At 46.3% G+C, this 71,353-nt stretch overlaps 1 protein-coding gene across 3 annotated transcripts; it reads left to right on the forward strand.

Moving 5' to 3' along the window:
• The first annotated feature begins 344 nt into the window (after positions 1 to 344).
• Bcl2l1 (BCL2 like 1) lies at positions 345 to 54,065 on the forward strand. 3 transcript variants are annotated; one of them, XM_041670328.1, is made up of 3 exons: positions 345 to 454; positions 1,914 to 2,589; positions 52,436 to 54,065. In XM_041670328.1, the coding sequence occupies exons 2-3, from the start codon at positions 2,026 to 2,028 to the stop codon at positions 52,571 to 52,573; spliced, it is 702 nt and encodes a 233-aa protein (XP_041526262.1). In that variant the 5' UTR covers positions 345 to 454; positions 1,914 to 2,025; the 3' UTR covers positions 52,574 to 54,065. The 3 variants fall into 3 exon arrangements, with proteins under 3 accessions (XP_041526262.1, XP_041526261.1, XP_041526260.1); XM_041670327.1 differs by having other exon boundaries at positions 430 to 568; XM_041670326.1 differs by lacking the exon at positions 345 to 454 and adding an exon at positions 773 to 1,624.
• Positions 54,066 to 71,353: the final 17,288 nt, after the last annotated feature.

The raw sequence follows: 71,353 nt of genomic DNA on the forward strand, positions 1-71,353 counted from the left end.
CTTGCCTTGTTCATAATTATCTCTTCAACAATTCAAATAAACTGTTTTCTATTCTCCAGGCTTTTCACGTGGTAACTGATACACACTCAATGAGAGGCCAATATCGTTACCTATTTTATAGTTGAAGATATACAAAAGTTGAGAAACCTACCCATTGTTGGACACCCAGAAAAAAATGCTTTTTCTGAGTACAAACGGACGGATAAAGGAACAAGATTAAATAAATAAGAACCGATAAACGGTCTATACATCTGCGACTCCTCCAATATCTCGCCAGAGGGCGCTCTTCCCCACGTCTCGACGCCAGTCCCTCCTGGCGCGCACTCTTCTTGCGTCTCGGGCTCGCGCGCGCTGCCGCGGCACCGGAAGTGACTGCGCTTGCAAGTTCCCCCGGTCTCTTCAGGGGAAACTGAGGCCGGCTTCTTCGGGAGACAGGGTGCGAGCAGTCAGCCAGGTAGGCCGACCCACGTCCGCGGCGTACAACTCGGCCGCGAAGCGCCCTCGCGTCGGGAAGCCACCGGGCCGAAGAAGGGGGGATGTGGCCCCCCACGGCTCTTTGGGCTCGCAGGTGAGAGCGCCGCCTCCTGTGCTTGACAGGCGCTGCGCCCAATGGGAGCCTTGGCCGTCCCGCTTCCGTGCCGATCCGGCCCGCGGATTGGCTACGCTGGGGCGGGCCGCGGGGGCGAGACCCCTCCTTCCAGAGAGGTCTAGGGGGCGCCCCTGAGGGAGGGCAGTTGCCTAGCAACGGGGCGGTGGCTCGGCGTGTACCCGGCCTAGGGGAGCGCGAGCTGTAAGCGAGGCCTCAGCCCACCCACCCGGGGCTCCTACGCGTTAGCAGCCTCCCTCCCTCGCGCCCTGCAGGGGGCTCCAAGAGGCCGCCTTGGGCCCGGCCCCAGGAAAACGAGGTCTCCGCTTTGGGGGCCACGACTCTTCTTCCTGGCCGGTGGCGGAGAGCAGCGCCACCCTCTCACCCCGTCTTTGTGCGGGGTGCCGGCGGCCATTGTGTCCGGGCGCGGAATGGAGGACCTGGCAGTCCCCCAACGCCATGTCCAGGGCCTTTGGGGAATTCAAAGACAACCAGCGGTGTTTGTGGGGGGTCTCCAGAATACAGTCGCTCGGAAAGGCCCGGGGGTGGGCTTTCCGAAATCAGAACGCAGATCAGACGCCGTTTCCCCCTTCCGTGCTTAAGTACCTTAAAAGGGCACTTAAATAGAAAGAGAGAAAGAAAGAAGGGGGTGGGGGGATTACACTAAACCCACACCTCCGGGAGAGTTCTCCTGGCTCCCAGTAGGAGGCGGAGAGCCAAGGGGCGTGCTAGAGCGAGGGGGTTGGGCTCTCGGGTGGCTGGAGGCTGCGGAGCAGAGAGGGAGAGAGAGGCCGCCCTCGGTCTGGGCGATGGAGGAAGCGAGCAAGGGGGCAGGTTCTTAAGCTTCACAATTCCTGTGTCGCCTTCTGGGCTGCCTACCAGGTCGCATGATCCCTCCGGCCGGGGCTGGTTTTTTTGCCAGCCGCCGCGAGGCAGGCAGAGTTACCGGCAACCCAGCCACCACCTCCTCCCGACCTATGATACAAAAGATCTTCCGGGGGCTGCACCTGCTTGCTGTCGCCGGAGATAGATTTGAATGTAGGTGGGGGGGGGGGGGGGAGGCTGCCAATGGGGGTGACTTTTTGAGGAAGGCATTTCGGAGAAAAAGGGGTGGGTGGTTGTAGTAAAAAGAGGCTGATGAGACAATTCAAAGCTTGCTGGTCCTTTCAATTTGACTTCATTGAAGTCCCTTAGAACCTGGACTCAGACCTTCCTTCATAAGAGCCACAAAGAAACCAATTCTGGTACCTGGAGGAGGAATGGGATATTGTAAGGTAAATGACATGCATATTAAATTTTTCTCCTGAAGCTCTTTCTCTCTCTTCAGAACCTCATCCTGGCTTTGGATCCTGGAAGAGAGTCGCTAAACACAGAGCAGACCCAGTGAGTGAGCAGGTGTTTTGGACAATGGACTGGTTGAGCCCATCTCTATTATAAAAATGTCTCAGAGCAACCGGGAGCTGGTGGTTGACTTTCTCTCCTACAAGCTTTCCCAGAAGGGATACAGCTGGAGTCAGTTTAGTGATGTCGAAGAGAACAGGACTGAGGCCCCAGAAGGACCTGAATCAGAGAGGGAGACCCCCAGTGCCATCAATGGCAACCCATCCTGGCACCTGGCGGATAGCCCCGCGGTAAATGGAGCCACTGGCCACAGCAGCAGTTTGGATGCCCGGGAGGTGATCCCCATGGCAGCAGTGAAGCAAGCGCTGAGAGAGGCTGGCGATGAGTTTGAACTGCGGTACCGGCGGGCGTTCAGTGATCTAACATCGCAGCTTCACATAACCCCAGGGACAGCATATCAAAGCTTTGAGCAGGTAGTGAATGAACTCTTCCGGGATGGGGTAAACTGGGGTCGCATCGTGGCCTTTTTCTCCTTCGGTGGAGCCCTGTGTGTGGAAAGCGTAGACAAGGAGATGCAGGTATTGGTGAGTCGGATTGCAAGTTGGATGGCCACCTATCTGAATGACCACCTAGAGCCTTGGATCCAGGACAACGGCGGCTGGGTAAGAACCACGCCCCTTGTCTGTCTCTTCTTTGGAGAGCCCCAAATGTCCTTGTTGGTCCCTTTTCTGTTGCATGGCATGGTTGTTGAGGATGTTGATTGTTCAGGAAAGCTACCTGGCTCTGTTTCAACACAAGAGGTTAACTTCGAGAGATCTGCATCTTTCCTTCTGGCTATGCTTGTGGCCCCAGAGTTTCATAGTTTGTTCCAGTTTCTCAGCAAAGAAAAACATAGCCTGTGTTTACTTAGCTGAAAACCTGTGAGAGTGGCAAGTTCTCCCTGCCTTCTGCTGGCTCTCGCAGAATGGGTCACCTTGGCTGGGAGTGAGGAACACAATACCTGGAGAACCGGAAGAGCTGGTACCCTCAGGCCCCTGTATACCTGCGTGCATGGTACTTAGACCATCTGCCCAGGCAGGCCCCCACTGACTTGGGTGACTGAGGATTATTTGATTTTGGAGAAGGGTGGTCTGTGCCAGCTGTGTGTGTGCTGTGCCCCTAAGTTCATTTTCCCCAGAGTACGCAGCTTTCTGCATGGTTGGCTTGTTTGGGTGCTCTTGCTGTGTCATATAGTGAGCCCCAGGACTTTGCACCTCACTGCCCAGGGTCGGTTGGGGATCTCCAGCTGCTCTTTCTATTGCTTTTCTGGTCAGGGCCATCGGGCCTCTTTACTGGAACGCTGTTTGCTGGCAGAGCACGAACCGGGTCTGTGAGGCTCCATAGGAAATTAAGATTTGGTGACAGACTGGATGTGGGTGTGCGTCCTGGCCCTGTCGTCACTTAACTAGCCATGTGACCTTGGACTGGCTGGTTTACCTTCTGGAGCCTTAGTTTCTAACACACAAAAAAATGTGGCAAGCTCTCCTTGCTTAACAGAGTTTTGTGACTCTTAGAGATAATGTGAGCAGAAGCTCACTCCAGTGAGTGCCTTCTCCAGAGAACCCTTCTGCTCCCACCTAATGGGGTGGTGTGGAGGTGAGAGCTTCCTTAGCAGTAGCCACTGGAGTAGGCAGTCTTCACCTTCCTTGTGACTCCATTCCCGAAGAGGGGAGCTCGGGGCTTATGAGAAGTATTCTGATCCCTCAGAATATGTCAAAAATGGACAAGCTGTGGAAAATAAGCCATCCATTGAAGGAAGTGAGGTGGAAGGGGCCAGGCACCATGGACTCGGGAATGTCAAGAATTCAGTTGTCCATAGGCTGGGCCTAGGGCGGGGCAAGCACTTCGCTTTTACCACTGAGCAAGAGACCTTCTGGGTTTGCCCTGAAACCTCATCCTGTCTCTAGTTTCCCATTTCTTCGAAACTTCACCCCCATTCTTCCCCTCCACTAGCTCTTGTAAAGGCAGAGAGGTCACTTGTCAGTAGAGGTCAGATGAGCAGGGTAGAGTTGACTGAGGTAAAGGTGGGCTCCCTTGAGCTAAGGATTGCCAGACTCGAAAGCCAGTCTGTAAATGAACTCCTGGGGGAGATAAATGATTAAATAGTTCCTGTTGGTTTGTGCAGTGACCTCTTCTATTCATTCTCTCTTGCTTTGATTCTCTTTTGGGGCAAATATTTGTTTAGCTGATTACAGGAGGGGCAGGATTCCAGCCCTTCAGACACACCCTCCGAAGCACCTCCAAGTAAACCTGGGCCCTTGACTCTATCACTTGCTTACTGTCTTTAGTGGTCCTAATACCAGGTAGGCTCTTGCCAGCTGTAAACAGTAGGCAGATGGAAGAGGTACCAGCTAGGGCAGCCAACCTCTGCAGAGGCTACTGGGACCTGAGAATTGCCAGCTGCCCCATATTGCGTGTAATGTTCCAGTCACCTGGAAAAATGCTAAACCCATCTCAGGCAGCAGCTTGGGGCAGGTTCATTAGCTCTCATTGATTAAAATCCCACCCACCGCCGTCTCTTCACTCAAGAGTCTCCAGAGCCTGTTGGGCAGCATACCTGGTAACTTGCCACTTCTGCTTGATGAGCAGAGAGAGAATGTGTGTAGAAGAGCCGGTTACGGCAGAGCCATTTCTGGGCATGCATTCTTCTCCTGAGACCAGGGGGTAAAGAACATTCCGCTCAGCGTCACTTGAGCCTTGGTGGAAGATACCTGACCATTTCCTCTTGGGTATGCCCTCTGAGCTGCACAGATGCTGCTGCAGTGGTACCCCCAGATTTTCCTGGGGCTGCAGCTTGGAGGTCATAAAGTTCAAGCAGTGCACCAAGGGTATGCTCTGAATTTAGCAGAAAACTCAGCCTTTCCTGAGTACCTGGAGTACCTCTCGTGTTTCCAGCATTGTTTTATCCTTTATTTAATGTAGCCAATTTCCTGAGCAGCTACTATAGGTCAAGCAGTGTGATACTATCTCTCTATCTTGGAAATACATGGTCGTTCATATGTTCCACACAGTAACTTTCCAAGTGTCTGAGTGAAAAATTGAAATTGGCCTCTTTTCAGAGTTTAAACCCTTTCCATCCATACCTTTTTCAGGAAGTAATAATCCAGACAGGTTAGCATAGAGAACCAGGGCTGAGGAAAATACGCCTGTAGAAGGTGCTCTTTCCATGCTGTAGTTGTGGCGTTGTTCGGGCACCTGAGAACAGTGCCTTTATCATCAGTAGCAGGTTCCCTAATATGTGGGAACCTCAGATTGTATGTGCAGGGAGATGGCCTGCCCCAGAGTCTCTGTTAATTGTGGGGTGATGCCCTAAGGATTGGAACTCAAGCCTCTGGCCATACTGCTGCTTGACTCACTTAGCAAAATGCTGAACCTGTTGTCTGTGTCTTCTGTCTTTCCCACCTGTAAAATGGAGTAATGATACCCAGCTGCCTGAATAAAAGCCCTTCCCTAACCTTAATTGTAGGGTGGACAAAGGGTGGACGCACTTCTCCAGAGTGAGCTTCCTCCCTCAAGGTTCTGAACTTTGCCCCCTAGAGTTACTTCTTAAGAAACTAAGCCAGTTCACTGGGACCTAGCCCCCAGTAGATTAAACTGTTTGGGGGTGGGGTTTCACTTTGAGTGTGGGGTAAGGCCCCAGATGGGCCATGTCACTTTGGTATAGCCAGTTCTGGAGATTTCCTTTTGCTCAATGAAAACACCATTGTTAGGAGAACTGAATGAGCCATAGCCAGGAGAAAACCTAGTTTGACCATTCCCAAGCTGCAGATCTCTTCTTACCTATTCTGACTTCTTCAGCGCAACACAGATACCGATATTTGCTTAGTTGAAGCACCTCAGCTCCATTTGCAAATTTGGCAGTTCTGTGGTTTTCTTGGGGGAAGTCCCATCAGAAATCCCAACACAGAAATTTTCAGTAATCTCATTCAGGTCTTCAAATGAAGTAGAAGTGTCTCAGGGGCTCCCCCTTGGAACACCCACTTCTTGTTGGTGTCCTTTTTTAGGTGGTTGTTAAAACTCTTTTGCCATCACAGGATTTTCCAGACTCCCTAAAGCAATATCCCCAGCAACCACATGGAACTCTTCATTTTCTGCCTGAAAATTACCCAGGTAGTTTTCAGGGGCCCCAGTGGAACCTGGAGGAGTTTCTTGACTTTCTTGTGGGTAACCACCAATTTTGTTTGGGCTGTGTGAAGCCGTGTTGTTAGCCGACCCCTTCTCCCAACAGACTTTTGGCCTTGGGTATCTTTCTCCTGTGCCCAACCTCTTAGTTTTTACCCAGCCATTAGCCTGCCATCACCAGGCTTGCTTTGTACTTGTTGCTGTGTCTAGATTTAGTGTGCTTAGATTTAAAGGTAATCTCCAGCGAAATGCTCTTCAACAGAAAGACCATCTTCAACAACCTTAATCTATCAAGATCTCTGCCCCCCTTCCCAGCCTCCAGCCTAAATCTACAGGATCCTCTTTCCTTGAAGGAAGCTCTGGAACCTCTATTATCCCTGCAGTCCACAGTCTGTCTTCCCCACTCCCACTGGGCATCTAGTGATGGACAGTCCCCTGAGCCTTTGTTTCACCTAGGGAAGAAAAGGCCCAGATGAATTGCCACCAGCTTGATACTCACCATTTATATATGATCCCCAGCCCTTTGCATAAGGGAAAAGAAGGAACTGGTAGTTTAAATTGGTGCAGGGATTTATAACAGCTGTACTCTCAGAGTCCAAATCTTGTTTACATTGGTCATCTCAGCCCAGAGCACTAATCTTGAGCGCAGTAGTCACCTCTGAAAGAGATACTGAGTATCTGAGGAAAGGACCTAATCAAGTCAGAGTAATAATGGGGGGAACCTCTTCTACCATTATTGAGGGTCCCCCCCCACTCTGCTAGGTACTGAGAAAAAACAAAACTAAGTTTTTGCCTCAAATAGCTCATTCTGTTAGACAAATCTACATTTGTAGATTTTAAGACTGGGGTTTAGTCTTAAAATGCTTTGCTATGCTAGCATAAGAATCTGAATTTGGCGCATACCTTTAATCCCAGGGCTTGGGAGGCAGAGGCAGGGGGATCTTTGTGAGTTCAAGGCCAGCCTGGCCAGAGCTGTTATACGGAAAAACTCTGTCTTGGAAAACAACAACAACAAAAAGAATCAGAGTTTGATCACCAAAATCCATTTAAAAAAAAAAAACAAAGAAAGAAAGAAAAGAAAAAGAAAATGCCAAGCACTGTGGTGTGCACTCAATCCCAAAGCTGTAAGGCAGAGACAAGGGGATTTCTGGAGCCTGCTGGCCTCCCACCCTTGTCTGATGAATGAGTTCCAGGCCAATGAGGTAGATAGCTCCTGAGGAACAATATCCAGGGTTAGCCTCTGACCTCCATATGCATGTGCATATGTATGCAAGCTAAAGTGAATACACACATACATACACATAATTGTATAGCGACATTTTTGTCAATGATGGACAGTGTCTACCACAGCAGTTCCATGATATTATATGGTCTGGGGACTGGAGAGATGGCTCAGTGTTTTAAGAGCTCTTAAAACAGAAGACCCAAGTTTAGTTTCCAGTATTTGTGTGTGTGTTATGCATCAGCTGATAATAGGTACTTTGAAGAAAATGGTTTATAGAGAATGCCTAGCAAGGCAGGATGGGATGGCACTTTAAAAAGGTTGATCAAAGGGCCTGACAAGGTGGTTTAGCTTATAAAGGTACATGCTGTCAAGCCTGATGTCCTGAGTTAGATCCCTGATTCCCACTTGGTGGAAGGGAAGAACTATCTTCTGCAGGTTGTATTCTGACCTTTGTATATGTCTATGGTGTACTTCTCCCCCAGTAAATAAATTAAATTTAAAGAGTGATCAAAAAAAAATGAACAGCCAAGATGTAGGAAAATGAAAAAAAGCTCAGCTCTCATCTGTCGTTTCTTTGGCTAGAATATGAATTATCTTGACATAAGACAAATTAAGAGGAGAAAAAAACAAACATTTTGATAACCCATGTGTGCACAGGAACCAATGTCAAGTAATGGTTAGATGCATGATTGAGGTTTAGCGTCCTGAACTACAGAAAGGAATAGGAGGCCGAGTGTGGTTGCACACACCTTTAATCCCAGCACCCAGGAGGCAGAGATGGGCAGATCTTCGAGTTTGAGGCCTACTAGGGTGACATGGTGAGACCCTGTCTCAAACCAATAAGTCAGTAAATAAATAAATGGAAGGGAGGAATAGGGCTTTGGGATTATTATGGTGACCATCCACATTTTAAGAGGCTTGGCTGCAAATTATCGTGAGTAAATATTTTGCTGTTCAGATAAAGTATCTCAGGTAATAGGATCTGTAGAGCAGACCAACAATTGATACAAATACTTTTTTTTTTTTTGAGACAGGGTTTCTCTGTAGCTTTAGAGCCTGTCCTGGAACTAGCTCTTGTAGACCAGGCTGGCCTTGAACTCACAGAGATCTGCCTGCCTCTGCCTCCCAAGTGCGGGGGATTAAAGGCGTGCACCACCGCCACCCGGCAACTTTTAAACTCTATCCTCTCGCCTCCCCCACCTCCCAAGCACAGGATTTTCAGGTGTGTATCATCATGCTAGCCTAGCCAGCTAGGCGCCACCACCGCCTGGCTGGCTCATATAGTGAGCTTTTCAAGCAGAAGAGTGTACTGAGGAGGAGAGATGCTCGGCATTTTCAGGAATGGCAGAGGTCAGATTGGCTTAAGCAGCAGGGAACAGAGAGATTTTTTTTGTTTTGTTTTTGCCCTCTATCAAGGAGATGAAAGCTGAGGGGAGGTGGGGGCTGGCTGCTGAGCACATAGAACATTACAAGGCAGTTTGAGGCTTTGGTCTGGAATGAGAGACGTCAAGAGTAGGTTTAGAGCAGGGAAGTGATGATCAGAGTTCTGTAAGGATAGAAGCAGGTCTTCACTTTGAGAAGAAGCTGGTGCCACTGGCGGGTGGAAAGACTTCTTAGCTTTAAATGGCTGTAGAGATCATGAGAGGAGACTCAAGAGGAGACCAGCTTTGCACACGGTGTATTGGCTGGTGCAGCTAGCCACATTGGAAGCCATGTTGTTTTTACTGTTTGGAGAATCTAGATAAAATGAGGACTGAAAAAATTGTTAGGCTGGACATTGTGGTGCATGGCATCTGAGCATTTGGGAGGTTGAGCAAAAAGATTGCTTTGGATCTGAGGATAGTCCAGACTACATCTTGAATTTAAGGCCAGCCTGGACTTTAGAGTAATTAAACCCATGCTTAAATAAATGACCAAACTCTCTCTTTTCAGAAATACTTCTCTTCAAATACACTTTACAGATGGCCCTCCTTTATTCTTCTCTGTTTCTGTCTGAAAAACTGCAGCTTGTCTGAGTTAAAATCCTAACTCACCCAATCTCTTTTGACCTTCCTGAATCTTGAGCACATTGGGGTATGCCAGGAATATGGAGGGCCTAACCCCATGTTGATGTAATATTTTTTATTATGTGTACCATGGAACTCTTGGCTCATTCTCAAAGTACCCATTCTCCCTTTTCTTTATAGCCACCCATTAGCGCATTCTCATGGCAGCCTTCTGTCACAGTATGAGCTCTAGTGTATATGTGCCCTGGTGATGCAACATCTCCATGGTTTTAGGGTACAGATCCAGACATAGTCTCTTAACTCTACATATTCAATGTGTCACCAAATCATTTTAGCCCCAGACTTTAGCCCCTCAGGATGGGATTTTGAAATTGACATTCTGATTCTCACAGGCCTGCAACCCTATCATAGATTTTACTAAGAATGCTATTCCAAAATGTTACTTTAGGCTGACTCTTTCCTGTCCAGCACACACTATCATCACAGAGTAACTTGTCGCTTCCCCACAAGATAGGTAGGACTCCATGCACACATTCCAACTTACAAAGTACTTGGCATATCTACCTTGTCTTTGTGATACCTTTAGCCATGCAGATTGGTGATCTGGATAGCCGTCTCCTAGTCATTGGAGCAGGCAGGCCCTGAGATGTAGTGGCTTCACTAGTCACCTGCTATGTGCCCTGGACTTGTTGGAAGGTTAAGAAAGGCAGTTGTTGGCCTAAAGTGCTCAGAATGGCCACAGTCATCCAGATGGTACTGCCATGATGCTTGGGCTCCTTCAGTCTCTGTTTTCATAGAGAGAAGCCACCTTTGGGACCTTGTGCTGCTTACGTTTATCCCCAGTGAGTCTCAGGCCAGGCCTACTCTGGCTTTAAGCTTCGGAGTTCTCTGGATAGAAAGCAGAGCTCCCCTCGGAACTGGAGCTTTTTCTCGTGCTCTTCAGGAAATGCCATTGCAATGACTTCCATAGACTGCTTCCTGTCCCGGCCCAGCAGCCGGATTCCTGTTGCAGAGTGTGGAAACTGGAAAGTAATGTCCCAAGAGGTGTGCCCCCCCTACTTTTTGTATGCCCCTCCCTTTCCTCTTTCAGTCACTTTCTCTGCTCTCATTCCCTCCCCCCTTCTCCAGGTCTCTCCCTCCAGCCTGCCCTCTTCCCTTAGGACTGGGGATGTGCCTTTCTGGTATTCTGTTACTGATGCTAGGCTGTGGGTCAGTCTGAAGGAACTCCTGGCTTGTCTCCTTAACTTCGTCACTTCTAACATTCCTTAGAGGGGCATTAAAGCTGTCACTTGGAATACCCTGTGTCATTCATGAACTGACTTCTCCCAGGGGGTTCTACCCACTCAGAATAGGACAGAGATTTCTAAGACAGGTATCACTTAAAAGGTTCTGCACTTAAAATCATGTCTCTTGGAGATTGATGTCAGTGTTGAGTGACAGGGCTTGCCACCCCTTCCCAAGTCACCTTTCAGGAGGAAGCTGGAAGGTTGCGAACCTTGTTGGACAGTCATCTGAGGAATGGGAACTGGCTTGGGAGGAGATTGGAATGCACTCAACTATGCCTCAGATCCTTTGTTCCAACTCTTGAAAGGGAAACATTCCCCTCCCTCCACCCTGGCCACACACATGTGCCTTTGTTCCCCTAGTCAGAGTCAGGCAGCGCCTGGAACACAACCACTGGGAACACAGTGTCCCTTCTGAGGAACTTGACGCGCCTCCCCAGAGGCTGGCCCCTGGTCAGTGGGACTGGGACTTAGGAGCCCAGCCACATGCCCTTTTCACAGAAGACTCTCCCACAGGCTGACAGCTTGTCTACAGACAGATGTCCCTGCACTTCTATGGAATTATTCCATGGGATGCCCATGTCCCAGCACTAAGCCCCTCCCTCTTATTCCGCTTGGTGATTAATATTATTGTTAACATTGCTATTAATAGCACCTAACATTTATTGAATGCTTACTCTATGCCAGGCATTGTTCAGTGTGTGCTACAAGTACTAATTGATTCCATTCTTACGGCAACACTCGATGAAGTAGGCACTATTATTAGCCCCTTTTCACAACTGAGGCGCAGGAGTGAAGCAGCTTGTTTGAGGGAGCAGTTACTGCTGGGCAAGACCTGGGAGGGATGCTTCTACCTGCGCTTTGAAGGGGTGTACAAGGCAGAATCAGATTGTCACCGGGTCAGGCTTACTAAAGCTTAGGCTGTTTGCTTTTTATCCTTAAAACAGCCTATAAAGTAAGTAGCATCTTCATTTTATGGCCAAGAAAACCAAGGCTGAACGAAAAATAATATTGCTAAGGTCTCACAGGCCAGCGCCAGGAAGAGCTGGGATTCCAACTCAGTGTGTTCAGCTTCCAAAACTGCACTGCTGTGGCAGTCTGCAGCTTAGAGACAGTTCCTTTTGTGTACATGATAGTGTTTTCTAATGTCCCAAACCTTTTTGTTCACATTTCCAGGTAAGATAGGTGCTTTCAGTCTTATTTCTAGGGAGGAAATTAAAGAATGAAATGCCTGTCAGACTTAGATTCCCATTTGACCTTGAGTTTATTTTGTTTGAAAAGGAGGTGGTTTTTTTTTTTTGTTTTTTTTTTGTTTTTTTTTTTTAATTTATTTATTGAGGAGGTGGTTTTTTGAGAGGGTCTCCAGGCTGGCCTCAAATTCATTATGTGTTGCTGAGGACCTTGAACCTCCTGATCCTCCTTCCTACTCTTCCTGGGATTAAAGGCATGCCCCACCATGCCCTGCTCTTGTGTCTGACCTTTACCCTAGTGTCGTTAGTGCTACCTGCCTCTTCTAAAGCTGGATTCATTTAGTTTAATCACTAAATGTTAATGAATGCCATAGATAGGAACACCATGGCTATGGTGGTAAGATTACATGATTCCTGTTGGTGGTCTGTCTCAGTGTTTCACACCTTAGAACTGGTTAGTGTCCTTGCCATTTGAATCGGTGTATGTGATCATCTATTTGTCCCCTCAGCTCCTAGACAAGCCAGGCAGGGCTCATTGTAGTTAGTGTGTTAGCTTTCTGTTGCTGGGACAGAATACTCTAGTCTAGACACAGTTTAAAGGATGGAAAGATTATTTTAGCTTACTGTTTCAGAGATTTCGATTCATGACCCTTAACTCCATTATCTCATGATTTATGAGTAGTGAGGCAGACTTTATGGCTCACAAATGGTGAAGCAGAGGTTACTTACCTCATGGCAGCAAGGAAGCAAGAGAGAGAACACTAGGAAAAGAATGCACCCATCACTGTACGCCCCCCCCCCCCGTGATTTATTTCCCTCCAGCATTTTTTTTTATTGCCCAGTAGTCCTTTCAATTATGAATGTGAGCCAGGCCAGGCAGTGATGGTCCATGCCTTTAATCTCAGCACTCAGGAGGCAGAGGCAGGAGGATCTCTGTGAGTCTGAGCCAGCATGGTCTACAAAGCTATCCAGGACAGCCAAAGCTACAGAGAGAAACCCTGTCTTCAAAATAAAACAAGACAGGGCTGGAGAGATGGCTCAGCGGTTAAGAGCATTGCCTGCTCTTCCAAAGGTCCTGAGTTCAATTCCCAGCAACCATATAGTGTCTCACAACCATCTGTAATGAGGTCTGGTGTCCTCTTCTGGCCTGTAGGCATACTACGACAGAATATTGTATACATAATAAATAAATAAATAAATAAATAAATAAATAAATAAAACAAGACAAACAAAAATGTTGAATCTGCTCCTTAGTGATGAGAAGAGTCTGGGAGAGCTGCCCTGCCATTGTCAGGTTGAGCAAACCTCTTTAGCCCATCTCCCCCTTCAAGTCTCTGAATAAAATGGTTTGATCCCAGTCAGTCAATGAGCCCATGATTGCCCCTGCCCTCATGATCCACCCACCTTCCAGAAGATCCTGCTTCTGAACACCATTGTGTTAAGGACCAAGTCTTTTAACACAAGAGATTGAGGGGAGGGGCCTTTTTGGTTTGACACAGAGTTTCACTATGTAGTCCAAGCTAACTTGGAACTTACTGCAGTCCTCCTTCTGTCTGGGAAGTACTGGGATTACATTCATATGCCACTGTGCTCAGTTAACATATAAGCTATTTCAGAGCCACACTAAAACACTATTTATTAATCTTTTAATAAACCTGTAAACAAAGCTTGACTTTGTCTTCATTGTGAAGCAACCCAGTTCTCAAATCCATAAACCTGAGAGGATAATGCCAACCTTACCAGAGTAAGCAAGACATAAATGAGAGCGAATGCACGAGTGTTGTTAGGGATAAGAACAGGTGTTGTGTGTGGAGTGCTTGCTTGCTGTATGCCAGGTGCTGTGTTTATGCCCTTGACATATCATCTTATTTGGTCTCCACAATTGCTCCGATGTGAAGCGGGTACATCCAGGACTCAGAGACCTCCATAGTAACACATCCTCTAAGAGGCAGAGCACAGTCTGACAATATGCCTTGTGCCGCTGTGTTGTTGCTTTTTTGCAGACCTGGGCTGGTTTATTTTATCCTGAGTACCTGGCACAGTGCCCAGGCTTCGGCAGGGGATTGGCTAGGGTCTGTTCAGTGAACATGAGGGTTGTTACTACTAGATGTAGTACTACATTGTCAGTCCCTGAGGAAGCAAATACATCTGAATTAGGAGTAGGCCCTAAACACTTAGTGAATGGCTTGTGCCAAATCGGTGGTGTAGACTCAAAGTGGAAGAGGTCAGACCACTGATTACATCTTACAGGTGGCCTGGGCCTCTGCCAAATGGTCCCACTTTTACCATCACTACCCATTAGAGTTCTTGGCCCAGAGGCCTCCACCCTCAGTCCGCATTGTCACCTTCCACCTGGTCCCAGGCCAGCTGAATTGCCAGTACAGACTCTTCCCCTCCCCGCCCCCCTCGTGCAAAGGGTTAGGGTGGGGAAAGTCACTGGGGGCTTAGAGACCATAGCTTTCTCAGCACTGTAGCTCTGTATACTGAAGTCTCCATTCCCCCATCTGTGAAATGAAGATAATGGTAATGGGTCTCTTCTTCCACGGCTCCGTGTTTTTCCTCTGTTGGGAGTCACTCTGCCTGCCTCAGGTCTGATTAGAACTCTGTTTTTATCATTCAGATTTCAATGTTTCAAGCCTCCCCAGAGGCTACCCATGTTTACATGTTTACTGTCCAATTCAAAGAAACTTAAACTCCCACAGTATACGGGCCTTTGTGTGCGAAGTTTCCCTTCATTACCAGTATCTAGCAGAATATTTGGAACTAGGTGACATTTGGCCAGTATTTTTGAGAGACTGACTTGTAGCATAGACCAAATAGCCTTCTGCCTGACATACAGTAGACTCATATAGTAGATGCTATCGCCTGTGAAGAAGACGTGGAGCATGAAGGCTCCTTTGCTTCTTCCTACCCTGGAAGCTGGGGATTGGGCCCAGGACCTTAAATTAAGCAAGCTGTCTATGTGTTCTTCCCTCAGTCTATAGTCAGCCACTTCTGCCTGTTCTGACAGGGTCTCATCTCTGTAGAGCCCAGCTGGTTCTAAACTCAGCCCTCCTGTGACACACTCCCATGAGCTGGGGTTATAGGCTTGTACTCCCACACCCAGCTCGGTGAGAGCTTTAAATGGGTGAAAGGAACGTGACTGGGCCAGCCTCAGTGGGCGAGAACCAGCCAGCCAGATTTGAAGGGAGATGCTGAGCTGTCACGTCTTCTGAAGAGGATCTGGGCTGGCGGGAAAACTGGCCAGACAGAAGGAAGCAGAGACTGAGTGTGGTGCAGGCCTGGAGACATAGGGATGGGGTTAACTGATGGTAGTGATGGACTCAGAGGGAAGAGACCCAGAGCACCCAGTAACCCCTGGGAGAAAGAACCCCTTGCCAGCTGGGACTCAGCAGGCAGAACTGTGGGAGGAAAAAGCCAAGGCACCTGGGACGTGCAGGTCAGGTAGGCCGCCCTGGTTGTTATTTGGGGCTCAAAGCCAGGTGCAGATTCAAAGGATTGATTGAAGCCTTTTGGCAACTCTAGCCTTTGTAGGGTAAACATCACCTGTCTCCTGCCACCTGCTGTGACTGTGCCAGCAAGGTACCCTGGCAGCCCCAAAGAGACGCAGCTTTCTTGCTGCCCTGGTAGAGCAAAACCGCCCTCCAGAGAGGCGGCTACGTCTTTAGCTCCTTTGAAAGTCTCAGGTGACAGTAAGGAGTCTTCTACTAAAGAGGTCCTTCCCATTCCCGCCCGAGGAAGCCAAGCCGGGGAAGGGGCCCTGGGAGCAGGACAGCTGGGCCAACTAGGGGGCGGGGTCAGCTTGAGAGCAGGTGCAGATTTCGAAGAGGGTGGGGCCTGAGGGGAAGTAGGGATCTTGGTAGGCTTCAAAACTTCCCTCCTCCTCCTCTAGCCACAGCTGGCTTCTGTAGGAGCCTGATGACCTAGTTACAATGCTTAGAAATAGTTAGCTTAGCTTTCAGTTCATGGCTGTGGCAGTCTCTCATCCTTGAGACTTCTTGGGTCCAAAAGGTACACTGGCATTCCCCAAAACAGTTCCATGTGAAGGGCACACACCTTGTCACGTGCAGAGGCTTGTGGCCCAAGGGAGGATCCAGTCAGTAAGACTTCATTGTTGTGCCTCCTGCCAAGCCCAGGGAGAAGTCTCTCTGTCCACTCCTTCCACTTCTCTCCATAGGGCGGTGGATGGGCAGCCAGTAGAAACTACAAACTCCTTGAGGGACCAAAAGGAAGAAACTCTGTTTTCTTGAGCTTAAGTTGTCTCTTCTCTTCTCAGTAGAATGGTAGAACTAGCTACTGGGATGGTGTGTCAGGACTGAGTCCTGGAGTACCTGGGCCACCCAGAGACCCCGTTTCAAAACCTGAGGAAAATGGTTGAGACTACAGCTGGATAGAAGAAAAAGGTTCTGGGGTCTCTGGAGACCTCCACCCTCTCTGGTAGCAGCTGGCCCTGATATTTATGGTACATGACTTGCCAGTATCTCCTTGGGAGAAAATTAGTGATCACTGTTGAAGAGTTAGGTACATTAGGGTTGGAAGTATAGCTCACTTGGTAGAGTGTTTGCCTACTATGCAGGAAATCCTGGGTTTGATCCCTACCACTGCATTTAACAAGGCTTTATGATACAGACCTGAAACTCAATAGTCAGGAGGATTTGAAGTTCAAGGTTATCTTTGACTGTATAAGGAGTTCTAAACTAGTCCAGTCCTGTCTCAAACTAACAAAAAGTAATAATGAGTTGAGTGTAGTAGCTGGGCATAGTAACTCCTACCTGTAATCCCAGCACTTGGGAGGCTAAGGCAAGAAGAATGCCATCAAGGCTGGTCTGCGTTGTAGAGTAAGACCCGTCTGAAAAATAAGAAAGGGCAGGTAGAGGCATTTGACACAAATCCTAATGACGTGAGTTCAGTCTCGAGAACCTCCCCCCCCCCCAGTTGTCCTCTGACTCCATAGGCATGCTGCTCCCATTCCACTGCCCATACACAAAATAAATAATGAATAAATAAATAATTTGCAAAAAACAGCAAAGAGATAATAACTTACAGTGCTTTTCTGGAAACACTCTGCTCAGCTGTTGAGATGCGTGGAGCCTGGCATACAGAACTACTCACTCAGCGTGACAGCTACAGCTATTACTGTTATTACATTCCTATCACAGATAATCAGGGTAAAGTTATTGTGATTGCTGTTGGAGCTACCTCTACTTTTTTTTTGAGAGATGAGATTGCCTTATATAACCTTGACTGGCCCAGAACTCACTATATAGACCATGCTGGCCTCAAAGCAATAAAGATCTTCCTGCCTCTGCCTCCTAAAGCCCAGGCTGGTCTTGAACTCACAGAGATCCGCCTGCCTCTGCTGGGATTAAAGGTGTGCGCCACCACTGCCAGGTTTAAAGAAGCTTTCTGGGAGTTTTTTGTTTGGTCTAGCTTTTGGCCCAACAATTAGGAAGTCAAGGACCTTGACTTACAAGCTTATCCCCACCTCCCGCCCCAGGCCTCAAGTCAGAATTTATACACAGCTTGACGTCAGCCATGTTGTTGACTTGACATTTGGCAATGTGGTGTATCTTCTCTAATCTTTGCCAAGGTTCTCCAAGATGGAAGACCTCTCCATATTTGATGACTAGAAGATTTATAAGTTGAACATTTAAAGTGTATAGGAACATGCCTAGCACACAGTGGATGCTTCCATAGCTGTATAACTAAACTATGTGATGTGTTGTGGGTACTTTGGAACTTTTCTGGGGTGGCCTCATTTCTTGTTTGTTCAGTGACTATAAGCTCTGCCTGTCGCCTCATGCTGAAGAAAGATAACACCCACTTTGCCTCCCTCCCAGGCCAGCAGGGAGGCCAAGGAGTGATAAGTGAGAAAGCACTTTGAGAACTGTAACATTTGGTCTTGTTGCTCCTTCTTGCTACAGCCACAGCCATAGCTGTAGTATTCATTCAGTCACTGAACCAGCAAGCATTTTAAAAAAAGAAAGATAGAAACCTTAACTTAACATTTAACCATTTTCTTGAGTTTGGACAAGCTTTCTTCTCTTAAGCCTAGACATCTATAAAGGGGAAATAGTTCTTTCTAGACAGGGTGTGTATGGGTGGCATCTAAGAAGGAAGCTCTGAGTTTGTTGAGCACAGGATTGTCTTACTCACTCTTACCAGCTACCATTGGGCCCACCACTTAGTGGTTAAGTATCTAATGGCCAGGTTAACAGACATTCCTAAGGATGGCTGGTATATATAGAGCACCCGATAACACTGCCTAATGCAGAGAATAAGCTCACCAAATTCTTTGACTGTATAGCTGGCCAGTCACTAATTTAGCTACTGGTTGCCTTCACCATGAAGTTACCAGGTAAGCTCACACTGTTGAGTATGACTCAAATGGGAAGTAGAAATGAATATTGGCTCCTAACCCTAGGATGTCCTTGCTTACCCAGGTAGGTGCTTTGACCCAACCCAGAGCAATGCCACTTACATAAAAAACGCCTCATCTCAAACTCACCTCTGATTCAGAGCAAGAATAACCACCCCTTGTTCTACCCATTACTCCCTTTACTCTCAACACCCACATTCAGATGGAACCCTTGGGGGGTTACATTGCTAGGGAAGTCTTTAGGGAGTCACTCAGTAGTGACCCTTTGGGACCGGGTACAGGGAGGAAGCCCAAGTCTAGGGTTCTGGGTCTCCTGGGACTGGGTCAAGCAGCAGGTGCAGATAGGAGGCCCCAGGATGGTGGCTGAGTGGTGAAACTGAAAGGTGTATAGGATCAGACAGAGTCCATCCTGCCTGCTTGTCCATGCAGGTGGACTGCATCTGGAACTCCTCCTGGGTCTGAATTGGTGGTAGAAGGTAGGGTTCAATATTAGTACTCTAAGTCTCAATAAGAGAAGTGTGTGGAAGGCCAGAGCAAAGCCTGCAGTTGACATCTAACTCTTGAGCCCTTTAGGGTGAAAGAGAAGCCACTTCTTTGGGCTTCTCAGTACTTGCCTCGGGAAGGGTCCAAGGATAATATCCTAATGACCGTATCTTCTTTTGTATGAGCTATGTCGTTTGTGGCATTTTGCTAAGTCTTTTTGTTTTATTTCTATTTTATTTCATCATCATTATGATTATCAGCATCATTATTGTGTGTGTGCCGTGTATGTTAAAACATGTGTGCCACAGGAAGTGTGCCGAGGCCAGAGGACAGCTTTTTAAAGTCAGTTCTCTATCTCTGTGTGAGTTTGGGGGAATAGAACACTTTCATGGGGGTTATCAGACTTGTGTGACAAGTACTTCTTGGTTTTGGAGAGTCTCACAGTGTATCTCTGGCTGTCTAGAACTTGCTTTTACACCTCATTGGCCTCAAACTCAGGGATCCACCATCTTCTGCCTCCGGAGCGCTGGGATTTAAGGAATCATCATGCCCTGCCTTGTGGCAAGCAATTTTACCTGTTAAGCCATCTCTCTGGTCCCTTATACTGGATCTTTTGTGAGAAGTAGGTTACTTTAGTTGGAAGCATGACTGTAGAATTGCAGTTTTGAGTTTGAATCTGGGCATCATCACATACCTGCTGTTGGACAATAGCTGCATTTCTTTTTTTCTTCCTGTGTATTATATATTTGTGTATATATACTTGCCTATGTAGTGTGTGCAAATGTTAAGGAAGCCAGAGATTGGCTTCAGCTATCTTACTCTGTCATTCTCCACTTGACTTTTTTTGTTTTAGTTTGGTTTTTTGTTTTGTTTTGAAGACAGGATTTCTCTCCTAGAACTCACTTTGTAGACCAGATTGGCCTCAAACTCACAGAGATCCACTGTCTACCTCTTCCTCCAGAGTGCTGGGATTAAAGGTATTTGCCACCACCACCCAGCCTCTTTACTTATTTATTTATTTATTTATTTTGAAGCATAGTCTCTTGCTACTTAGTCTAAACAGCTGGCCATTGAACCCCAGGGACCTGCCTGTCTCCATCTATCAAGTAGTATTTTTACAGGTACATACCACCACACCTGACTTTTCACGTGAGTGCCAGGGATTGAATTTAGGTCAAGATATACTATCTCAAAAACCAAACAAACAGAAAACATAAAACAAGCCCGCAGTGGTGGCACACACCTTTAATCCCAGCACTTGGGAGGCAGTGGATCTCTGTGAGTTTGAGGCCAGCCTGGTCTACGAGAGCTAGTTCCAGGACAGCCAGGGCTACACAGAGAAACTCTCTCTCAAAAAAACAAAAATAAATAAAGACATAAATAAATAAATAAAACAAAACAAAAAAATCTCAGACCAAGAATGGCTCTTTTGACTTTGCAGAGGAGAAAGAAAGCAAGGAGAAGGAAACTGAATGCAGAAATGTAGCTAGGAAGAGGTAAAGTCATGCTTTGAACCCAAGCAGTTTGTCTCAGAAGCCCTTTTGTCCTATTGGGGTGGGGTGGGGGCACTAGCAAATGTTGCTGCTCTAGCTGTTGTATCCAGCACTGCAGCTCTTTGATTTTGTTCTCTCTGCTGATTCTGAACTCAGTTAAAAAACAAAACAAACAAAACTAGAAACCCATCCTAATCACCTCAGATCCCCAGAGACCAACATAGTACTCATAGTACTCATGAATATTTGCTTAATGGTGGAGAATATTCCCTCTCTTCATTAATCAATCAGGAGCTCTTTATCGACCATTTCCTGTAGCCTAGCTCTGAACCAGATCCTGGGAGGCCTGCAGAATACGGTTCTGCCTCTGAACAGAAGAGTGCTAGACCTAGAGCTTTCTAGTTCTCTCTCCGTGTGTGTGTGTGTGTGTGTGTGTGTGTGTGTGTGTGTGTGTTGAGGGGGTTGCACTCCAGAGCTTTGTGTCATTGGCAGAAACTACCACAAGGGAGGGAGAAACAGTACAGATGGCATTAGGGATGTCTTCTGAGGTAGGATTCTCACCCTTCCCTGAGTGGGCCCCTCCCTCTACCAACAAAGCAAGGTACCACAGATCCCCTACCCTTTGACCAGGGCAGAAATCACTCCTATCTCCTCAGTCCTTCTGGAGTTTTTGCTTATCTTTCTTGTCCAGTTTATAAGTATCTAGAAGGATAGGATAAAAGGAGATCAGTCCTGGCATACGCTTTTAATCCCAGCAGGTACTAAGATAACTGTATACCAGAATCCAGAAACTTTTACCTACAGCAGAGCTCTGGTTAAGATTTTAAACATCCAAGGGCAGTGGTGGCACATGCCTTTAATCCCAGCAGTTGGAAGGCAGCGGAGGCAGATGGATCTCCTGTGAGTTTGAGGCCAGCAAGGTGTACAGAGCAAATTCTAGTATAGCGACAGCTGTTTGTTACACAGAGAAACACTGTCTCAAAAAAAAAAAAAAAAAAAAGGAGTGATGAAGACTCACACCTGTCTCAACACTGCAGCCAGGGTGCCTTTTTAGAGCCTAAATTCAAAGTGGAATGTGGTGACCACATGCTTTATCATCTCAGTTCTTGGGAGTTGGAAGTTCAACATTATCCTCTGCTACAGAATGAGTTACAAGCCAGCCTAGACTACACTAGACCCTGTCTCAGAACAACAGCAACAACAAAACTAAAACTAAAGCTATCAAGAATTAATATAAGAATTAGTCGTGTTCTTTCAACCTACTTTTTGTTTGTTTTGTTTTTCAGGACTGGGTTTCTCTGCATAGTCCAGACTCTCCTGGAACTTGCTCTGTAGACCAGGCTGGCTTTAAACTCATTATGTACCTTCCTACCTCTGTCTGTGCTGGGATTAAAGGTGTGAGCCACACAACCCAGTCAGCCTATCTTTTGAATGTTTATTAAGTATCAAGTGCTGTACCCAGTAATTGCATGTATTCTTTTTTCACATATATCTTTTTTAATATGTATATGCATTATTGTGTGTATGTACATGCATTCCTATGAAAGCCAAAAGACAGAACCTCAGATATCAACCTCAGGATTGCTATTTACCTCCTTTGAGACAGGTTGGGTCATTTGCCTGCAGCTCTCCCAATTAGGCTAGGCTGTCTGGACAACAAACTCCAAGAAAGTGTCCACCTATTTCTGCTTCCCCAGCACTGGGGTTATAAGATTATACTTGAGTAGTAAGTGGCGCTACTTTGTTTCCAGTGAGGAAAAAGAGGCCCAAAGAGATGAAATTACATGCTTAAGGTCCTCAGCTTGTGTAAGACAAAACCTAGATTTGGACCCAGATAAATTCAAAGCCAGGCTTCATTCTGTTGCTCTTCCCAGAGTGAGTGTTTCAGAATATACAGAAGGAGGGTTGGGGAAGCATCTTGGACTTCGAGTCTTGAAGGATACATACTGCTCTGCCAGCTGAGAAATTGTGTCTGCAAGGGGATGCTTCAGAGCCTAGGGTTATTGCAGGCCTTTGCCAGAGGCATGTTTGAACTTAGCCATTCAGTATCCTCTGATTTCCTTTTACCCTCTCAGCTGCTTGTCAGGAGGTCTGTGAAGGTGACATCATCCAGCTGAATCAGCTGTTGCTGTAGACTTACAGGAACTGAAAGTCATTGCCCCTTCCTGCTTTGCAAGTCTCTCCAGGATGAAGTTAGGGCATGGGAGTTCCACCTGTCTACTGGGTCAGGACTAGAATTCATAGTGCTCACTGTTTTAAGAGCTAAGAAAGGGCCACGTGGTAGTGGTGCATATCTTTAATCCCAGCCCTCAGGAGGCAGAGGCAGGCAAATTTCTGAGTTCAAGACTAGCTGGAGTTCCAGGACTGCCAAGGCTACACAGAGAAACCACATCTCAAAAACAAACAAACAAAAAGAGCTATAATGTAGGACAGGTATGGTGGCAATGCTTAACAGACAAAGGGAGGTGGAGCTCTATGAGTTCCAGGCCAGCCTGGACTCTACATAACACGTTTCAGAACAGCCAGAACTGCATAGTAAAAACATGGCTTTTTGGTTATTGTTTTTGGTATGTAGACCAGGTTGACCTTGAACTCTCAGAGATCCTCCTGTCTTTGCCTCCCAAGTGCTAGGATTCAAGGTTTGGGCCACCATACCTGGCTCTATTATTTATTTCATGTTATATAATTTAAAAACAAAACCAGGGTCTCTCTATGTAGCCCTTACTGACCTGGAACTCACTGTGTAGACCAAGTTAACCTCAAATTCACAGAGATTCACCTTCCTCTCTCTGCCTCCCAAAAGCCTGATGAGACCATTTATAAAATAAAACAAGCTGGGCAGTGATGGCACACACCTTTAATCTCAGCACCAGGAGGCAGAGGCGGATCTCTGTAAATTCAAGGCTAGTCTGGTCTACAGAGCGAGTTTCAGGACAATCAGGTCTACACAGAGAAATCCTATCTCAAAAAAACCATAAATAAATAAATAAATAAATAAATAAAGCGAAATCGCTAAAAGGTGCGTTGTTGGGATTCTAGGTGTGTACTACCATGCCTGGTTTAAAAGTTCATTTCAGTGGGACAGGAGGAATATCAAGAAGGTTTTTTTTTTCTGCCTTTATTTAACCCTGTGACTCTTGACCCTTCTCTCTTTGCCTAAGTCCTAAATTTAGGCCAGCACTCTAGATGGGCAAACAAAATTTATTTGTGGATTTGGATTTTGAATTTAAGGCTTTTAGAGTTTGATCAGGAGAATTCAAATAAGCAAACAAACTTGAATGCTTCAGAGTGGAGCTACACCACAGTGTCGTCGTCTATTGGAGCTACCCCTTGGTCCAGTGACCAAAAAGAAAAAAATATATTATTCAAAAAGAAAGAAGGGAGACTGGAGAGATACCTTAGCAGTTAAGAATGCTTCCTGCGCTGGGTGGTGGTGGCAGCACTCGCCTTTAATCTTAGCACTTGGGAGGCAGAGGCAAGCCGATCTCAATGAGTTTGAGGCCAGCCTGGTCTACAGAGTGAGTTCCAGGACAGGCTCCAAAGCAACACAGAGAAACCCTGTCTTCAAAAACAAACAAACATACATATATACATACATATATAAAAAGCCGGGTGGCGGTGGCACACATCTTTAATGCCAGCACTTGGGAGGCAGAAGTAGACGGATCTGTGTATGTTCGAGACTAGCCTGGTCTACAAGAGCTAGTTCTAGGACACCAGGACAGGCTCCAAAGCTACAGAGAAACCCTATCTTAAAAAACCAAAAAACAAACAAACAAAAAGAATGCGTCCTGCTTTTGCAGAGAACCACAGTTCACTCCCTAGCACCACCTGTAACTCCACCTTCACTCACATGAACATACTCCCCACAGACATACATATAATTTTAAAATTTTTAAATTATTTCTATTAGTATTATTGTTGTTTTGTTTTTTGTTATCGTTGTTTTGTTTGTTTGTTTGTTTTTCAAAATAGGGTTTCTCTTATGGTTTTGAAGCCTGTCCTGGAACTCACTCTGTAGACTAGGCTGGCCTCGAACTCACAGAGATCTTCCTGCCTCTGTCTCTCAAGTGCTGAGATTAAAGGCGTGAGCCACCACTGCCCGCCTATTGTCGTTTTATTATTATGGTGACTCATACCTGTAATATCAGCACCTAGAAAACTAGGGCAGGAGATTTGCCACAAATTTAAGATTAGCCTGGGCTACATAGTGAATTCTAGGATAGCCTTAACTGTAGTACATTAAGACTATCAAAAGAAAGCAAGTGGGGAGGGCACACAATAACAGCAATTAAGGATGAGTTACTTCAGTGACAGTAAAACAGCATACAAACTTGCCCGTGACTGTCTTGCTCAGCTATGTTGATGCTGTATGTAAAAGAAATGTCATCAGGATATATGATTCCTTGGGTCAGTGGAGTATCACATGAGATATCGCATTAGAAGCATTTAGAATTGGGTGCAATAGCATAAGCATGTAGTCCTGGCTATTGGAGAGGCCCAGGCAGGAGGATTACATGATCTGATGCGATTGGGTAACCTCAGGAGCATTCAGTGGGTGTTAGTCCCTTTGATATGTTCTCAACAGGGGCGGGCCCATTGAATAAGCTTGGGTGAGGCTTTTGGGGATAGGTTGGCTTGGAACTGGACTTTGGAGCCTGGTTAGACTGTTGATTGGTGTAGTCTGTTCAGGTAGAAATAGAGTACCTTTGGAGGCTAGAATCTGGTGATTTGCTACGTAACTTTTTCTTTTTTTATTTTTTTTTATTTTTAAGATTAGCACACAGTATTAGAGATCATTAAGGCATCTCCAACAGTGTGTTTTAGTATATTCCCCTTTCCCCTCATCTTTTTTTGTTTTTGTTTTTGCTTTGTTTTGTTTTTCAAGACAGGGTTTCTACGTACAGCCCTGGCAGTACTGGAACTAATTCTGTAGACCAGGCTGGCCTTGAACTCACAAAGACCCACCTGTCTCTGCCTCCAGAGTACTGGAGTACTGGGATTAAAAGTGTGCGCCACCACTGCCCGACTCTTACCCCATCTGTAAACCTTCCTACCTAGTCTTTTTTTTTTCCCTATGTCCCATGTGTTCTTTTGCCCACCACTCTTCTTTCTTGGCACCTACTATTTTCTCCTGTTCTCCTTCCTAGTTTTTTAGGCCTTACCCACATTTACACCCATTTATACACATACACACAACTGTATGGGCTAGGATTCATTTATGAGAGTGGAGTGGTTTTTTTGGTCTGTTTGTATCACTTTAATATTATAGTTTCCAGATTCATCCATTTCCTTGCAAAGTTCATAATTTCATTTTTCTTTATGGCTGAATAAAATTCCATTGCGTGTGTGTGTGTGTGTGTGTGTATGTGTATTCTATGTGGGAAGAGGAGTACAGCAGAGGCATCTAGAAAAGTCCAGACTAAACTGGACCATGGCTGGGTGGGGGTGTCAAGAAAAGAGAAGAAGAGAGAGGGCAAGAGAGGGGCCCAGAAGCCAAGAACAGAGGACCAAGAGAGTGCATAGTCTGTATAGGACTGAGAAGCTGGGGGAAGGGAAGGGAAGGGAAGGGAAGGGAAGAGAGGGCTAGAGACGTTTAGGGTAGGGGCAGTGCTTGAAGGAGCCTCAGGTTCTGAGTAAGCCATGTCCTGGGATTCCTCGGGACCTGACGTGTGTGTGTGTGTGTGTGTGTGTGTGTGTGTGTGTCTGTCTGTCTGTCTGTCTGTCTCACACACACCTCACATTTTCACTATCCATTCTTCTGTTGGTGGACATATAAGCTGGTTCCATTTCCGTGTTACTGTGAGTGGAGCAGCAGTGACTGTGGATATCCAAGGATCTCAGTGGTAGGATGTCGAGTCCTTTGGGCAGATGCCCAGAAGTAGTAGCGCTGGGTCATATGGTGGCTCTATTTTTAAATTTTTGAGAAACCTCCTATAATTTCCATAATGGCTGTATTAGTTTGCATGCCACCATCAGTAAATAAGGGTTCCTCTCATCATTGCCAGCATTTGTTGGCAGATTTCTTGATGATTTGCTGTATAATCTTTAACAGGTGACTTTGTGTCTCAGAGCCTCGGATTTCTTCTCTGTAACATGTGGATTCTGCTGGCACCCCCCTCCCCAGGGTGTTGGAAGAACAGACAAGGTGCCATAGTTGAACAACTGAGTAGATGCCCAGGTTGTGCTTTCTGCAGTGGAAATGGCCAGGCCAAAGACTAGGATTCCAGTAGACATTGTTTATTCCCTCCCTCACCTAGTCAAGGAAATCACATTCTCCATGGTCTCCCTGCTCTGCCCTGCTCCCTTCACACAGCAATGTGAGCCTTTTAAAATTTTAGGTCAAGCTATTATTCCGTGGTTCAAAATCTTCCACTAACCTTCTCTCCACCCCCCTCTTGGTATATAGTCCAGACTGGCCTTGCAAGTCATCCTGCCTCAGCTCCCTGAATGCTGTGATTACAAGTATGTTATCAGCCCCCTCAACTATCCAGTGACTCTTTATTTATGAGATAAAAGCCAGAATGTGTGTAGTGTAAGGGATGTTGGCAGGGCAGCAATGACAAGATAAGTGTGCTAGTGTTCACTGATACTGGTCTCTAACTGCCCACGCTCATTCCCTCGCTTAAAACCAGTCCTGAGTTCCAACCCTCACGTCCCTGTGTGTGTACACATCACATTCCTGCAAGCACAGGCTGATGACACAGTGACAATGGTATGTACCCAGGACATTTTGTAACAGGGAAGGTCATTAACCACAGCTTTTGTGCTACCGAAGGTCACAAGGTTAAGAAAAAGCCAAGGGTATTTAGGCAGCCTTCCTCTCTCTAAAGTGAGTCATTTCCTGAGGGCTGTTGGTCATTCATTCATCTGTTCATTAACAAATACAGAGTTCCTGCTGTGTGTCAGGCGTCGGGCTAGAGGTTGAGCAAGTAATGCGAACATTCTCTTGTCATTCAACTAATATTCTAGTCAGAGAGACAGATTCTAAGTACATTAACATGTCAGGTAGTATTTAGGACCACAGGAAAATAATAAGTCAAGGGAAAGAAGGATTGCTATTGTAGCCAGGGTAATCAAGAAGGCCTCTAATAAGGTTACCTTGGGCCTGATTGAATGAGGTGTGCTCCATGCAAGTATTAGGAGAAAGAATATTGGAATAGAGGAAACAGCAAGTCAGAAACAACAACAACAAAAAGGCTCTAAATATGTTAATATCAGAGAGGCAAGGAGTGTGTAGAATTGAGCCTGCGAAGTAACCTGCAGCCAGGTCCTCCTGTAGAGCCACATAGAATGTTGCTTTTATTCTGAGAACCAGCTGGAAGGCATAGAGGGTTTTGAGCCAAGAAGTGGCCAGATCCAGCTTAGATTTTAGGAGAATCTCTCTGGTCACTCTGGAGCAAGGTCCTCAGTCTGTGGGTCACAACCCCTTTGAGGTCGCATATCAGATATTTATATTACAATTCATAACACTGGCAAAATTGTAATTATGAAGTAGCAACAAAAATAATTTTTTTGGTTGGGTATCACCACAATGTGAGGAACTGTATTGAAGGGTTGCAACATTAGGAAACTTGAGAACCACTGCTATAGAGTATGAAGTACTCAGGTAAGAGCAGGCAGGATCAAGAGACCAGTGAGAAGTAGGAGGGTGATGGTAGTGACCTCTGCCATGGTAGAAGTATAGCAGAAGTGGTGAGGAGTGGTCAGAGCTTCATTTACTGGTTTTGATAGTATGGTGACTGGGTGGGAGGAGGAAGGAGGAAAGAGAGAGGGTGCAGTATCTGAGCTCCTACATGGGAGGAACCTGCTCCCGTATAGGAAGCAGGAGAATATGCCATAGGAAATAATGATTTTCTGCTGGGGGTGGAGCCCTGGGTTGCTTGCGCTCAAGTGCCCGTTGCTTGCGCTCAAGTGCTGGTTACTTGCTGTTTGGGCAAGTGTTTTACTTTACCAAGCTTCAGTTTCCTCAAACGTAAGACTTTCATCTGAATTGTAAGCAGTTGGGTGCTGTAAAAACTAACTGGGAGTAAATTGTGTGACAGACTGAGGGCATTGCCCGGCTCTGAATCAGAGTAGCACAGGCTGGATGGAGTTGTTGGAAGACAGGAGTCCCAAGGCTTTAACAGGCTTCTGAAGGGCAGGCAGCGGGCTTCACCCCACCTCCACCATCCCTCAAGAAGCCCACCCTCCAAGAGACAGCTCAGACACCATCTGTCCAGCAGGGAAAAGCCACCGAGAGACAGCTTTCAAGGGAGCATTAGTTGGAGGAGCCCTTCCCAAGAAACCTAATCTCACTCTCAGCAGGTGATAATCCCAGCAGCCTCCCCTGGTATCTGAGCCCAGCCCACCCACTTCCTTCTCCACCCCCATCTTGCCACTGAGGCTCTCTTCCCCTTCCCACCACCTCCAGATTGCCATCCACAAACTTCTTAGCAGCTGGGAGACTCTAACAAGAGGCCCACATCTGATTGGATCCAACCCTTCATATAGACCAGGTCACCAGGGACTATAGGTACCACCTGTCCAGATCCCTCCCCCAGGTGCCACTCTTCCTGGGTGTGGAGCTTGATCCAGGCTGAAGCCAGCTGGAGCCAGGAACTCCCACTGTGGCCCAGCTGCTAGCCCTCCCATCCTCTGGTCGGGAGCTAGTTTAACCCTTCAGGTACCACACATGTAGTCAGTTTGGTTGCAGTTCTGCCTTGGAGTGTTTGTTGTAGTGGTACCGTACACTGGGAGTTGTTTTGTAAAATAAATTTATTGTATATACTACAGAGAATTGTTTGTTTTTAGTTTGTGAGAAAGTGTCATTCTGTAGCTCAGGTTGACCTGGAATTTACTATATAGCTCAGGCCCACTTCAAACTTCCAAGTGCTGGGATTTGTATATGAGCCACTTTCCTGGCAACCGAAAATAACTAATGCATAGTATTGTATAGCTTAATGCATAGTATTATATAGTATATAGCATAATTTCAAGAATAGGAAATACGTGTAAACCCTAAAAAGCTTTTAAGAAGTCAGGATTTGGCAAGATGGTGAAGGTGCACACCTTTAATCGCAATACTTAGGAGGCAGAGAGGCAGGTGAATCTTTGTAAGTTTGAGGTCTACAGAGCAAATTCCAGGACAGCCAGGGCTACACAGAAAAACTGTCTCAAACAAAGAAAAAAAGAAAGAAAAAATTTAGAATATGGACTGAGTTACAGGACATCCAGAGCTACACAGTGCAACCTTCTCTCGGAAAAAAACAGGAAGAAACAAAGAATTAATACAGGCTGATGAGATGTCTCAAATGGCACTTAACAACCAAGCCTGGCAACCCGAGTTCACCCTGTCCCAGTGCAACAGAGTTCAAGTACACACACACAGAGTAAGTAAACGTGAAAAGCAAATTCTAACATTCAAGGGTGCCTGCCTTAGAATCCTCTGTACTCTTTCTCAGTCACAGTTATCTACTGCTTACTCTCCTGAGGTTTGGGGGCTTTGTTTTGTATGGGTATATAGGGAATGGAAAATGTTCCCTTTGTCCTGGGGGGGGGGTCCTATAATTGAGTTTGTGAGATAAATCACAGTGGACAGATTAACAGGTGAGATGGTATGTGGCTTTAAAGTTCATTGCATATACAGAAGCATGCAAGGCATTAAAGCAAGTGAATACTTAAGACCCAGTGAGATCTAGAGGTGTAGGAGAAAGATGTGGGATGTAGGCACCTGAGGCTCCTGTGGGAGAACGGGCGAGCCTGTGATAAGATATGTCTGGGCTGTGTTTTGGCCAGCTCTTCTTTACTCAGTTTTTCCTGGTTGTGAGATTGTCAGGGAGTAGGGAGCAGGTTCCTGACAGTCCTCTCCTTTTGCAGGCTCTGCCTTTACGTTATGGGGGAAGGTAGAGTACTCCCTGCACTCTTTCCTTTTCTTTTTTTTAAATATTTATTTATTTATTTATTATGGACACACTATTCTGTTTGCATATATGTCTGTAGGCCAGAAGAGGACACCAGACCTCATTACAAATGGTTGTGAACCACCATGTGGTTGCAGGGAATCGAACTCGGGTCCTTTGGAAGAGCATGCAATACTCTTAACCACTGAGCCATCTCTCCAGCCCCCCCTGCACTCTTTTCTGTTCCCCCAAATCCTCCTCAGTTTGAGGTAATCAGCATGCTTCAGCTTAAGTATATATCCCCAAACAATATAGCCTCTCCTTCTCTATTCCTTTAAGCTTTAGTTAGATGTGTGTTTTCCCATGTAGTTTACTGTTCGTGGTCAGCATCGCGATCCATCCATGTTATGTGTAGAGCTAGGGGGGATTCTTTTTGTTTGTTTTATTTTTAAAAGAATTTTTTAAGAGACAGGGTCTTACTATTTAGTCCAAACTGGCCCCAAACTCATGACAGTCCTCTTTCCTCAGCCTCTTCAATGCTGGAATTGTCCAAGCATAAGCAACTTTCCCAGTAGCTGAGCATCCTCATCTTCTTTTGTATGTTTAGGTTTCAAGTGTGTGAATATGCCCTGCACTTGTATACATACCCATCCTAAAGTTTCTCCGGGGCAGCAGTTCCCAAACTTTAGCCTATCAGAGTCACCTGGAGGGTATGCATAAATCACAGGGTGCTGGGCTCCTCCTCAGAGTTTGATTGTGCATGTCTGATTTGGAGCCCTGAGTAGCTGACAAGCTCTCAGATGCTTCGGCTGCTGCTGCTGCAAGTCCTTGGACCTCATTTTCAGAGTGTATACTCAGGAGTGATGTGGAATCCTTGATGGGAAGGTAATGTTGGATTATTTTCATGGTTTATATGAGTTTACATTGAGGCTATCCTGTGACTCTTTATTAATCCTGATCTGGTTAGACTCTTTTTATTATCTTTATTTTTGGGGGCTTTTTTTTTGGAAACAGTTTCTCCATGTAATATAGCTCCTGGCTCTCCTGGAACTCCCTCTATAGACTCATTGAGATCTGACTGCCACTGCCACCCACACAGACTTTCTTTTAAATTTTTATGGATCTGTTGTGTGTGAGGTGGTATCCTGTGGTTTTAATTTGCATTTTTCAGATTACAGATGGGGCTAAGAGGTTTTGTCTGTGTCCAGCCATTCATGTTTCCTCTTTGTAAAATACCTGTAAAGTCTTTGTCTACTTCTCCTGAGTTGGCTTCTTCCTAAGGATTTGTGGGATTCCTTACATTATCCTAAATGTTAATATTTTATCTACTCATGTCATTGTTACAATTTTCAGTTTCTGATTTCTCCTTTTTTCTTTATCTTTATGTTTTATTTTCTCCTTCTTATGGTTTTTCAATACAGTGTTTTTCTCTGTAGCCCTGGCTGCTCTAGAACTTGCTCTGCAAACCAGACTTTCCTGGAACTCAGTGAGATCCACCAGCGTCTGCCTCCTGAGTACTGGGATTAAAGGTGTGCGCCAGCACTGTCCAGTTAACCATACAGTCTTTTAATGGAATTGGATCCTTTGTAATTTATAATATTTATATCTTTTTTTTTTTTTTTTGGTTTTTTCGAGACAGGGTTTCTCTGTGGTTTTGGAGCCTGTCCTGGAACTAGCTCTTATAGACCAGGCTGGTCTCGAACTCACAGAGATCCGCCTGCCTCTGCCTCCCGAGTGCTGGGATTAAAGGCGTGCGCCACCACCGCCCGGCTATATTTATATCTTAATAGGATTTCTCTTCTTAACTGTGATCCCTAAGGCATTGTCTATATTTTCTTCTAAAATATTTATTTTTTAAAAAGTTTTTAAATGGTCTATTTTTATTTTATGTGCATTGGTGTTTTCCCTTTGTCTGTGTGAGGGTATCTGATCCCCTGAACTGGAGTTACAGTTGTGAACTGCCATGTATGTTCTGGGAATTGAACCCAGGTCCTCTGCAAGAGCAGACAGTTCTTTTAGCCACTGAGCCATTTCTCTATTCTCCTAAAATAGTTCTTAACTTTTTAAATTAAATTGATTTATTTTTATGGATGTATATGCATGCGCACGCACATGTTCAGGTCAGAGGACAGTTTTCAGGAGTCTCTTTACCGTGCTCAGGTCCAGTCTTAGTCCAGAGTGCCTTTCTTTAACTAGCCTCCTCAGCAGCCCTCACCTAAAAGTTTCAAAGCTGTGTTTTCCATATTTAAGTCCTTAATAAATCTGGAGCTAACTCTCTCTCTCTCTCTCTCTCTCTCTCTCTCTCTCTCTCTCTCTTGTTACCTTAGTGCTTTTGTTGGTGGAATATATTTGTTTTAGTGGCTTTTAACTGGCTACAAATACTAATCATTTATGACTTGAGTCATACTTAGAGCTTATTACAAGCACTGCATTCCTCTCATACTGAACAAAGCTGTCCTCTCTGGGAAAGAGTTTTGATCACATTTAAAGCCTTTTCAATATTTTCATTTGGGGAAGGACTCAAATTTTAAACATAAAATTTATCTTGAATGTTCCTTTCTTACTAGAAATTGAACTGCATCTTTAATTTACTTCATAATACTACAGGAGGAGAGAGTGGTTGAAGAACAGATGGCATCATGTTGGCACTAAATTAATATTTATGGAACCTCAGTGTTGGGTTCATTTTTGTCGCTCTGTTTTGTTTTTGTTACTTAGAGAATACATTTTCTGTTACCAAATCCAGATAAAGTCTTATTTAGTACTGTGTGTTACCCCTGTGCAAATGGAAAAAAAATAGTTAACATTTATAGATCAGTATTGCTATTAATTTCTGTATTGTTTTGGTTTTTGAGATGGGAGTCTTGCTGTGTTATCCAGGCTGACCTCAAACTCTTGAGCTCAGGTGAGCTGTCTCCACCTGCTGAGTGCTAGGATTACTGGTTTGTAGTTTCATGCTTGGCATCCTCCGTCACCCCCTATGATTATGAAACTCAGTTAACAGCCCTATATGTTTCTTAGACCATCTGTGAATCTTGTACTTGATGGAGGTGGGTCTTGTATCTTATCTGTTGCTTTCATTGGTTAGCTAATAAAGAAAACTGCTTGGCCTGATAGGACAGAAAATTAGGTAGGTGGAGTAGACAGAACAGAATTCTGGGAGAAAGAAGCCGAGTCAGGCAGTCACCATGATTCTTCCACTCCAGACAGACGCAGTTTAAGATCTTTCCTGGTAAGCCAGCTCGTGGTGCTACACAGAATATTAGAAATGGGTTAGATCAATATGTAAGAGCTAGCCAGTAAGAGGCTAGAGCTAATGGGCCAAGCAGTGTTTAAAAGAATACAATTTCCGTGTAATTATTTCGGGTGTAAAGCTAGCCGGGTGGCGGGACACAGCCCCGCTGCTGCTACAAGCTAGCCGTGCAGGCAGCCGGGTGCCAGGAACGTAGCCCGCTGCTCCTTAGTACAACATGTACTGCTATAGAGAATAAATCACTACAAGTAGAATTGTTGGCACACACCTTTAAATCCAGCACTTGGGAGTCAGAGCAAGGTGGATCTCTGCAGCCTGATCTACAGAGCTAGTTCCAGGCAGGAGAACCAGGGCTGCACAGAAAAGTCCTGTCTCGAAAACCACTAATACTAACAATAATATTATCTTTAAAAGGTGATTTTTAATTATTTTTGTATATGTGTATATATTTGTCTGCAGGTATGCCACATGTGTTCAGGTGCCCACGGAGGCCAGAAGATGGCATCAGACTCCCTGAAACTAGAGTTTTAGATGATTATAAGCAGCCAGGCAGTGGTGGTGCACACCTTTAATCCCAGCACTTGGGAGGCAAAGGCAGGCAGATCTCTGAGTTTGAGGCCAGCCTGGTCTACAGAGTGAGTTCCAAGACAGCCAAAGCTGCACAGAGAAACGCTGTCCCATAAAACCATTGTAAGCTACTAGATGAAGGTGCTGGGAACAAAGCCCAAGTCCTCCAGGGGCGCTGTGAGCACTAGTCACCAAAAGTGCTTTTTTTTTTTTTTTTCAAGGAAGTGTTTCCAGCCTTGTTTACAGCAGTGGCTCTAAGTCACAGTGCATCTTTCCCTCAGCACACCCATCCTCCCCTGAGGTTGGTACTGCACATTTACTATTGTCTTGTAGCACCAGGAATAAAAACAGCATTTTCATATGTTGAGTGAAACTTGCTGCATGTCACCCCAGCACTTTCTCCTAACAGAGAAGTGTGGAAACTAGAAGGCAAAAGGATTAAATAGCGTACCAGGGTACTGGCCAAATTAGTTAAGTGGTGGAGAGCTGCGCTTAAACCCAGGTTAATTTTAATATAACCCCCCCCACACACACAGTTTTTATTTTTTGGAGGGTGAGGGCTTGGTTGATAAGGTCTCACTATGTAACCTTTTCTGGCCTGAATTCATTATATAGACCAGGGTGGCCTTGAACTCAATAGACTTCCTTCTGTCTCTGCCTCTCAACTACTAGGATTAAAGACAGGGGCCACGAGGCTGTCTTCTGCAGTCTTTATTATTTTTTAATTAAATTAATTAATTACTTTCCTCATGTATTTGTTTATTCTGAGATGTCTTACTATATAGCCTTAACTGGCTTCTAACTCACTATGTAGATAAGGCTGGCTTCAAACTTATAGATATCTGCCTGCCTCTGCCTCCGTTTGTTCTTTTGGTTTTTCAAGGCTGGGTTTCTCCATGTAGCCCTTGCTGTCCTGGAATTCTCTCTGTAGACCAGGCTGGCCTCTAACTCACTGAGACCCGCCTGCCTCTGCCTCCCAAGTACTGTGTTTAAAGGTGTGCGCCACCACCGCTCTTCCTCTGCTTTTGATTGCTAGATTAAACATCTGCAGCCCCATGCCTGGCCAGTACCCACAACAGTCTTTAAATGTGCTCTGTACTATCAGTAGGAATAACAGTTGGCCATGGAGTTTCATACCGATGAGGAATTAGGCTTTGAGAGGGTAACTCTCCATATCAATGTATGGCTAGGGTCTTTGGAGTTCCCAGGAGAAGCCCACATATGTCTTCTATAGCCTGTGGTAGCTATGCTGAACTGTCAGCCTTCCCCCATGGGAAGTTTCTAAAGCTAGTTAGGATTCTGTCAGTTTCTGCATCCAGAGCTGTGTTGCCATGGGAAGCTTCAGGTCATCTCTTGACCATCAGAGGGCCTCTAGAAATGACCCATCTATAATTAATGTACTAATGACAATGTAAATACTGTTTTTACACTGTATTGCAATGTGCAGGATACCGTAGGTGCACTCATTGTTAGTTTTAATCCCCACAGTAGTACTACTTGGGAATGTGAAGTTCTTTTGAAGAGTGTGTATTTTGTTGTTTATGTTGGGAATGGAGCCCAGGGCCTTGTACATGGTAGATTTTAAGTATTTATATTCTTCCTGGTGGTGGTGGCACACACCTTTAATCTCAGCACTCAGGAGGCAGAGGCAGGTGGATCTCTGTGAGTTGGAGGCCAGCCTGGTCTACAAGAGCAAGTCCCAGGACAGCTAGGGCTGCTACACAGAGAAACCCTGTCAGAGAGAGAGAGAAATAGAGAGGGGGGGAGGGAGGATGAGAGAACTTATATACTTAGATTCTTTGTTGTCTATATTATAACATAGAAAGTCAGGCAAGTTAAGTAATAGTTATTGAAGGGACACTAGCCCACTTGAGCATGTGGCTCAGGCAGCCCTTCGTCCTTCTCCCCAATTCCCTCTCCTTTGCTAAAAGCAGTTAGATTACATTCCTGAAGCTAACTCCCAAGGTCTATTCTCTTATCTGGCCACTTCCTCCTCCCGAAAAGTCCAGCTGTCAAAGCATTTAAATCCAGCAATCCAAAGCCCCCTTTAACTCACCTAATTAATATGCCCAATTAAAATTAAATACCTCTCCTAATATAGGGTTTCCCCTTTGTACTTTCTAAATTGCCATTTTCCCCTGTACCATGTCTATCTCTTCTCTATCCAGAGGCAGTTCTTTGTTCCTCCAGGACAAATACTCTGCCCCTTTCCCTGTTTATCTTCTCCTCTATCTCCTGTCTTTGTCCCTTACCCCTGCCCTCTGTCTATCTGGGGCAAGTAAATCTCCTTTGTGCTGAGAACTTGGTTTGAGAAGTTGGCCTTGGGGCTCTTGAGCTGATTTTTTTTTTTTTCCAGTTATAAGAGCTAACGCTAATAATGGTTAACTCAAATCTGGTCTGTTAGAACTCAAAAGACCTCATAATTCGCTCTTTTTTCAATTAAAGTTATTTATTTACTCACTTATGTATATGAGCCTTCTTGTCTGCATGTATATCCAAAGTGCCCATGGAGGCCAGAAGAGGATGCAGAACTCTTGGAATTGGACTTAAAGATGGTTGTGAGCCACCTTGTGGGTGCTGGGAATTGAACCTTCAGCTAATGCTCTTAACCACTGAGCGTCTTATCATCCACTCTTTCTCCATCACAGTGACTTGGGGCTTCCCTTAGCTCTCCTTCTTCCCCATGTACTTTTCCTTATGGTTTGATGCTCTTTCTGGTCTGGGCACCTGGCTTTTGTCTGATTGGCCATGCAGGTGTTTGCAACCTGAGTTTCACTCTTGGAGCCTAAAGGTGGAAAGAGAATTGACTCCGCAAGGTTGTCCTTTAACTTACAAACAAGAGCGTGTGTATACACACACACAATATTTTTTCAATATTGAATTTCCTTTACAAATTTTTAAGAAATTGTATTCTTTATGTGTGTGTACACTTGGGTGTGTGTATGTGCACCATATGCATGCGGGAGCCTGTGGAGATCAGAAGAGGCATGGGTTCCATAGAACTGGATCTACAGGCAGTTAGAAGCCACCATGTAGGTGCTGGAAACCAACCCAAGGTCTCCCATAAGAGCAACAAATGCTTTTTACCACGGGGCCATCTTTCTAATCCCCACACCCCAATTATATTGTATTTGGTTTGGTTTGGTCTAGTTCGGTTTTTTGAGACAGGATTTCTCTGTGTAGCTTTGGAGCCTGTCTTGGAACTTGCTCTGTAGATCAAGCTGCCTCTGCCTCCCAAGTGCTGGGATTAAAGGCATACACCACCACCACTTAGCCAATTTTTTAACTAAAATATAATGACATCATCTAGGCAGAGTCTTAGACAGCCCAAGTTGATCTCTAATTTGCCATTTGGCTGAAAATGACCTTCAGCTTCTGGTCTCCTGCCTCCACCTCCCAAATACTATGGTTATAGGTGTACCTTACCATTCTTAGCCAGAACTCTTAAATTGTGTGTTTTTGTGTGTTTTTATTTTGTTGTTTTATTCTGGCTTGGGTTTTTTGTTTGTTTTTATTTTGTTGTTTTATTCTGGCTTGGGTTTTTTTGTTTGTTTGTTTGTTTTTTCCTATGAAAAACTAAAGTCTCCTCCAAGTGCCAGTGGTTTTTAAGGAAAGCAACTGTTTAGTTTGGGAACTGTTTTCCAAATGAATCATTGAGCTATCTCAGAGAGAAAAGAGAGTATATGAGTGTTAGCTTTCTTAATAAGGCTAATATACTAGAAAAAGAAGTAAGCTTTAGTGGAGAACATTGGTAGAAGAACGATCCTAATCTCTGAAATCTGTACAGGTTCCCAAAGCCAGAGCCTGCTTTGGAGGCCAGCCATCTTGCCCCATTCTCGACAGGCTTTCAGAAAGCTCTGGCTTCCCTGGACCAGCTGCATCTAGTGAGCACTAACGGAAAGCCCTGGTATTTTCTTTCATGCAACCAAGCATGGAGATGTAGGTCAGGCACTGCTGGCCTGGCAGTTACAGCAACTCCAACTCTGCCCCTGCACCTGCAACCATGTTCACAGAGACCCATGGGGCAAGGAAGGGATGCTCCCGTCTAAACAGGGACAGGCTCTTCAAGGGCTTGTGGGTGGAGCTGGCTGGATCAAGCCCAGGATCGGAAAAGACCATCTGGAATGTGGGGACTGAGAAGATGGTTCTGCCCAGGCTTGTCTGTGGCTTCTGTTCAGCTTAGTGTCATTGTCACTGATGGAGGAGACTGGGGAGGTCCTATCCTCCTGCTGAGCTCAGCTGGGTCACCAGACCTGCACCTGAACCCTGTGCTTGTCTGGTGTTTACAGAGCTGAAGCTGTCGCCCTTTGGGACCCAGCCTGTTTTCATTTCTGCCCTCAGCTGTTTGATCTCCATGGACCTCACCTACACGTTTGTGCGTGCCCGTCCCCCACGATGCTGCCCTGCTAGGCCCCTCAAGCCTGGCACACTCTGGTCTTTGTTCTTTACAGAACTGCCAGCTCTGTGCCTGACTCAGGGAGGGCTTTTCTAGACTGAAGCAGGCTCTGCCTAGCCACACCTTGGTTGAGACTTGTCTTCTTTCTTTAGCTACACTCTGAGGGCAGAGTTTGGCCCCAGGCAGCCCTTTGTGTGTCACCTCTAGTTGTTTGTTTGTTTGTTTGTTTGTTTGTGAGTCTTTGTCTGTAATTCTGGCTGTCCTGGAACTCACTACACCTGAGTTTATAGTCTATAGTTGTTACCTTAAAGCCCATGCATAATCTTTTCAGTGGATATGTTAGGCCTAGGCAGAGGAAACTCAGGGCTCAAGTCAAAAGCCAAATGCAGTCCTTTGGACAACTTAGAGGTGACATCCAAATGGGTAGTTTTTGTTTTAATAATCAATATATTTATTTTATATTTCTATCTGTGGTAAGTGACAATGATCTTTATTTCAAAGTAGTGATAAGTTACCTTTTCATTTCATTCATTAATTTCCTGAATACTGATTGTTCACCAACCACCATTCCATATACTGGGAAAGCCTTCCTGCCTGAGTTTTACAAACCAAAAGGACAAAGAGTAATGGTTGGGGACTAGGCAGCCTTTGGCGTAGTCTTAAAGGTTAATTAGGAAAGACTCTGAGGTAGGAACAGTAAATAGAGGTCTCTGTAGCTGGAGGGAGTAAACTATGAAACAGTCTGAAAAGAACATTCCAGACAGAAGGAACGAGTGCAGAAATCTCTGGCTAGAAGATGTGGCACATTTAAGGAAGAGTATGGGAGCTGTCAAGGCTAGAGCAGGGAGAAAGTGGGAGCCAGCAAAGGTCTGCCCTGCTCTATGTTATTCCCTGTATAATGGGCAGGTTAAGGGAGGTGTAAGTAGACTTGCTGCCTGGATTCTTCTGGTTGCTATTTGGGAAAGGGACGATGCGGGAGCCCAGGAAACCGCTGCAACAAGACTTAGAAAAGGGGCCTGGAAAGATGGCTCAACAGTTAAGAGCACATGCTATTCTTCCAGAAGACCTGGGTTCAATTCCAGTACTCACATGGTGGCTCACAAAAGTCTAACTCTAGTACTTGGGGATCCAACTCCCTTTTCTGGCTTTTGTGGACCAGCCATACACATAGTACATAAACATAACATGAAGGCTAAAAGATTTCTGGGTATATTCAAGTGTAAATCTACTAGAACATGCTAAATTGTGAGCACTGGAGAGATATGATGGTTTGGGATCCACTGCATTTCCCAGTAGGATGTAAATCCACACAACTAGGAATTTTCAGCTGATTTAGTTGCTTCTTTGTCTCCAGTTCATCAGTACTCAACACCTGATACAATACAGACTGAACAGATGAAGGCCCAGAGATACAGAAGAGCTTATCTGGACTTTCCTGCAACTAACTCCAGGCAGCATGGGTTACAAAGAGCCTCTGTAGATGTTCACCTTGGGTGGTGGGTAGGTGAGTTGGAACAGAACACAATCATTATGCCCTTCCTTTACTGTCTCTTGAGATGATGCCAAGGGAACCAGAGGGCATATGACATCCCTGCCTTGAAGTCATGTCCAGCTTCCAGAGCCTAAGAGTATCAGGTATGGAAAAAGATAACAGTACTTAAAACTTGTGGTAGTACCTGCTTGTACTTTGAGCACTTGAGCCTGAGGGAAGGGGAATAGGATCACTGGAGTTCAAGGCCAGCTTACAAAATGAATTTAACACTAGCTTGGGTTATATAGCAAGACTTTGCAGGGTAGAGGGGGTACTTACTACCTGTTATAAATAAAGCTAAAACTAACAGACTCTTTGAGAAGTATCACTCATCTTTAGCTGTATCAAAGCATTTATTGGGTATGTATTATATGGACCATTTGATTCTGTTGCCATGTCTATGGAGTGGGTACAGTTGTTCTTGTATTTTTTTTTTTTTCGAGACAGGGTTTCTCTGTGGTTTTGGAGCCTGTCCTGGAACTAGCTCTTGTAGACAGAGATCCGCCTGCCTCTGCCTCCCAAGTGCTGGGATTAAAGGTGTGCGCCACCACCGCCCGGCAAAGTTGTTCTTGTATATTAGAACACCAGTCTCAGCAGAGTAAAAGTCTTTGCCCCAGAAGTCAGGAGGCCTGAGACCAGGCTTTGATTTACGTCTGGTGGTCTTTGGGGATGTCCCTGGATCTCAGTATCTATCTGTTGAGACAGAAATTGACCTAGATAGGAACCACACATCATAACACTAAGATTGCTTTTCTTTACTATTTTAGTTTAGTTTTTGGAGACAGGCTTTCTCTGTGTAGACCCAGCTGTCTTGGAACTCGTTCTGTACTCTTGACATCAATCTCACGAAGATCCACCTGCCTCTGCTTCCCAAGTGCTGGGATTAAAGGTGGTGTACCACTACCACCCAGCAACACTATGATTTTTGAGTAGTTCATATGACTTAGCAAATAGTTTACTGCTCCTGGACTTCGTGGTGGTGGTGTATAGTTTATCAAGTTGCTTGAGCAGCACACCTCTGGGTGACCCTTCCCTGAGTCTGGAACCTACATTCCCTGTCATAGGCACCCTGTAGCTCTGCATGGTGAAGGGCTGGTGAACCTGGACTGTGCTATGATGGATGTGGCCCACAAGGACCTCTGAAGTTTCAGTTACTTGGAGGGTGGGGTGCATTCATTTGTAGCAGAGGAAAGAGAATACAGGGGGGAAGGGCGTTCTAGAGCTTTGTACCCATGCAGAATCCTCCAGATCGGTTGCATTCAGCCGGTAGAATTCCAAACATTTCTGATCAGATAAAGGTGGCTGAAAATACCCAGGACTTGTCTGGACTAGCTCTAGGAGGCAGTGCTGGGGTGAAGAGGTTGAAGCTACAGTGCTTGAGCGAGGTCTGACCACTTGGAAGCTTGCCCTGGGTCATAGATGTGCCACTGTCCTCTTTCCTTGAATTCCTCAGGATGGGAAGCAGAGCCATTGGGCTTTGAGTTAGAAGAGGGACAGACCCTTTTGCAGTAGCACATCATCCCAGGGTGTTGCTCTCCCCATGCCCCTGAAAGGACCCAAGAAGTGCTCAGTTTCCTGAGTGAATTACTTTCTTCCTTTTTCCAGTAGCCCTTGTAGAATCCCTGTGATGTTATTGCCTTCACTTTGTTTATTTGTTTGTTTAGGTTTATTTATGTTTATGAGTGTTTTGCCTGCATGTATATCTGTGCACCTTGTGTGTCTGGTGCCCTTGGGGGTCAGAGAAGGATGTTGGAGTTGGATTCCCTAGAACTGGAGTTATAGATTTGCTGTGAGCTACCATGTAGGTGCTAGGAACTGAGTCCTGGTCTTGTGCAAGAGCAATAAGTGTTTTTAACTGTTGTGCCATCTCTCCAGCCCCTCCTTCACTTTATAGGTAGGGAAACACCAGGCAGGGGAATGGACTTACTCAAGCAAATTAGCAATGAAGCTGGGAAAGAAAGCCCACCTTGCCCAGTGTTGTCCTTTCACAACAGCTAGGACTAAGCACCCTCAGGACACGCTGGGCATGACTGTGGGGAAGGAGACAGGAGAGGCTGCTTTGGACCCTTATTGTACCAGTACAGTGCAGAAGATATCTTTTTATTGTTACATTCATTCATTCATTGTGTTATTGTTTCGTTCTTTATTTTGGTTTGTTTTTTGAAACAGGGTTTCTCTATATCCCTAGCTGTCCTGGAACTCACTTTGTAGACCAGGCTGGCCTTGAACTCAGAGATCCACCTGTCTCTGCCTCCCAAGTGCTGGAATTAAAGGCGTGTGTCACCACTGCCCAGCTACATTGATCTGTTTGGTGGGACACATGTGCCACAGCATTTGTATGGAAGTTGGTTCTCCTTCCACAGTGTAGGTTCCAGGTATCAAACTCGGGTTGTCAGATTTGGGCACACCTTTACCTGGTGAGCCATCTCACTGCCCACAGAAGATTGTTGTTAAATTGTCTGCTTAATTATTTTGAGACAGGGTCTTACTATGTACTGTCGGCTAGCCTGGAACTCACTATGTAGACCAGGCTGGTCCCAGCTCAGGGATCACCTGCTTCTGTTTCCCAAGTGCTTGAACTAAAAGTTTATGCTCACAGAAGATGCCTTTTCTAGTACTTTCCCATAAGCTTCCCATCCTTCTACATGAGCCTCTGGAGAATACCAGGTTCCCACCTAGTTGCTTAACATCTCAAGGCCTTCTTGTAATATTGCCAGGAAGGACAATGATGAAGAGGGGAACAGCTGACTTTGTTCTTCTCAGCTCCTTTTCTGACCTAGCACAAGTCTAGGCCCAGAGACCAGAACTCAGGGCAAATGGAGAAGCAAGCAGATGTCTTCCTGGAAGATGAGCCCTGTGAGCCTAAGAAGAGCAGGAGAAAGCTGGGCCAAGAGACTGGCACACCAGATAACCTGAAGCAGAACAGAACATGGCATGTGAGGAGAAAAACAGCCTGTCCCTGGTTGAGGCTGAGGAAAACCCTACTGGCCCTTGCAGCCATGGGAAGACCCAGACTCAAACTGTGCCTTGACTAGTTGTGAGCACAATAGTTGTACCTAACTTTTCCTCACAGAGTTCACTGTGTGTCATGATATGTAAATGTTATGATGAATCCTCATAGTAATCTAAATTATGGTCACTTTTTAATCCCATTTCATGGATAAGGCCTAAAACTTATCTTAGTCTGCTACTTGCCAGACTTGCTGGCTGCCTGCGTACTTTGTGCTCTGACAGCCCAGCTTGATGGGAATGCGGGTGGCACCTCCAGTTTACATTGGAAGAAGCACTCAGAGAGGAAACTGGCCCAGGCCAAGGGAGGCTGCTTCTGCCCACAGTTACTTTCCTTAGCAGCTGGAACAGCAAAGATGAGAACAAATCCAAGATGAGCCTTGGCTAGTAGAAGTACTTACTCCCTAAAAGAATGGTTTTCCAGTGGGGCTGCCCAAATATAAAGTGCTCTGCACAGAAAAGAGTCTGTCGTAACCTCCTTTTGATATAGACCATCTACACAGGACAGACTGTGTAACCATGTGTCCATCCTTCTTAACTGCATCAGAGAGCAGACAGTGTTAGGATCTCATGGAAAGGTGGACAGAAATGTTAGAATGTCACTCTCGGGCTGGAGCACTGGCTCACTGCTTACTGCACTTGCAGAGGACCAGTGTTCTGTTCTCACCACCCACATCAGGCAGCTCACAGCCACCTGTAACTCCAGCTCCAGGGGTTCTTAGCAGGCACCTGCGTGTGTGCATGCATACGTGTGGGCATGCTCGCATGCACACTCGCACACACTTGCACGCATACATTCTCAGTGCCTTCTGGCCTGGGACATTGGGAGAATGGAGAGCTGTTATCTTCTACTTGAGAGCAGATAGGAAGTCACCATGCTTGAAATGAGAGAGGGCTAAAGTGAGAAGAGGCCTCACAGGGCATGCTGCACTGCCCAGAGCAGTGAATTGCTGGGCTCTGGAACCAGGCTGCTTAGGATTCAGCTTTACCTCAGATGTGTGATATGACCTTGGAGAGACTGTGCTTCTTTAGTCCTGTGTTCTCATCTGTAAACATATGTGTCCTTGTCTGTGACATGAAGAATAAGAATAGCACGTATTCTTCAGGATTTTGTTTGGTTCTGTTGTTGTTGTTTTTAAGAATGTCATGTAGTCCTGGCAGGTCTGGAGCTCATTATGTAGACCATTCTGTCCTCAAGCTCGTGGCAGTCCTGGCTCAGTCTTCTTTGAAGGCAGGGATTACAACACACCCTGCCCTCCTTTTGGCTATGGTGAGGACTAGGTGATTTCTTACACACAAGGCAGTGGCCTACTGAATATTGGTTGTCATGTCACCCGCCCTGTGGGAGCAGGTGGTTGCAAACTCCACTGCGTAGGTAGGTCTGCCCCAGAGAGTGTCTGTGATGTTCTCCTGGTGCCTAGCTGAGTGCCCTGTTTCAAAGCTGGGCAGATGGAAGGCCTTGCTTGCTGGGCCGGATACTTCTTGATTCCCCAGCGAGGTGTTATCTCCTCCCTGCACAGTTGCTTCCTGTTCTGAGAAATGAGCACATCTGTCAGACTCTGCTTCTTAGAACTAATGTTGGGGGAAGGGGAAGGAGAGGCTGAGAGATGACCAGCTGAGTTAGAAGATGTGAAAATGTCCCCAAAGAGTCCCTGAAGCTTATGTGGCCTAGACCCTCAGTCAGGAAACCCTCTGTAGATCACCTTGCTTCACTGAGCATATGCACCCCTTAATCTCAACACTGCCCAGCACAGCAGAGCTTGCTGCCTCTGCTCCCACCCCACACCCACTGGTCCAGTGCAGGATGCCTTCTCTACTCCAGAGTAGAGAAGAGCTCAATCCTCTCTCATCACGCAGAACAACAGCTCCCCCAGGAAAGCCACAAGCCTCACTCTTTCCGAGCTGCTGCCTGCACTCCTGCCAAAAGAGAGATAAGGCCTCTGTGTGCCCCCCACCCCCGCCTGATGTCTCCCAGGGATATCCTAACAAGGCCTTGTTTGTCTGCTCAGCTGCTGTCTGGGAGAAACTGAGGCTAGGAGCAGAAGGTGACTCTGCTTGTGACTCACAACCTGTTCATACAGTGCCAGGCCAAGGCCAGGGACAGGCAGGCTGCCACTGATTCTGGCCCAGTATCACTGCTAAGAGCCCCTTCCTCTTCTCCACCCACATCTTTCCTGAAATAACTGAACAGGAAGGAAGCAGTGGGCACAGGCCTGGTGGCTTTCCAGTCCCCCAGGAGGAAGGAAGCATCGTCTGGCACAGGAGCTTGCCTGTTCCTCCCTGAAGCTTAGGATAGAAGGGTTTCACTTGCCCTGGTTTTCTTCACATCCTTCCCTGGGGCGGTTCTCAGCCGGCTGGGTGGGACTCATTCATTTGGCCAATGGCTTTAGATCACCTTACTCTTTTTGAGGGACCCAGAGCCTGGCCCTGGCCTAGAATGTGGGCTTTGCTGCCTGACACAATGGGCTTAAACTGACTTTGGCAAGGTCTCTTAATGGCTCTGAGCCACAACTTACTTGAGCTCAGACTGCAGACCTCCTTCCTTCACAGAGGTACACAGGCATGACCCACTATCAGATCAGGAGAAGGTTTGTTCTTTGGAAATTGAGCAGAAGAGCCTAGCCTAACTGTTATTACAGATCTGTAGGCCTCGGGCAGGCAACAGTGGTACCCGGTGACAGTATGAGGAGACTGCTGATGAGGAGACCTGTAGAAAGGACAAATTAGAGCATCCCACAAGGTAGCTGTGGAGAGGTCAGGCTTTCTTGGGGTAGATAGATATAGCAGACTCTGAGATGGCAAGATGGGACACCAGAATGAATAAGAATCCCAAATCCATTAGTGCTTAGATAGGGATCTTGAGTGACCTAGAGCCTCCACATTAACATTTGTAAAACAGGGTTATTAAGAAATGCCATAACAGTTTGAACTGGCCAAGGAAGTAGACAGTTAGAGTCAACAGTCTGTGGGGTGGTTGGGCGTGCGCTGTCCCAGGTATGTAGCAGAAACTCTCAGACTCTGAATCTCGGTGGATAAAGAGCTCTTGTCTGCTCAATGCCATTGTACAGAGAATAATATTTTGGGAAGTTACCTAATGTGCAAGCTTTTTAATGTTATAAAATAGAGCTAAAATTAAATGCCACTTTTTTAGAGATGATTAATGGACAGCCTAGTCAAATTCAAAGCTTTTTTTTTTTTTTTTTTTTTTTTTTTTTGGTTTTTCGAGACAGGGTTTCTCTGTAGCTTTGGAGCCTGTCCTGGAACTAGCTCTTGTAGACCAGACTAGCCTCGAACTCACGGAGAACCGCCTGCCTCTGCCTCCCGAGTGCTGGGATTAAAGGCGTGCGCCACCACCACCCAGCAAATTCAAAGCTTTTTGATGTATCAATCTTTATAAATGGAACTACTCCATCAATAGCTAAGGTGTATCCAGAATCTGTCTAGATGGATAGTTTGTAATTTCTGCACAGGACTCTGTTTAGTAAATATGTCACTGTATACATCAGGAGTCTTGCTCTAATAAAGGAATGTAAAGATTAAGAGGAGAAGAAGAAGAAAAGAAAAGAAATGCCATGAACATTGAACAGAAGTATCATTCATTCATCTACAGAAGGGTCCTTCATAGTACCTACTACATTCCAAATGCAGTACCAGGCTCTAGAGATAACAGGTGAGAAACAGGTGGAGAAGACAGGACAATGAATCATCTTTCAAGTGAATGGGAGCATAAATGGATTAGGAAATATGGTCTACTGGAAGCAAAGTGCTTTAGCTCAGCCTGGCACATATCCAAAAAAGAGCCAGAACTGTTGTTACAGGTCTGTAATTCCAGCTATGTGGAAGGCTGGGGTAGGGATTTCTCAAGCTCCTGGCCAGCCTGTGCTATAGATAAAGTTCAAGGCCACCTGGAAAACATCGTGAGACCCCCATCTCTAAAACAGAAAGTGAAAAGAGGGCTGGGGATATACAGGTCAGTGATAAGGCACTTGGTTTAACAAATGAAGACTTAGTGACCAGAGAGGTGGGGTAACTTGTTCATAATCACACTTGAGGAAGAAGCATAGATACAGGTGAGAGAGAAGTAAGGGAAGACAGGTCCCATTCGGGTGAGGACTGTACTTGGCCTTTCTGAGCCCCTTCCCTTCAGAAGTCACGTCACCTTGACTTCTGGCTGTTGATTGTGGAGGGAAATTGACTCATTCAGTTAGCCACCTCTGGGCAGAGATCTGTCTAAAGTAGGTCTACACCTGATTTGGTAAGCTAGGTTTCAGGCTTGGTCCTGCTTGCATTGAGCCCCAAAACTGTAGGGAAAATAGGGGAGACCAGCACATAGGGACTTCCCTTCTTCTCCATCCTGTCACGGTCTTTGTACCTTTAGAACTTCTGATGGAATGTGATTTTTTTTTATTGGTGTTAGGCATAGATCCAAGATATGAAATATGCCTGGCAAGTACTTTGCCATTGAGCAACACCCAAAGCCCTGGGAGCATGCACTTTTACCCCTAAGGTATTTTAATCCTTCCATGGCTGCCACTGGCTCATCATAGAGACTTCCTTGACATAAATCTCACTTCCTCAGACTTTCCTAACGATTATACCCATACCAGGTACTCTTCACTTCCTATCTTCAAAGCCCCATCATCTATGGAATTGTCTTACTATTTTTTATGATACTTCTCTCCTTGGGTGTTTTTCTTTATTTTTGTTACTTTTTAATATTATTTTATGTGTATGGGTGTTTTACTTGACTGTAAGTTTCTGCACCACATGCATGTAGTACCAACAGAGACCAGGAGGGAACATCAGATCCCCTGGAACTAGAGTTACCGTACTTAGATATATGGTTGTGAACTACCATGTGGCTGTTAGGAATCACACCTAGGTCCTCTGGAAGAACAACCAGTGCTCTTAACCCCTAAGCCTTCTCTCCAGCCCCTCCTACTCCCACTCCTCCAGATCCTTTTCTTTCAGACTTTCCCTCAAGAATCCTTAGATATTTTTGTGCTGCCTATGAAATTGAAGTGTCATAGTGAAACAATGTTTTATGCACTGTAGATAGCCACAAACAATTGGAGTATCTAAGGATTTTTTACAGTACCTCTTTGGAAGTAATCTCACTACTGCTAAGAATGTACTAGAACACAAAACATTTCCTGGGCTGGAGGTGTGGTGCATACCTTTAATCCCAGCACTTGGGAGGCCAAGGCAGGTGGCTGATCTTTGTGAGTTTGAGGCCAAACTGGTCTACAGAGCTAGTTCCAGGACAGCCAGCACTACACAGAGAACTTTGTCTAGAAAAACAAACAAACAAATAAATAAATAAAGGAGAGAGAGATTTCTTGGAAGCTCTGTTCACTGTCTATCTCCAGGACTAGACTTGAAGAATGGTAGATGATGCTTCATGAACATTAGTGATGCAGTTGAAAACTCAGACCCTAGAGCAGAGAAGAGATGTTCATTGCAGAATTAGAGAGGTGAGCAGGGAAGAGGGGATTCCAAAATAGAGTCTCATGGGCGGGTTGAGGAAGAAGATTGTGAGGAGGAGTGAAGGCTGTAACATGTGAAGGCCCTCATGTGCATGGCCATGACTACTGGAAGCCCTGTAGTGTTGGAGGGAAACATCTTTAAAGGGGTCCTAGACTGGACTTCTTCTGGGACGATAGTTGGGAGAACTGGAGTCTTAGTTTAGACTCTGCTTCAATTCAGACCCATTGTGGGTTGATCCTCCAACCTTGCTCAGCTTGGGATGGAGTTCATGACTGTTGTGGAGGTCGCTAGCCATTGTGTCCCCAGCTATCCTAAGCTCCCAAGTGCATCTCCAAGGCAGCAGTGAATTCTCTGTCACTTAACTATAGCCCAGGCCTGAGAGTTTCACAGACTCTCAGGCCTGGGTTTCCTGGGAGCATCCATGACTTCAGTCTGCTACCTACTAGGTAGTAAAATCAGTGGAATCCGAGGAGCAGTGAGGGCTTGTCTCTGCTTTTCCAGACCTGGGCGCTCAGCAGTCCTGTTTATTTACCCAGAGCAGCCGCCCGCTGAGAAAATGGCTGTTTGTTTCCAAGTGTGTCGTGTGAACCATGGACTAAATATACCCACACCACAGTTTCTCCAGCCCCCGCCCACTCGGGAACAGCACGCCCCATTCTGCTCAGCTCTCTGCAAAAGCCATTGCCAGGATCCACGCCCTTGAAAGCTCTGCTCCCCCACCCCACCCCGGGAGAAGGAGCTCTGAGCAAGAGCACCCTGGCCAAGAATGCATCTTAGGAACAGAGACAGGAGTGGTCAGTGCCTTATTCTCTGTGTCCCCTCCACCCTGGAATGACTGACTGTTCCTGGACAGTGAACGCTTTGTGCCTTTGTGGGGACAGGGCCTGTTTACTCCAGCCCAGCCCCAGAGCCAAAAATTTCCTGTGGCTGCAGCCTTCTACTTCAGTAAAGTTCCAGTGTGGAAGACTCTCTATTTTGGTGATCATTTCAGTGTCCCTGGTTCCTTGTGGGACATTTGGCCCCTTGAGATAACTGAGACTTTTCTAGCTGTGGCCTTTTTTCTCCTGTCCTTCCCACAGCCCTGGACTCTCATCTTTATGTTGCCTTACCTGGGCCTACTTAACTGACTGGCCTCAAACTCCTCCCATCTCCCGCATGCTGGGGTTATAATATGCACCATTCCAATTTTATGCAGGGTTCCAAGGGCCCAAGACATCATGCAATGCTAGCCTGACATTCTGCCAACTATGCTACATCCTCAGAGTTTTCTTCTTTGCCAAGATGCACAGAGACTGGCCAGGATGGATAAGACAGGAAGGCACAGACAGTCACTGCTTTCTTGCCGGTTCCTCAGCTCCACTGTCACAGTTCCTTTGCCCTCAAACCCTTATGGCACTGCAGTATGACAGGTTTCCCTTTACCAACAGATGGAAGCTGGAACAGCAGTCACTCTGATTTGCTAAGATGGATCTCAGGGCCTCATGCGTGCCATATGCTCTACAGGACCCAACAGCCAGTGTCCTACACTCCTGTGAAGTCAGGCAGTCCCTGCAGTCTGATGACTCTTCTGCCTGTTAGTTAATGGTTAATGTTAAATTCCATGCCTTAAGGCTCAGGCATCTTATCTAGCTAGGAAATGAGATTCTCACCTACCTCTGAGAGCCCTAAGAGAGGATGGAACAATACCTGAGACTTAGACGTGCAGTATGTCTCTTCTCCCTGTGTGGAGTCATGTGTTGCTTAACATCCCAGGGATAAACTCAGAAATGTGTCATTAGGCCACTTCATTGCGTGACTGTCAGAATGTACTTACAAACCAGGAAGGTAACGTAAGAGAACATGATGCAATGCAGAGAAGTGGCAAAAACAGAAGGGGTTGGAGGTCGCTACCAGCCTAACTTGCCCATCCTTGTGTAGTGAGCTTTTTCTTGTAAGTAGCAGAATGCTCAGTTATTACCACTATCTAGTATGCTACACATGACACAGAACTGTGTATTCCGGGGTTTTTTGTTTGTTTGTTGTTTGGGGGAGTTGTTTGGGTTTTTTTGTTTTTGTTTTTGTTTTGTTTTGTTTTTTCGAGACAGGGTTTCTCTGTGGTTTTGGAGCCTGTCCTGGAACTAGCTCTTATAGACCAGGCTGGTCTCGAACTCACAGAGATCCGCCTGCCTCTGCCTCCCGAGTGCTGGGATTAAAGGCATGCGCCACCACCGCCAGGCTGAGTTGTTTGTTTTTGAAACAGTGTTTTGCTAAGTGGATCAGGCTGGCCTCAAACTTAAGAAATTCACCTGCCTAGTTAGGCAGTGGTGGCGCATACCTTTAATCCCAGCACTTGGGAGACAGAGGCAGGCGGATCTCTGCGAGGCCAGCCTGGTCTACAAGAGCTAGTTCCAGGACAGGATCCAAAGCTACAGAGAAACCCTGTCTTTAAAAACAAAAAAAACAAAACAAAAAGAAAAGAAATTCACCTGCTGCATCTGCGTCCTGAGTACTGGGATTAAAGGCCTGTGCCCACCTATGCCTCATTGCTGCACTGTCATGTGACTGGCAGCCCAGCTAGGCTTGTTTTCCCCAACATCACAAACACATAAGGAAAACGTCTCATTAAAAGAGCTAAAACCTTACAGGCTCTGTTTTAATGTTACAGGTCTGTGTGTACATGCACGTGTGTTTGTATATGTATTTGAAATATTGTTATGTAACACAGGACAGTTTATAGAGCATCAGGTCTGTGCCAGACCCTATTCTGAGCACAAGGCAGGATCTCAGCCCTTGACTAAACAGATCTAGTACAGAAGGCAAATCACAGCAAAACAGTAGTGTACCATGTGGTCATGAGAAGCTGAGGAGGTAGGGGTGGCCACTCAACCTCAGTGTTCCCAGTACTCAAGGGACTGAAGCAGGAGGTTTGAGAATGGCCAGCTCCTGTGGACAAGGAGAGGAGAAAAGAAAGAGAGAGTGTGCTGAGAAGAAGACGTACAAGTTTGGGTGGACACTGCTCTAGACTGTGGTCAGGGGTGTCTGCAAAAGGTAGGGAGAAGGGAGACTCATTGAACTATATAGCTGTGGGAAAGAAAACAGACTGCTCTGGTGTGAGGAAACCTTGGGAAAATGGGGAGTTGATGCATTGTGGTCAGAAATGACTTTCCCATCTGTCTGCTGCTTCCGGTTCTTTTCCCTAAGTGGATCGGCAGCTTTGCCATGAGGGCTTATGGTTCACTGCTGCTTCTCCAGCTGCATTATAATATTGATCTTTTCAGGTCAGAGCTTGTGCCATTCTGCTGCTAGGTGCCAGGGATGCAAAGATGCTCTGCTAAGGACAGGGGAAGCTACTAGAGTGAAGGACTGCATGCAGTGTAGTCAGCTGGGCAGTGTTTTTAAGCATGGCCTGGGGTGGTTGGTGAGGGATATCGGATAAGAAGTGGATCAGGCTGTATCCCGAGTTAGCACACTGGGAGATGGGGCACAGAGCCTCCTGGAGATGGAAGTCCTACGTGGAGCCTCTATTTAGCCAGTTGGAACCAGATGGAGATATAGCTCCATAGAGGCAAAACTGCATGGGCTCTAAAGTCAACATTCAATTCTGTCATTCCACAGAACACAGTGTACACTGATTTCTAGGGGCCACACACCAAGTTTGGATTCTGGTTCTATCAGTGTCCAAGTAGGGGTGGCCTGAATTGAGTTCCTTGCCTTCCAGAGTCCCAGCTGCCTGGTCTGTACGTGAGGAAGAGACAGTCTTGCAGCCTTCTGGGTGCAAGGCTATGACCTCCTTGTGCTGGCTGGCCCAGTGAGTTATGTTCTCCTCTGATGACTAAGCTTCATGACAGAGCTGTTGCTTACCTCCTTCTGGGGCCTGTACTGACAGCCCTTGGATGGGGACAGGACTGGCCTCCCATATTATTGATTGAGTGATTGGTTTTGTTTGTTGCTTCTTGAAGCAAAATGCGTGTTCTCTGTACCTGTGTTCTCAGCAGTAAGTTAGGTTGGACTTTCCCAGCTGGGGCTCAGAAAGGCAGCCTTTAACCTTTCTCTGAGCATGGTAGGCACTAGTGCTATCTATGGCTTTCAACTCACTAAGGCCATTGCTTGCAGGTGACCCTTTCTCCTACCCCATTATGTTCAAGGATTCACACAGTGTCTACCTTTCCCTCTCTGTCCCTACAGGACACTTTTGTGGAACTCTACGGGAACAACGCAGCAGCTGAGAGCCGGAAAGGCCAGGAGCGCTTCAACCGCTGGTTCCTGACGGGCATGACTGTGGCTGGTGTGGTTCTACTGGGCTCGCTCTTCAGTCGGAAGTGACCAGACACTGACCACCCACACACCTCTCGCCTCCCACCCTGCCCCTACCACAACTCTCTGTTCAGCCACCATTGCTACCAGGAGAACCACTACATGCAACTCACGCCCCTCCCCCATCACAGGATTGGGCCTAGACGGAGTCCCCTTGCAGTTAGCTTTCTAGAACCTACCACGCTAATGTGAGAGCCACCTTCCCCTCACATCTCAATTCACTTGACCTCAAAATTCACAAGATTTTCCCCCAAATCAGTTCCTTGGGAGGCTGGAAGGAGAGGGAGGGGGTGCGCTAGAGGGCGAAGAGGGCCTGCTGGGTTGGCAAGACCCTTATTACTCCTGAGCCTCCTAGGAATGCTTTCTTGGCAGGGAACTGGGAAGCTTTCTAACCCTTTTCCCCAGAAAGAGACTAGATTGCCTTGTTTTTGATGTGTGTGGCCTCAGAATTGATCATTTCCCATCCCACTGTGTCCCTGTCCCCTTTCTTCCTATCTCTACCCCCAAGAGCCATTTAGAGGCCCCTTTTGACTATTAGAAATTCAGGCTGCTTGGGATAAAGGGGCAAGTACCAGAACCTCCTCCCCGCCTGTGGCCTGGCCAAAGCCCCCACTCCTGGTCTGAATGTTCTCCTGAGGGCTCTGGCTAAAGGCCAGCCCAACCCAGGAGGAGGAGCTTAGCTGCAGAAAGTCCTCCATCCTAGAGCTAGAGTGGCTCTGGCAGCTTAGCACCACCCTAGACCTTCACCACCCTCCCCTGGCTCCCGTGACCATGACTGAGGGACCAACTGGGCCCAAGATAGGTGCCCCAGAGCTGTTAATGACTTCAGCTGCCTCACTTCCTACAAGGTCAGCCTGTGGCATCTTTGCCTTGGGTGCTGGCCACAGGGTCCAGGGACACTGGCCTCAGCCCAGAAGTGAAGGGGAGCTATGGGAGCAGCTGTGGGAGCCCCGGGGCCTTCCCTACCTCAGGCAGGAAGGGCAGGAAGGAGAGCCTGATGGCACAGATGAGGAGGGCTGCAAGGGCTTGTCCTACCCAGTCTTTGTGCCCTGTGCCCACTCGGCTTGGGCAGCAGGGCTGCCAAGTTCAGAGTGGCTTGGCCAGGAGCCCTTCAGGCCTCTCTCCTCTGCTCCACCCTTGGCCTGTCTCATCCCTGGGGGTCCCAGCTCAGCTCTGGCTACCCTGGGCTCTCTGCTGTACATATTCAAGACTAGTTTTTATTCCTTGTGAAGATGATATACTATTTTTGTTAAGCGTGTCTGTATTTATGTGTGAGGAGCTGCTGGCTTGCTGTGCGCGTGCACGTGGAGAGCTGGTGCCCAGAGACTGACAGCCTGATGCTCCCTCCCTGCCCTTGCCTGGGGAAGCCTATTGGGGGTCCTGGCTTCTGAGGAGCACCTGTCCCTCCCCTCCCCTCCCCCTACACTTGTTCCAGCTCTTTGAAATAGTTTGTGTGAAGGTGAAAGTGCAGTTCAGTAATAAACGGTGTCGACTCTGTGAACCACAGCCTTGCTCTGTGCCTCTTGGGTAAGGGAGAAGCTGTTGGCTTCTGGCTCTGCTGCCCTAGGGATGGGGTAGCTCACCAAGTTCCTTCTGTCCCAAATTTCTTTCTGTTCTTCCCATTTCTATACATAACAAGAATAGGAGTGTTAACTGATCAACTGCTGGTGCTGTGTGTGAACAGAACAAAGTCCTCCCCGTCAGGAACTGAGGTTCTAGTGAGCCTGACAGTCACATAGTCATTGGACAAGTGTTTAATGAGCCCTGTTGCAGTACAAACCTGCCTTTTTAAAGCTTGCACACTAGTAGAGAAGATGGAAGTGTAGTGTTGGTGGCTTAGGGCGCCCATGAGAAAGCCACTGTCTTTCGGCAAGACAATGAATGACTTGAGAGTAAATAAAGTAACTGGATTAGAGGTGACGTTATTAAGGTAGGTCTTAGAGTTTCACATGAATTAGAGACAGCTCTAGAGAAAAGATGACATATGGAGCTGAAGAAGTGTTTTGGGTTTTTTTTGTTGTTGTTGTTTTTTGGTTTTTTTTTTTTTTTTTTTTTTTTTTTTTTGGTTTTTCAAGACAGGGTCTCTGTGGCTTTGGAGCCTGTCCTGGAACTAGCTCTTGTAGACCAGGCTGGCCTTGAACTCAGAGATGCGCCTGCCTCTACCACCTGGGATTAAAGGTGTGCACTACCACTGCCCAGCTTGAAGAGATGGTTTTGAGGCTGAGTTCTTTCTGCACAATCCTGAGGACCAGGATTTAGATCCTAGCACCACATAGAGCGTTCCCCAAATACCTGGAATTCTAGCTCCAAGAGATGTGACACCCTCTCCAGCCTCTGCCTTTGTAAAAGCATGTGTACCCTCACACTTGTGGACAAATATTAGACACACAATTTTTTGTTGTTGTTGTTGTGGTGGTTTTTCAAGACAAAGTTTCTCTATGTAGTCCTGGCAGCTATCCTGGAACTTGCTCTGTAGACCAGACTGACCTTGAACTCACAGAGGTCCACCTGTTTCTGCCTTCCTAGTGCTGGAATTAAAGGTGTGTGCCACCACTGTGTGAACCCACCCTGCAGAATTTTTTTAAAGGTGACACAGAAACCAGGCATAGTGACATACTTCTTTAATCCCAGCACTCAGGAGGCAGAGGCAGGTTGTTGATATCTGTAAATTTGAGGCCAGCCTGGTTTACATAGCAAGTTCCAGGACAGCCAGAACTACGTAGAGAGACCTTGTCCCAGAGACAGAAGTGACAAGTTTGAGAGTTAGTAAAACATGAATAGCAAACTCTGGGCTCTGTGTTGGCGTGTAGCTCTGTAGCTTTGATTCCAACACTTAAGGGGCAGAGGCAGGTTAATTTGAGTTTAAGGCCAGTCTGGTCGGCATAGAGTTCCAGGCTGTTGTGGACTACATAGTGAGACCTGTCTCAAAAGACAAGCCTTGATCAGAGTCCCTATAACTCAAGAGGCTAATGGGACACATGGGTACCCAGGGGAGCCAAGGCTTGAAGGATGAGACAGAGTTAACTAAGGCGGGAACTCGGGCCCCTCTTTGGACTGAAGGAAAGCTAGTGTGGGTCTAGCACTGAATAGCCTTGTGCTTAGAAGCCAGATTGACAGGAGATAAGGGACGTGGATTTGGCCCTGGTCAGGAAGCCTATGATCCTTAGATCTCTGGAAATATCTCTAGCTGATATGAGAACATTCTAGAAGGGAGTTGGGAGAAGGCCTAGAGACCAGTAAGAAGCCATTGATTGATTATAACTCTGAGTTTAGGGATTGTGTGACCTGAGTCACTGTAGACCTTGTGACGTTGCTCCTGAAATCCATATGACAGCCTTCTCAGAGAAATGGGTATATGGTACAACCCCTCACACGATTGGTCACGCTTGAATGGGGTGACCCCTCCATAGGCAGCCACCCTGCTTTCAAGTTCATGTCGCTGTGGCTGGAGGTGGGAAGGAACCCCATACTGGATGGTTTTCTGAGAAGGCCACATGATGGGACCTGAAAGCCATCCCCTAACCATGGGGCTCTTACTCAGTGCCAGTGACATCTGACTCCTGCAAGACAGCTTTGTCCACTATCCTCCCACCTTGCTCTGCTCACTAGAGGACTTCTGCACTCCCATCACTTGGGTATGGAGCTCCCACCAAAACCTCCCACCCCCACCCACTTCTTCCTCTGGCAGCTGCAGGCCTGTCAGTCAGTACCATTGTTGGCTGCCTACCCCTCCCCCCAGGAGTGGAGCTGCTCCCTACCCTAGCCACTCTAGGACCCCTCTCCAGAGTTTCCATATGCTTCCAGAAACATCTTTCACATCAACAAATACACATATTAAATATGCTTTGATTCTACATCCTAATTTTTAGGTATATTCTTGGTTTACGTTATTTTTGAAACAGGGTCTCACTGTGTAGCTCAAGCTGTTTTGGAGTAGATTCTCCTCCCCAAATGCTGGGGTTATAGGCAAATGCTACAAATGTTTGGTATGAATAGCCCTTCTGTTTTCTTCTGTATAACCTGTGGAAGTTTCAGTACCCACACATAAATGCCCGTGCACTCATTGGCAGCTCCAGCCATTTGCAACTTGGAATATATTAATCCTTAAAAAAAAAAAAGGCTAGGGGGCTGGAGAGATGGCTCAGAGGTTAAGAGCATTGCCTGCTCTTCCAAAGGTCCTGAGTTCAATTCCCAGCAACCACATGGTGGCTCACAACCATTTGTAATGGGGTCTGGTGCCCTCTTCTGGCCTTCAGGCATACACACAAACAGAATATTGTATACATAATAAATATTTAAAAAAAAAGGCTATATGGTATTCCTCAAAATTTGAGGAGTCCAAAATTTGGGAGGTTGAAATATGGTCTGTCTCTGTCTCCTAGGCTGGCGTGGAACTAGAAATCATTCTCCTGCCTCTGTCCTGCAAGTATGAAGATTAAATATGTGAGCCCCCACATCCGGCTTTCACTAAACTTTTTATCCTGATCCCTAACTTGGGAGTCCCAATGCTAGGCTGTCCTCACACTTTTGGAGTCACACTGGTGTGAGTCCCAGTGCCAGACAGACATGTAATCATACTGTTGGAGTCACAATGGCTGAAGGCCCCTGAGCTTCCCTTTTAAAGGAGGCAGGGAGGGACAACTTGGTTTTGGCTCCATAGCCTCAACTTTTTAAAAAGATTTATTTTTAGGGACTGGAGAGATTGCATGCATGTGGTGTGCACAAAACCCTTCCTCACTCAATCTCAACATCATATAACCAGAGTGTGGTCGCGCATCTCTAATCCCAGTACTCGGAAGTAGAAGCTGGAGGGTCAGAAATTCAAGGTGCCCCTCAACTACATAGCAAGTTCCAGGCCAACACATGAGACTCTTTCTTTTTTTTTTTTTTTTTTTTTTTTTTTTTTGCTTTTTCGAGACAGGGTTTCTCTGTGGTTTTGGAGCCTGTCCTGGAACTAGCTCTTGTAGACCAGGCTGGTCTCGAACTCACAGAGATCCGCCTGCCTCTGCCTCCCGAGTGCTGGGATTAAAGGCGTGCGCCACCACCGCCCAGCCGAGACTCTTTCTTAAAAGAAAAAAAAAAAAGACAAACTGGAACAAAATAATAATAGTTTTGGTTTTAGATTTTGAGACAGTCTCACTATGTAGCCCTGGCTGCCTGGAACTCTGTATGTAGCCCAGGCTGACCAGGAAATCACAATAATTGGCTTTGGCTCTGCCTCTGCCTCCTGAGTACTAGAATTAAAGGTGAATAAAGACAACTAGAGCTACATAAGCCAACATTCTATTGCTGGGGATACATCCCGGCCTTTAATTGTAATATCTATTTCTCAATGTCCTCAATTACAACTATGTAATGTATTTTTTTTTTGGTTTTTCTTTTTTTTTTTTTTATATTTATTTATTATGTATACAATATTCTGTCTGTGTGTATGTCTGCAGCCCAGAAGAGGGCACCAGACCTTATTACAGGTGGTTGTGAGCCACCATGTGGTTGCCGGGAATTGAACTCAGGACCTTTGGAAGAGCAGGCAATGCTCTTAACCTCTGAGCCATCTCTCCAGCCCATTTTTTTTGGTTTTTCGAGACAGGGTTTCTCTGTGGTTTTGGAGCCTGTCCTGGAACTAGCTCTTGTAGACCAGGCTGGTCTCGAACTCACAGAGATCCGCCTGCCTTTGCCTCCCGAGTGCTGGGATTAAAGGCGTGCGCCACCATCGCCCGGCACAACTATGTAATGTAAACCCAGAGTTGCCCTCCATTAAATTGCCCTGTCTGCATGTGAACAACTGCCTGTTACTATAGTTCCATGGGAACTGACACCCTCTTCTGGCCTTTGAGAGCACCAAGCATACATACAGCACACATAAATACATGCAAACAAAACACACACACTCCAGGACAGGTCTCTTGTAGCCCAGAATATGCTCTAGAAGCAAGAATGACCTCCCGAGTGCTGGCATTATAGTTGTGAGGTTCCACACGCAGCTCCAGATCTACTTTTCAGATGCCTTTGAGAAATGGTGAAGCACACAAACAGAGCAAGCCTGGAGCAGCTCACTCCCAGCTCCCCAGGCCCCAGTTCTGGCAACATTTTCTGATCAAAATGGTCTAGCTCTGCCTGAACTCTGTTACAGCCTTCTTTCCCTCCTCTCTGCTTTGACTGGATGGGATCCCATGAGGGACAGTCCTCCTCGTGCATCTGTTCCCACAGCTCCCTTATGTAATCAGCAGTATGCCTACAGCATGCCTGCACCAGCACGTGGAGGCATGAGTCAGGATCAAGAGCCAAGAGCGTGCCTGTGTGCTTGCATGCTTCTCTGGTTAACTAATTATTCTTTCCTAGTGTGCTGATGCTCCAGCCCAGAGCCCGGAACATGCTAAGTGATGCTGTGTCACTGGCCACACCCTCAGCTCTTCCTTGCTTGCTTATTTGTGACTGAATCACACTCTGAAGTTTAGGTTGTTCTAGAATTCACTGTGTTATCCTGGCTAGCCTCTAACTCATGGCAGTCCTCCTGTCTCAGTCTCCTGAGTGCTAGGATTATAGATGTGAGCCACTGTGACATATACTTAAAATTAGCAAATCATGCAGGAAATACAGTAACTGATGATCAGATTCATTAGAGGGGCCAGAGAGATGTGTCTGTGAGTAAAGGTGCTTGCTACTAAGGCGGGTCCAACCCCAGGATCATATCTGGTGAAAGGAGGGGTCCTAAGGACTAGCCAGCAGGCCTTTGACACATACATGCTGTGGCTCGCACACCTTGAAAAAAATATTTTTTAAAAAAAATTTAATTATAAAGCATTTTGCTCTGGACTTTTCTGTCTCCACCATGACAGCTGTGTCATGAGGTTAAAAATAAGAACTTCCCTTGGCTGGATGGTGGTGGCACACAGCTTTAATCTGAGCAATCAGGAGGTAGAGACAGGCGGATCTCTGTGAGTTTGAGGACAGCCTGATCTACAAGAGCTAGTTCCAGGACAGGCTCCAAAGCTACAAAGAAACCCTGTCTTGAAAAACCTAAAAATAAATAAGAACTTCCCTTCATATAAAGAAAATAGAAATAAGGACTGGCCTGGGGATGAAGCCTGGCGGGTAAAACACTTGCCTGGCAAGCACAAAGCTCTGATTTTGAATCCTAGTACCACACTGTCAGTGGTGGGTATGGTATGTGCCTGTAATCCCAGCACTCAGAAGCTAAAAGCGAGGGATTCGGAGGATCAGAAGTTCAAGGTCATCCTCAGCTAGGTAGTGAGTTCCAGGTAAGCTTGAACTACATGATAGCAAGGAAAGGTGTCTCTGTTCTATTGCTGTGAAGAGACACCCATGACCAAGGCAACTCTTATTTTTTAAAGAAGTCTTTTCAGATTTATTTTGTTTGTCTGAGTATTTGCCTGAATGTTTGCATGTACACCACATACATGCCTGAGGAAGTGGTGAACCTCTATGTAGGTGCTGGGAATTAAATCCAGATCCTTTGAAAGAACAAGTACTCTGACAAAGAAGCAAAAAATATCAAATGGAAAAAAGAAAGTATATTTAACAAGTGGTGCTGGCATAACTAGATATCAACATGTAGAAGAATGAAAATAGACACATATCTTTCACCATGCACAAAACTCAAGTCCAAATGGATCAAAGACCTCAACATAAAGCCAGCCACACTGAACCTCATAGAAGAGAAAGTGGGAAGTACACTTGAACACATTGGCACAGGGAACCACTTCCTAAATATAACCCCAGCAGCACAGACACCGAGAGAAGCAATAAATGGGACGTCCTGAAACTGAAAAGCTTCTGTAAAGCAAAGGACACGGTCAACAAGACAAAACGACAGCCTACAGAATGGGAAAAGATCTTCACTAACCCCACATCAGACAGAGGTCTGATTGCCAAAATATACAAAGAACTCAAGAAATTGGACATCAAAACAACACATAATCCAATAAAAAAAAATGGAGTACAGACCTAAACAGAGAACTCTCAACAGAGGAATCAAAAATGGCTGAAAGACACTTAAGGAAATGTTCACCATCCTTAGTCATCAGAGAAATGCAAATCAAAACAACTCTGAGATTTCATCTTACACCTGTAAGAATGGCCAAGATCAAAAACACTGGTGACAATTTATGCTGGAGAGTTTGTGGGGAAAAGGGGACAACTCTGCATTGCTGGTGGGAATGCTGGTGGTACAACCCCTTTGGATGTCAGTGTGGCGATTTCTCAGAAAATTAGGAAACAACCTTCCTCAAGACCCAGTAAGACTTGGGAGGCAGAGGCAGGCGGATCTCTGTGAGTTCGAGACCAGCCTGGTCTACAGAGCTAGTTCCAGGACAGGCTCCAAAGCCACAGAGAAACCCTGTCTCGAAAAACAAAAAACAAACAAACAAAAAGACCCAGTAATACCACTTTTGGGTATATATCCAAAGGATGCTCAATCATGACACAAGGGCATGTGCTCAACTATGTTCATAGCAGCTTTGTTTGTCATAGCCAGAACCTGGAAACAACCTAAATGCCCTTTGTCCAAAGAATGGATAAGGAAAATGTGGTACACAATGGAGCACTACACAGCAGAAAAAAAAAAATAATGACATCTTGAATTTTGCAGGAAAATGGATGGATCTAGAAAACATTATTTTGAGCAAGGTAACCCAGACACAGAAAATTAAATCACATGTACTCACTCATAGGTAGTCTTTAAACATATAGCAAAGAAAGCCAGCCTTACAAACTATAATCCCAGAGAACTTAGACAACAATGCGGACACTAAGAGAGACTTACATACATCTAATCTACATAGAAGTAGAAAGTATAAAAAGATGAGATCTCCTGAGTAAATTAGAGGTATGGGGACCTTAGGGGAGGATTGAATGGGGGAGGGGAGAGACAGGGAGGGGAGCAGAGGAAAACATAAAGCTCAATAAAAATCAACAACAACAACAAAAAAGAAAGAACAAGTACTCTTAACCACTGTCAATGTTGTTCTTAATTCCTGCGGGTTAGACGAGGGTTACACGAGGAAAGACACAGACACGCGGCGGTCCCACGTGGTACACTTTTAATGGGAGGGGGAAGGGTAATAACAGGTAAGGGAGAATGTGCAGACACACTAGGAAAAGCGGAAGGAAGGGGCAAAAAGGGGCAAGAAGGGGCGAACTCGTGGCTTGTCCTTGCTTTTAAGGGGGGATGCAAAGGCTTCTGGGAAATGTGTCCCGCGCTTGCGTGCGCTGGAGTCCAGAGGGATGTTGGGAGTTGTAGTGTTGCAAGAGAACAACAGTCAACTCTCCAGTTGTCTCCCCCTGACACCTCCAAAAAGAGAAAAAACAAGCCCGGCGGTGGTGGTGCATGCCTTTAATCAAATGTGAGCTTATGGGAGCCATTCTCATTCAAACCAGAAAACAAAAGGATAAGAAAGGAGAGAAAAACGGCTAAGATGTAGGTTGTAGCTTCATTGCAGACTGCTTGCTTAGGCACTTCCAATGCCCTTGGTGTGCGTTTGTCCATCCCCCCCTCCCCCCCCCATTTACCCTCACTTTCATTCTCCAAACAGGATCTCACTATGGTAAATGTGGCTGTCCTGGAACTTGCTCTGTAGACCACATGGGCCTCTAAATCACAGAGATCCCTCCCTGGTGTGGGAGAATTGTCTGTATTCTGTCAATCATGTTTTAAATAAATATTGATTGGTCAGGCAGTGAGTATAGGTGGGTCAACCAGACAGGAAGTAGAGGTGGGGTGATGAGAACAGGAGAATTCTGGGAAGGAGGAAACCCATTGCTCCCAGTCCTGCCCAGATCACCAACAAGCAGGATGTGACCTGCTCTGCTGAAAAAGGTACTGAGCCATGTGGCTAACATAGATAAGAATAATGGGTTAATATAAGCTACAAGAGCCAATACAAAGCCTGAGCTAATGGGCCAATCAGTTTATAATCTTATGGAGACCTCGGTGTGATTTTCTTTGGGACTTGCTGGCTGTGGGGTACCGGGCAGGACAGAAACCCCAACAAGCAGGCCCCTCATGTTACACCTCCCTCTGCCTTCCAAGTGCTGGAATTAAAGGTGTGACTGGCCATCAGCCCCATAGGCTCAATACCTACAACAAAAAGAAAGAAATGAATATATGTAAACTGAGTGTTACATATTCTTTGATTTTTTACTAAATTGATGTTTGAGAGCTGAGCACATAAAGTATTCATTCTCGCCTGAATTATATAAGAAGCCATCTCATTTCAGTAGGCTCACACATGAATAATTAGCTTGAATAATTTCACTATAAAGGCCCTTGCGAGTTCTTAAGGAATTTAAAGGGCCATATTACAAAATTTTAGCAAGATGATCTTACAATTTGAAAACACCATTCTTAAAATCCTCAGGTACTAAGAATGTGGATGTAAAGTAAGAATAGGGTTTTCTGGAAATAAATAGAAAGTAATATAAACTTAATGTGGTAGCCTGTCCATTGCAGAACTTTTGCACTGACTGTTCAAGTGACCCTCCTCAGGAAGTCCCCAGGTCAGGCTCAAGTTCAACTAAAGTAAAAAGCAAATACCCGCCCCCCCAAGCTGCTATTGCTGCATTGCACAGTAACAACGGGGAATAGTAACGAGATGGCCCATTGAGTAAGGGAGCTTGCTGCCAAGCCTGACAATCTGAATTCAGTGGAGAGAGAACTCACTCCTGCAAAATTGGCCTCTGACCCTGGCACGTGCACCATGGCACTTGTATATCCTCACACATAAATAGATGTCGGCAGGGTATAGTGGCGCACGCCTTTAATCCCAGCACTTAGGAAGCAGAGGCCGGCAGATCTCTGTGAGTTCGAGGCCAGCCTGGTCTACAAAGTAAGTTCCAGGAAAGCCAAGGCTGTTTGTTAGACAGAGAAATCCTGTCTCAAAAAGCCAACCAACCAACCAACCAACCAAATAAATAAATAAATAGATGTAATAAAAATATTTTAAAGAAATTATATGTAGGGGAAGTCTGGGGAAATGACTCTGTCATTGGAGAGTTTGCTATATAAGCATGAGGAGCTGAGTTTAAATCTCTAGTTCCAACATAAAAATCTGGTGTGTGTAGCTGGGTGATGGAGCATGCCTTTAATTCCTGCACTCAGGAGGCAGAGGCAGGCAGATCTCTAAGTTCAAGGCCAGCCTGGTCTACTGAGTTTCAGGACAGCTAGACTGTTACACAGAGAAACCCTGTCTCAAAAAAAAAAAAAATTAGGAGTGCCTGTACTCCTCTGGCCTTAGTTAGCACAAGCACGCACAGATCTAAATACACATTCCACAAACATAAAATTTTTTATTTTAATTTTTATTTTATATTTATGGGTTGTTTTGCCTGCGTGCATGTCTATGTGCAGTGGCTGAAAGGACCAGAAGAGGGTATGAGATCCTCTGGGACTGGAGTTGCAGGTGATTAAGTGTAAGGTATGTGGGCCCTGGCAATTGAACCTGAGTCTTCCGTAAGGGCAGCCAGTGCTCCTAACCACTGAGCCATCTCTACAGTCTAGGCAGGTCAGTTTTATACTGGGCTTTGTGCCAAGCCACCTGTAGACAAACTACAAGGAAGGAGTGGCCCTTATGGATGGCCACACTGCCCAGCTGACCGCTGAGTGACACGGCCAGAAGAGAGGAACCCATCTTTGGTTGTGCCCAGGGAGAGAAGAACAGTGTGATATTTGGGAGCAAGACTGACAACAGATGGGCTGGGGTAAGTAAGGCATTCTAGGTGCCAGGGTTCCTTTACTTGATAAATGGGGGGCCTGGCATGGCAGCTTATAGCTGTAATCCTGGCGCCTGGGAGGTTGAGGCACGAGGATTATAAATTTAAGGCCAGCCTAACAAACTCAAGACCTTGCCTCCCCCTCAAATGTGGAAGTGGAGGTGGAACTAGAGCTCAGTAACAAGAGTGCTTGCTGGCATGCACAGGACCCTGGTTCCTCACCAGGACAGAGACCACAAAAGACAGTAGGCCATAATGGCTACACCGACCATGCGTGGTAGCTTTACAGATGTAATGATTATAAAATGCTCAAGAACTCACCTGGCAAATAATCACCCCATCAGAGCTGTCAGGTAGCCTATCAAATTGCCAGGTTCTCCCCAAGTGGGCTAAGTGGTATAGTGAGGCGGGGAAGACTGTGACCAAGAGCTGTGGTTCTGATCTGGAACCTCTCAAAAGGTCCTGGTAGCAAAGGACCCATCCCCAGGGCAGTACTGCTAGGAAGTAATGGAACTTTTAGGTCTTTGGGGATGTGACCTCAAGGTGGTTATGGAATTCCTGATCATTCTCTCTCTCTCTCTCTCTCTCTCTCTCTCTCTCCCTCCCTCCCTCCCTCCCTCCCTCCCTCCCTCCCTCCATTCCTTCTTGTTGTAGGTTTTGTTTGTTTTGTTTTGAGATAGAGTCCCCATAGCCCAGGCTGGCCTCTAACTTCCTAAATTACCTGAGAATAACCTTGAACTTCTGAATCTCCTGCCAGCCCCCACTTTTCCCAGGTTTAAGAAGTGCTGTGGCTCGAGCCAGGACTTCGCGTTTGCTAGACAAGAACTCTACCACTGGAGCTGCATCCCAACCCCCGTTCTTCCTGTTGTGCTTCTTGGCTAGGAGATGAGCAGGTCAGTTTGTTTTGTTTTGACATAGGGTCTCCCTATGTGGCTCTTTCTGGCATGGAACTTGCTACTACGTAGACCAGGGAATCCACAGCTAGAGCCTCTTACCTCTGCTTCCTGAGGGGTGGGATTAAAAGCATGTGCCATCACACATGGCTAACAATGTACCTCTAGCCGGGCGATGGTGGCGCACGCCTTTAATCCCAGCACTCGGGAGGCGGAGGCAGGAGGATCTTTGTGAGTTTGAGGCCAGCCTGGTCTACAAGAGCTAGTTCTAGGACAGGCTCCAAAGCTACAGAGAAACCCTATCTCAAAAAACCAAAAAACAAAAACAAAAAACAATGTACCTCTAGGAGAGTCTGTAGAGAGATGAGGTTCTGAGTAGTGAAATGGGGGCAAAGACTGGACCACTGTCTTCATAGTCCGTCTCCTTTGCTGTCTGCCCAGTGAGTCAGACTCTGACTGGCTCTTCTGTGGATACAGCTGATCGTTTAAGAAATGTTTTTCCCAGACAGTAATACAAGGTTACCTTGACCTACTGCTGTGCTCACTGGAGTGAAGTGTTTTTCTTCTCTCCTACTCTTGGTAACCTTGCGTTTTCTTGGCTTCTTAAGCTACAGTTAGCTCCTCAGTCCTGGCACAAGGCTTGGACCAGGCCCCAAGACTAAAGACTGCAGCCGCGGGAGGCTCCTGAATGAAGTCACCGCTTGTTAGTCCAACAAGTAGAAGGCCACAATTCTTTTATCTTGATTACTATTTTGTATCCGTGGGTGTATTTCCTGAATGTATGTCTCTGTACACTAGTGCCTGCAGAGGTCTAAATAGGACATCAAATCCCCGGGAACGGGAGTTACAGATGGTTGTAAGTTGCAACACAGGTGCTGGGAATTGAACCCGGGTCTTCTAGAAGAGCAGCCAGTGCTCTTAACTACTGATCCATGTTGGAGGAAGGTCGCTTGTTTGTCCTGGCCACCCAGAACCAAAATAATCATACAGAAACTATGTTATTTAAATCACTGCATGGCTTATTAACTCTAGCTTCTTTTTTTTTTTTTATTTTTATTGCACTCTACATTTTTCTCTGCTCCCCTCCCTGCCTCTCCCCTCCCCTTCAACCCTCTCCCAAGGTCCCCATGCTCCCAATTTACACAGGAGATCCTGTCTTTTTCTACTTTCCATGTAGATTAGATCTATGTATGTCTCCCTTAGGGCCCTCATTGTTGTCTAGGTTTTCTGGGATTGTGATTTGTGGGCTGGTTTTCTTTGCTTTATGTTTAAAAACCATTTATGAGTGAGTACATTTGATAACTGTCTTTCTGTGTCTGGGTTACCTCACTCAAAATAATGTTTTCTAGCTCCATCCATTTTCCTGCAAAATTCAAGATGTCATTTTTTTTTCTGCTATGTATTACTCCATTGTGTAAATGTGCCACATTTTCCTTATCCATTTTTTGGTCAAGGGGCATTAAAGTTGTTTCCAGGTTCTAGCTATGACAAACAATGATGCTATGAACATAGTTGAGCCATCTGAGAGGTGGCATTTCCTGACGTGTACCTCCACCCACAGTTTTGGATAAAAATAAGGAAATAAATAATAAAAAAGAAGCGTTGCAGCTTTATTTCTACCATGTCCACGCCACAGATCCATGAGGTTCTGGGCTGGTTTGTTGCCTGCAGGAATCTACACATTGAGACCTTGTCTCAAAATGAAGAAAACAAACAAAATTCTACATCTGTTTCCAGGAAACTCTTCGAGTAGTGCCCTACTCGTTCCTCTGCCTCCTCGAGTCTCCCGCTGTGAAAAGATGCCCGAGGTGCCCACATGAAATAAATCTGAACCCAGCTATGTCCTCAGATCCAAATATTCAACTTCTAGCCCTCAGCACCTCAGAGTGTGACTGGATCTGTAGATAAGGAAAGCTCAGATATAGAAGGGCTTGCCTTGAACCAGCGAGATGGCTCGGCAGGTAAAGATCCGTACCTCCAAGCTTGATGACCTGAGTTCAATCCTGGAACTCGCAGGGTGGGAGGAGGGAACTATTTCCCACAAGTTGTCCTCTGACCTGCACACAGGAGCCATGACACATGCAACAACCCTCTTCCCCCATAGATGATAGATAGATACATAGATAGATAGAGTAGATAGATACATAGATGATAGATTGATAGAGGATAGGTAGATGATTGATAAATGACAGATGATAGATAGGTAGATAAATTGATTGATTGATAGATGTTAGGTAGATGGTTGATAGATGACAGATAGATGATAGGTAGGTAGGTAGGTAGGTAGATAGATAGATAGATGATAGATAGATAGATAGATAGATAGATAGATGAAAGGAGTGCTTGCTTCATATGCGCAGTACCCTGGGCTTCAGCTCTGGCACCACAGGTGCTGAAGTGATGGTGTGGACCTGTAATTCCAGCACTTAGGAGGTGTGTGTGTGGGGGGTCATCTTCTATTGAGTTCCAGGTTCCAGGTCAGCCTACCTGAGACCTGTCTCAACAATGACAACACAAACCAACACCAATAACAAATCCTACAACCAGGTTCCTTAGGTGAGAGAGGTGGCAGCTGCTCTTCCAGGGACCAGAGTTTGGTTCCCAGCACCCACACACATCGAGAAGTGCTGAGCAGTGGTGGTACACACCTTTAATCCTGCACTCGTATGTAATAGACATGTAAACATACACATATATAAAAATTCATAAAGTAAAATAAGATTCCCAAGTACCTAAGTAACCGAGCATGGTGACACATGCCATCAGCAGGCAGGTGGATAAGGCAGGAGGATGGTAACTCCACAGCTAGTCTGGACAATGCCAGACCCTAAATTCAAATGAAGTAGCTGAAGAGAGCCCCAAGGGCTACACCCCAATCCATTCAATCTGTTTCATGTTCGTGTGAGAAGAGAGCAGGACTCACGGGGCAGAAGAGCTGTTCACACACATGACAGCAAGGACGACTGTGTGCAAGCCACAGAGCTGGACTTGGGGAGAAGCCGGCCTTGCCGACTCCATGATCCCTGGCTTCTGGCTCTGAGAACAGTGAGAATATAAATTTCTGTTGTTTAAACCCAGCCTGTGGATTACTGTCATGGCTGCCCCCATAAAGCGATACAGTGACCCATGAGGGCAGGGTGGCAGGGGGAGACAAAAGCTATAAGATGTTGGTTATCTATGCATAGGCTTGCTCCTCTTTGTGTGTGTGTGTGTGTGGGGGGGGGGGCATTCTAATCCAGCCTCCACTGAGCCACACTCAGGATTACTGTAGGGACAAGACTGATGGAGAGCATTCAGTTTTCCCGGAACCGATTTTGGCAATTTCTCTACTGCCCAGCAACATCACTCCTTCATAATTTACTAAACAAACCAATTTTACTGTCAGCACGTTAAACGTGTTCAGCTGCGTCACACGGCTGCCCAAGAAGCAAGGTTAAAACTGCCTGCAAATATACGGCACCCCAAACTAGCTTTCTTTCTTCCTTACTGGAGGCGGGGTCTCACCATAAAGCCCAGGCTGACTTTGAACTTTCAGTCCTCCTGCCTCAGCCTCCCAACCTCACAGTCAGACACCACCTTGCCTGCAGCTCCAGAACATTTCTGGAATTCCTACCACATTCCTCCCACCTGTGGGTTCCACCCACCAGGCCGGCAGGTCCCACCCACCCATCCTCTCTACTCAGGAGCTGATGGCCTGGAGGCAGAGAGTGGTAGGCGGGACTCACAGCACGGCCTCCTCTGCTGGCTCCTCCCATGCTTTCCTCTTCAGCGAAAGTAGCAGGACCGTGCGGGGGTGGGGGTGGGGGTACAGCCTGCTCCCCCCCCCCTCCCCCCCCCCCCCCCCCCCCCCCCCCGCCTTTCCTGTCCCATCTCATTCCCACTGGCTGTCTCTAGGTCTCTAACGTTTTAGAGCCCTCACCGCCACGGGGCCTTTGCGCAGGACTCTCTCTACTTAGCCTCTTTCACCGCTTGCATCTCATCATCTGGACAATTCCTCAGGGAAGCCCTCCAGGCTAGGCCCCTGATTGGCCATCCAGATACCACTTTTTTTTTTTTTGGCACTCCTTCGTAATCTGATTTACTAGGCAGACAGCTGATTAACGTTCCTTTTCCCATTCCCAACTTTCAGATCCACAATACCAGAATTAATAACCCTAATATGAGACCTCATTCATTGCACCACCCAGCCTGGGATCTGGTCAGTAGGCCAATTTGTTGGTTGAATGAATATTGTTGTTGTTACCGCTCCCCTAAATTCTTCCATTGCCAGGGGAGGGTGTGTGTGGTGGTGCGGTGCATTGCTCGAATCTGTCTTCAGAAGGGTAGTCATAAAGCCAGGGGTGGTGGAACACAACTGTAATCCTAGTGTCAGAAGTACCAGAAGTTCAAGGCCATCCTCAGCTCCACAGTAAGTTTAAGACTAGCTGGGCTAGAGTTTCCCATAACCCTGTCTGGGCCAGGCAAGGTGGTGCTTTGCCTTTGCTCTTAGCCTTTTGGAAGGCTAAGCAAGAGGGTTCTGAGTTCAAGGCCAGCCTGGTATCCAGGAGAAGTACAGGCCAGTCAAGGCCACGCAGTAAGACAAAACAAAGCCAAATGAGAAAGAAAACAAAATTGTCTGGAGAAGGTGCTGCGGGAAAGAAAGGGTCAGTATTCAGATCTCTGCAGTGCGCCTGGTCACGTCTTCTTGGGCTGCCCCCGCTAAGGACTGACCCATGGCGTTGCTAGTGGGACAATGTTGTCCAAGGCAAATGGCATCAGAGGCAGGACTCTTCTGCTGCGCACTGTGTTCTCCGGGGTCCCTTTGGTCTCTCCAAGATTGTCTATTGATGCCATATATCAGCTTGCACTCGGCTACCTCAGCTTCACGTTCACGCCCTCACTCGCCCAGAAGACTGAGTCAGGAGCCTCGTGAGTCTGAGGCCAGCCTGGGCTCTATAGCAAGTCCCTGCCAAAATAGAAAGAGGTGGGAAGGGAGAGAAAAGGAGGGAGAGAAGGAGGGAAGGAGAGAGAGAGAATGGGACACTTCATAACATGTCTGTAACCCAAGTATTAGGCAGGTAGAACAAAAAGATTACCATGAGTTCGAGGTCAGCCAGAGTCACTTAAAGAACCTGTATTTCAAACGAACTAACGAACAGATGAACGAACGGAAGAACAAACATTAATGGGGCGTTGGGGAGATACTGGGATGGAGTACTTTCCTCAGTACTGGCTGGACCTCCTGGAATAGACGTCGGGCCGGCTCTCGGGACATGATGGTGCGAGGCTTTGCCGGTAGAGGGCGCCGGAGAGAGCACCGTGGGTAAAAAGGATTCTCGCCTGTGTGTGTCCTCTAGAGATCATCACCCCAGCCACAGGGTGGAGCAGCTGTCAGCGCCCTCGAGGCCCCCTGCAGCCCTTCCGAGGTAGAGGTCTCACAGCCGCCTTGTTCCACCAGCCACCGGCCTCAGCCCCTGTAGCTCTACTGCCCATGAATACTTAACAGCTGTAGCCGGGCACCCTTACAACTTCTCCACATCCATACTCCTAAGAGATCTGAACCCAAGGAGCACCTGCTTTGTTGGAGTTCCCCTAGGGAACTTTTGTTTTTTTGAGACAGGGTCTCTCTATGTAGCCCTGGCAGTCCTGTAAATCACTCTGTAGACCAGACTGGCCTTGAACTCACAGAGGTCCACCTACCTCTGCCTCCCTAGTGCTGAGATTAAAGGGGTGCACCACCACCACCACCGGGACCCTAGGGAACTTTTAAATTCCTTTGTGTCTTTTTTACCTTTCGGTGTAAGCCTGATCTCTTTTTGTACTAATCAGACCCTGATTTTTTTTTTTTTTTCTTTTTGGTACTACTAGAAGTTGAAGCCAGGGCCTTGCAATGCTCAGCGCTCTCCATCACTGAGTCACAGCCCCAGTCCGATTGGTCCATTTTAACCCCTGTGTAGTTTCTCCGGACTGAACTTGGAAGGCTCCAGACTGCCCCACCTCCTGCGCTCCTGCTCTCCTTCCCAGGCGTCAGACTAAGGGACTGTCATTCTCTCCCCCACCATTCCTGCACAGTCACTGTTCCCCAGATCTCATCAGGTGACTAAGAGACCCTCAGAGATCCCAAAACACGAACCCCCCCATACTTGGACCATAATCCGAATGGGCCCTGTGTACCCTGTTACCCAGC

The sequence above is a fragment of the Microtus oregoni genome, unplaced genomic scaffold (genome assembly GCF_018167655.1).
Source record: "Microtus oregoni isolate MIOR12 unplaced genomic scaffold, Mior012 000020F_ref0000438, whole genome shotgun sequence".
In the NCBI taxonomy this organism is placed as follows: Eukaryota; Metazoa; Chordata; class Mammalia; order Rodentia; family Cricetidae; genus Microtus; species Microtus oregoni.

Coding starts and splice junctions, on each gene's coding strand:
- Bcl2l1 (XM_041670328.1), top strand. CDS start 2,026: ATGTCTCAGAGCAACCGGGAGCTGGTGGTTGACTTTCTCTCCTACAAG. Junction 2,590..52,435: donor TCCAGGACAACGGCGGCTGG/GTAAGAACCACG, acceptor CTGTCCCTACAG/GACACTTTTGTGGAACTCTA.